The sequence below is a fragment of the Tetrao urogallus genome, assembly GCF_951394365.1.
Source record: "Tetrao urogallus genome assembly, chromosome: 13".
NCBI classification, from domain to species: Eukaryota; Metazoa; Chordata; class Aves; order Galliformes; family Phasianidae; genus Tetrao; species Tetrao urogallus.
In genome coordinates, this window is record NC_136826.1 from 18,855,793 (window position 1) to 18,927,341 (window position 71,549).

The window sequence follows — 71,549 nt, forward strand, 5'->3', positions numbered from 1 at the left end:
GCACAAAACTGAAGCTCTTCACCCATTTAGCATCGGCTGAGGAAGCTGCCGGAGATGCCTTTGGCTTTCAGGACTGAGGTCAGCCTGGAGCTGAGCCCCATCCTTCAGAAGGGCAAAGCCGGGGAACAGTCACAGAGCCGGGCCGAGGGGAACTCAGTAGAAGGGAAAGAAATCAGACACAGAGGCCATGAAGAACGTTCAGCTCCTGTGGCTGCTGTTGCCTGGGGTAACATGCTATCACCCAGCACAGCGCCATGCCCAGCGCTGTCACTGATCTGCCAGTGTCCAACTGTCACAGCACAAGTGGCTTTGTGCTCAGACCTGAAGTCTGCTGTAAAGGAGAGCAGATTCCCGTGCATTTCACACAGAATGGCTTGAGTTATTTCTGCTTTGTTTCAGCTTCTGTCAGCTCCAAATTTCAACGAAACCAAATGCAGTGCTGTTCTCCCTCTTCTCTTTTCATGCTCCCACACTCAGAGTGACTGCTGGATTCAGTGAGACCGCAGCACAGCCCGAGGAGTTGACATGCAGTGTCAGTCTGTGAATGCTCTCACCCGTAGTATAAGTCCGTGTGCATCACAGTTTGCTGCCCACTGTAGATCTGAAGCTGCACTAGATTAAAAACTGCTTTCAAGTTTCTGAAATAACAGAAAACCTGCTTGATTTTACTAAGAACTACAAATATTCAGAAGAAAAAACACCACCACATTCCTTTACTAAGTGATGCAGAAGACAGAAATTGAAAGGAAGCATGAAGTGAGAAGCTCTGAAATACTTCTGAGGGCTCCCTGGAGGCAGCTCAGCTCAGCCTCATCCAACTAAGGCCCCTCTGTTTTACAGATCCTCCTACATCTCTTCAGCCCAAACATCTCCCACCGGCATCCTTTAGTCCTTCTAATACTCCCAGCATCTTTCAATGGCTTTTACTCTGAGATTATTTCTCTCCTTCTTGAAATATTTGTGTTTCTGGGGTTAATTTTTGAAACATCAGTGGTTGTTCCCACTGGTATTAATTTGAATTCATATTGCAGAAAAAATATCCTTGTCCGCAGTATCTTCTCATTTTCATCTGCATTTCGTTCATTTCTCCTACAATAATCATAACAAATCCAGAATTGCCCAGTGCATTGCTTTCTTTCCTTAACTTTATTGTCACATCCATTGTGCTCACTAACATTCCAAGCTTTCAAGAACAAAATCCACACTATTACTTGCAAGGGCAAATTCAGATGCTCAAATCATGTTCCTGAATGATCTACAATCCTCGTATCTCCAAAAGCAGGGATAGAGGCACCACACACTGCATAAGGCAGGAAGTGTAAAATGTTGATAATGGCATCATCAGCAGGCTGAGACCTACTCCAAAATAGCTGTCTGTGCTCCAAATGGCTCGACTGGCAAGCAGCATAGTTCACTTTGGTGCTCTGAAACCAGGCACCAGCAATGGTCTGTTGGCTGGAAGCAGCCCAGCAGCATGCTGCACCTCACGCTTGTCCCTGCAGAGCTGTGTGCACACCTGGCTGCTGGCACTTGGAGGTGGTTGCAAGAGGCTCGACCTCTCAGGCTGGACCTGTACATCTCCTTACAGAGGGGTCTGGATGAATGCCACTGCTGTGCCTCATTAAGGATTTTTTAATGACCCCCATCTCCTGCTGATCCATTTCAAAGTGCAGCCAAATTGTAGCTACAGCAGCAGCACAAAAAGATGTGCTACGATACAAGAATGAGCAAAAACCTCCTAGAATTGCTTTGTTATGCAAAATTACACAGCTGCTGCCTTCTCTGTCCAACATCCAAACTTCCTGTTGTTGCTTTCAGGGATCCTGCTGCCTTTTTCTCCTTTGTTTTGTGGGGAGGAGGAAGCCAGACAGCTTACATTAGCTCCAACTCTCAGCTGTGCCAGCTGCACATCCATGAAAGCAGTCTCTTGAAGCCCACTTGGGAAACTGCCCTTTTTCTAAGGAGCTACACAGATTTTCTCCTGGCTACCCAGCTGGTGCATTGCCAACAACATCATACTTCCTAACACCGTCACAAAAACAAATTACACCTCTTGTACGTGCCTTGGGACCGACTGACAGGCAGCCATCCTCCAGACCTTCCAGCAAGGACCCATCAACCACTACATCTACAGTTCGGATTTGCTGTCCTCCACCTCTCTCAATTCAAGCCTTCCCCAGAAAGTCACTTTGCTCCTCAAAACCTCTCAGGAAGTGTGAATTCCTAGTAACATTTACTTGGACATTCTTAGAGGTACTGTAAATTACTGGTGATCAGCAGAGCAGAAACATTTTGGTTTTGTTTTTCTGCCCAGCATGCCAGTATTCAATATCAGTGGCTTGTGAGGGCGAAGGAATAATAGGTAAGCATTGTGCTTCCCTACATCCCTCCAGCATGACTTACAAGTGGGAATGCAAAAAGTCCCATACCTTCTCCAACCGATGTAAGAGACTAGAAGAACTTCTAAACATAAAATTTGCTGTGAATCAGTAGGGAGACTGCTCAAGAGCCATTCTGAGCCCTGAACTGCACACTGTACTGGAAGCACCTAACATGATAAAGACAAAAATGCTCCTAAAAATTAGATGAAGTCATTCTTCTCTTTTCCTTTTTGCTGGGCTGCTTGAAAAACTAAGGATTGAATCCGTGACAACAAGGCCCATTGATGTGGGGAGGCACGTATGAAGGAAGAAAAAATAACTGAGTCAAACTGTCCTGAAGGTTTCGCTTTACAATGCGGCTTGACAAGAACTCGTGTGCCTTCAGAAAAAGAATGAAGTTATTATAGTGTAATTCATTTCTTTAAAACCGGTGAATTTCACATGGGAATGATGCTACTGGGCGGCAATCACCATGATAAGTAATTTTGTATAAGAGCTACAATTGTGTCTAGAAATTTAGAATGCTCTCAGCTTGGAAGAGCTGCTTGAAAGTAAGGAACTGCAGGATAGGAGAAAGAAATTAAGTCTGATATTGCATTGCATCTTCCCCAGCTCTCAGAATTTGTAGAGACACAAGATCTCTGTGAAAGCTCCTGGATGGAAGGTTTCCAGTGCAGATGACAGCTTCCTACATTTTCTCTCTTCTGCTCTGCATTGCCATGGGTCATTTGGACTATGGAACTGCCCCTCAGATTGGAAGGATTCAATATTTAAACAAACAAGTTCTTTTTTCTCCTTGTTCCATAGATCACACAGCCATGGCAACTGTCCTGAAGCCCACAAGGAAAAAAAAACAGTTCTCAGGAGTCAAAGACAGCCTAAAAGTTTGAGATTCTTCTCCCCCAGAGGACAGGAAAACCCAAAGCAAGAAGCAGAGCAGAACCAGCAGCAGCCACTCACCTCCCAGGGAGCAGAGCAGTACGGAGCTGCTGACCACGCGCAGCACCTGCCCACCTCCAGAGCTCCTCAGGCTGCTGAAAGAGAGGAGTTTGCTTTACAAAGAGCAGCCCTATGATGAACTGTGACACAGCCTCTCCTGCAGCCCAAATGCTAGAGGAGCTGCTGATCTTAATGCAAGACTACTTCCACAAAACAGTACCTTAGTTACCATCTCCCTGTAACAAGCACCCTGGTCTTTGTTGGATGTTTCAGAACTAGAACAGCTGTGATTATACTGACAACAGCACAAGAGGCAGTCCTAGGAAAATAAATACATAATAAAACAAAATTAGAATGAAATACAGGCTGTGCTGCTTCAGTACTTCTCTGTGCTGGCACGAGGAGATGGTTAATGGAAGAGCAGCAATCTGCTGGAGGACCACAGTGGATGTACTCACTGTTCTAAGTCACTTTCCTTTAGCTCAGCTGAGATGAAGGCTTTGTTGGAAGCACAGATGTAGCTTATGTGGCATCCAGGAGCTAGAACGATGCTGAGCAGAGACTAAGCTGAAATTTAGGGCAACACCCTGAATTTCTCAAAAAAATCTTGAGCTGAAAAAGGCTATTCCTGTCTTTAGTCCTAATTCTGATCTCTCTGAAGTGAATGGCAGTCTTATTGTCTGTGCTTTCCTGGAGTTTCCCAGAGTTTAGCCCTATGAAAGATCAAAAGTAAAAATCATGTTGGGAACAGGATATCTCATTTCATACTTTGAAAACAACAGCACTCCTAACGCTGCCAAAGAAGGTATTATGTAGCTCGCTACCAGTGCTGCTCTGTTGCACACAAATCTTGCCTTCAGGAGGTACTAGGAATTTTTAATTATAAACAATCTGAAGCAAAGTAGCCCTGGATCACATCCAAACTTCTCCCAAGCTGGGCAGAGGGTTCTGTTCTTGATACTTTTTTCTGATGCCCCTTCAGCCAGCTTAGCAGAGTAATGCTGAAACTACCCTGAGATTCTTGAATGAGGGTGGCTTTAAGGGCAAAGTTATTGTTATCAGCTGCACCATCTTAAGTTGCTGAACCTCAGATGCTTGCACAGAATGTCTCCATAATTAAATATTGGCTCTTTCTGAGTCACTTCGGAACATTTGCTGTGAGTCAACCTGAAAGAAAACAACAAGGCTCAGGAGCCTGCAAACAGAGGATGTCTTTTTCATCCCTGACCTGCGCTTGTGCCTTGATATGTGATGGAGAGTGCACCTCTAAAGCAAATGCTGACCGCTGGAGCTGCTGGGAGGTAAAGCAGCAATAATGCTGCCCCAAACAGCTGGCCATGGTTTCAAGAAGATTGCAAGTTTCCTGTGTGTATGGAAAAAAATAATTAAGGGCAGTAATTCTGCACAAACATTTGGCTTAGGAAATTTAATTGTTTTTAGTGCCATTTCTGTTACAGTGGATAAGCAGTCCGAGTGGCTGCAAAACCAGCCCTGAATTTTCAGGCTCCAGCTTGGCCAGTCTGTTACTAATTAGCAGCTTAGAGAATAGTGAACTTTTCTTCCCTCTGTTTTCTACACACCAGCTTCTCAGAGCTGAAACACAGGACACAGAAGGAATGCTGATGTCTGTTCTGAACTCTTTGACAGTAAAGAAAAACATGTGTTGGAGTGTTTGTGAGGAGCGTTGGTGCAAAGCCAGACACTTTGATAGTGTTTTGGGGGATCATCCAGGGCTATTGCAGCGGTTGGACCCAAAGCTCTGGGCTGAGGTGATCTGCTACAAACTTCTGCAACAGGAGTGGAGGCCGATGCTTCCAGGGCAGCAGGCAATGGCTTGGAGTCTGGGTGCAGATGAGATTGAAGGGATTTTGTGGACAAGCGGACAGAGTAGGGGCAGCTCCTCCTGCCCAGGATGAAGTCTGCTTGGCAGTCACAGCGTGGACCAGAATCATCTGTGACAGATGCCACTGGATGATTTTCCCTAAGTGTTATTTGGAAGGTCAGTAACTACTGTGAATGCTATACAGTCTGGTTGATTGCATGCAGTGAACTGCAATTTGCTTTATTTTGTGTGTGCTGGCTGCTTGAGTAAAATAATGTATTTAATGTTTATTTACTTATGAAACCAAAGCTATACTGAAAGAATGTATCTGATCAGCAATTTTAGTTGATGGTGCTCAGATGAAAAAGAGTATTTCCTCTGTGCTACCCCAGCTCTGACACTACCAGCCTTGTGGGCTTTCCTGTGACCTTTGTCACCACATACACGGCTCAGTGCCCATCATGCCAGCCCGCAGCTGTAAGCATGAGGCACTCAGAACAGCCCCTCACCAGAGGCATGCTGAGAGGGCCATGCTGGTGGAGAGGCAGAATATGAGACCTCTTATCTCTGCCAGACTTGATTTTCATTATTAGAGAAGACATGAAGGAAGAGGACGAAACAGCCATCTGTGAGACTGTGGAATACATAAGGTTTGCAGCTTATCTGAGTTTTTCTTCTTCCATTCAGTGTGATGTGGCGGATCAGTGCTCAGGTTTCACTCAGTGCCACAAGAAGAGAGAGTCAGGGAATGCAGCAGATTCCCTTATCTCTGCTCTGACATGTTTGCCTGGAGCTCAGAAATAGGATAAAAAAAAATAAAACAGTTTTATTCTAGAGCACATTCCTCAATATTCCAGTTAATACAATGCTAAATTTTATCCCTTTCCTTGATAACTGGGAACTAAGCATATGATGGCACGTTTCGACCAGCTGCAAGAATCTGTAAGATCATCTTCCCCAAAGCACAATCTCACTTAAGTAGAAGCAGTTTACACTTAGTAAGCGTAATGAATGCTCCCTACCTGCCAGACCTACAGGACTCCTCAGGTTGAATGCTGAGCCATGATGGTTGGTGAGGGATTGACTTTCCCAAGCCATTCACCCTGTCTGACCACTTTCAAGGAGTCTTATGGTAGTTTTGAAGGGGATGATTCTCTGCATGCATGGTTTGTCTTGGGTACATGCATGAGATAAATTAAAATCACCGCCTAAGAGATACCTAATTGAAAATTGGGATGAACTGCAATTCAGGTCTCTTACTGTGGATCCTCCCTGCCCTGCAGGCTTTCATTCAGGTAATTCTCTGCTGCCTCTCTGAACTGTGCTCTGCAGACGAAGCTAACCACGTTTTGTGGTGAGCAGTTGAGCAATGCTGTAATTCTTCAGTAGGGAATTAACAGGGAGGATCTCCATCACTGCTGATGTGATGAAGTCCCTCCCATCCCCATCCAGTTTAATAACTTATCTTTAGCCTGCAGAAAGCTGGGTAATTGCCTTCGTCTTGTGGTTGAAGGATAGACCTCAGAGAGGTGCAAATGAGCATGTACAAACCCTCGGGCCTTCATCAGACTTTAAAAAGCCTTGTTTCCTTCTCCCTGAATGGTATTTTAAAGCATAACCTCCTGAGTGATGTTACAATTAACTCACTTTGAGTCGAGCACTTATACCCACAGCTGGTCTCACAGGGGGTCCTCACAGGCTGTTTTGTGCAAGTTAGATGCGTCCAGATATAATTTAGCATTATGATCATTTTTAGTGGAATGGAATAGAAAATTCCAACTCCATGGTTACCTTTTTATGGCAAGTATTTTGTACACTTATGGTTTTACACACAGGCAGTGTGAAATCTCAGCTGCTATCAGACTCTGTTCAGCGCTTGTCAGAGCATGAGCCTTGCAATCACAGCGCAATCATGCAGCCACAGCACTGGAGATGCCATGGGCTGAGCAGGCAGCAGAAGCCATTGCTTTCTGAACCACTAAAAGATTCTTAACAGCAAAGAAAGCTCACTTCTTGTTGCATAGCTCTTAGCAATAGGATTTATTTTTGACATGCTCCTTTACAGAGTCACTCTTGGGCTGAAAGGACTGAGAGCAATCTGCAGGTTCTCAGGCTTTGCTGAGCATTTATAAATGATGGTGGTTTCTGCATGGAGGGAAAGTGCTGTAAAAGCAACCGCCAGAATACATCTGTATCGCTTCCAGATGAGATGGTAAAGGCTCACACGGCCTGCAAAGCAGTGAGAAACATGGGAATAAATTACTAATTTTCCACACTGTACTGTGGGAGAGAGATAAAAATGGGTGAGCAAATGAAACTGCAGCTTTGGCAATCCAATCTAGATTTAAGACTTTCAACTCAAGTAATAGCTAATAGCTAATAGCCAGGTATGGACTCAGTACTTATCCGTGAAGAGGTGGCAAATTGCCTACTTTGCAGATACGGGAAGGGGAATCTGTATCAGCAGTTGTTGGGCAGTTGGTAGAAGAGCTGGAGTTCTGCTGCAGAGCAGGATGGCAGAGCAAAGCACAGCCTGCCTGGGTGTGCAAGAACCAAGGAATGTCAGAAGGGCACTGGTAGATCTTTAGATAGAAAGGACTTAATTAAATGTTATCACTTGAAAAATCAGCAAATGCTACCACAGCTCTCTGCAGGAACGCAGGAAGGCTGATGCTATTCCTGGCAATTGCGGGGCTCACGTGTGTAACACACACACACTGCTGTTGGACAAATGAGAGTGGGGCAGAGTACTCAAAAGCACTCCTGGAGGGAAACCCTGGTCACAGCAGCACTGAAGGGCAGGCAGTATAGCACTGTGCACGAGGAGCTGGAGAAAGGACAGAGGCCACAGATCATCCAAAGGGTCTGCACAGGCATTTGGGGATGTAATTATTACTGGTGGGCAAAACATGAGAAAATGCTTGATCTGATTCTCTGCATGCCAACTGGAATTTTGAAAATGTTGGAATTAAGAGCAAAAGCACTGTGCATAACTCCAAGAAAAAGCAACATCTCCTATTTTTATTTACATTCTTAGAAAATCATAAAGCTAGCCTTGTGTAATCTCTCAAAATCTGCTTCATTACAGTCCCTTAGGTTATAGCACGCAGTAATTAACATTATTTTAACTCAGCTGGTGCTTTCGGGTGTTTCTGCTCATTGTATTTCTTTGGCTGAGTTGAATAATGCCAGGCTCCTTTCCTCACAGTCCGTCTGATTTTACTGTGAGCCTTCCAACCTGCCTTAACGCGGTGCTTCAACACAGCTCAGCACGACGACTTCCCTTCACAGAGATTTATCTGAGTTTCCCAAACAGGTGCATTACGCAGCCACAGACCACAGCCAGAATCCTTGCTGGTGGTGATTGGATGCTGTGATGGATGATGGCCTCCTGGGAACGTGCTGCCTAATGAAACACGCCATCAGTTTCATCAGACCTCTGTACAGCCTCGCCCTCGGGAAATCACATAACTCAGCCGTGACAGCAGCAGCAGAGTTCTCAGAGGGCTGCTCATAAAACAACAGTTAAACCTGATATTTATTGCATCTACAATTTGTAGTTTCACACAGAACTCTTCAGCTTGTGGAACGCTTCCGTTCTTGGAAAAGAAGAGAACCCATGAGGAAGCCATTTCAGAACCATGCACCTACAGCATCCCTGAAAGCAGGAGAGTCGTGACTGCAGGACCGGGAGGTGGCTGTGCAGGTTGGACACGAGCACAAGGGGCCCTGGCTGGGACCTGCAAGATGAGGGCTTCTACCAGCTGCAGAGAGAGCCAAAAGCTATGAGCTGTTCCACGAAACAAAGCTTGCAGTCAAATATTTGGGCAGAGTATAGAAATACAGAGGAGTCAGAGGGGTTTGAGCTTGGGAGGAAGTGGAAGCTGCTGTGCTATGGTCAAGTTTTGCTTCCAAGCACTCCTTGGCACTTTTTGGAAGGTGCCTTGATTGAGAACCAATGGCTGCAAGAGGAGGGACCAACTCAAAGCCAGGCATGTGGTGGCTGTCCCAGCCCAGGTAGCTGCTCTTCGAGCTGCAGCAGGTCAGGCCCTCTTCCTCAGGTAATCTTCGGGTACGAGGACAGACAGCTGCTTTTCTCCTGCCTTGTGCCTTATTGTGGTCACTATCATTTTATAACACATGTGCTTTCTCTGTAAGGTACAGATGATGAGAAATTGGATAAGTGTCCTGAAATGTATGAGTGAGAAACAGTGGGAAGAACTTGCACGAGATTTTACTGATGGCTATTTCTTGAAACATCGGGTTCAGTCATACCTTGTAAAAATAAATGAAACATTTCAGTAGCACCAGAACATCTTTGGAGACTGAAGGTATGAGTTCAATTTCCCATTGTGAACAGCTCTTGAAAGAGATGCCATAGTTCTAACATAAAACTGTCTCCGTTTTTTTCAGAAGTCAGAACTGGAATGCATGATTCAGTTCTATTCAGGCATCAAAGCAAGAACTTTCAGTCCAGAAATGCAGGTTGAGCTTTTTTGGGGGGGTTGGGAAGGGGTTACAGCTTGAAAATTGTGGTGTACCCCCCCCACACAGAACACCCCCACTCTGCTCTGAGCACAGCTGCTGTGTAACAGCAGCACAAAGGCACAAGTTGGGAACTTTGCAGATGAAATCCTTCACGTGGGGTGGGATGCATTCCCACATACAGGGCTTGCAGAAATCTGGTGGAAGGAGGACCCCCTCCATGGTTACACCACTGCTTCAGTGACACGTGCTGTGCAAACATCGATTGGCTGCTGCTAGATGTGTGTCCACAAACATCTGTACGTACGTTTATATAAACCATGCCAGTGTTCAGGACAAACTGCAAATTAACTGAAAAAGAAATGGAACTCTCCTTCTCAAGGTTTAAGAATGCAGAATAAACCCTTTCAAGAACACCAGAGGATTTGAAGCTTATAAACAATGCCTACTGGGCAATAGATTTACTTTCCCACAGATAGGAACACATTAACAAACAAATTGATTTTGGAGACAGGCAGTATTTGAATTTTAACACCATACATTCTAATTTCCTGTAAAAGCTGTCAACTAATCACATGCCCAGTCCTGCTGTTCTCCCATTGCCAGAGTAGTCTGCAACAAAACTCAACAGCAGTTTCTGAGACCAATGTTTCAGCACATGTGGTACCTTGGTTACACAAACAGCTTCTCTCTCATTCCCCTTTCTTCCCTCTATGGCTTTATTTAAAAAGAAAGCAGTTCAGATGCATCTTTGCTCACTGAGGACATCATTCTACTGCGCACAGCCCATCCCCACACTGCTGCCTTCCTTCCCTTCAGAGGCAGCTTCTCCATTAGTGCTGCAGAATGACCCTGGGGCCCAGCATGTGTTTTGATGGCAAGCAGCTCCCTGCTTCACCACAGAGTTCTGTGCTCATTCTGCCTCTGCTTGTCCCAGGAGGCTCCATCCTGCAAACAGCAGCTTGGATCACAGTGATGGACTGTGAGAAATTCCTTTGAACCAAAGCTGTAAGAAACACATCTTCATCTACAGCCTGGCAGCAGCTTGAGGAGTCTGTGCATAACCTGCTGCTGATACCCAAGAAAATGCTCTCCCTGTAGGAAGGGCAGACGGAGCACCAAACCAGTCTGGTGATTATAAGCCCTCACTTGCACTGAACCAGGTCGCAAAAGCAGACAGAGGGACATGGGAGCAGCAGGAAAACAGAGCCTGGTGAAAAAGAAGTCAATCTGTGCAATCTGAAAACGACAAGCAAAAAACAGAAAGAAAAAAAAACACAAAGGAGAAGCTCAGGTTCACTTTATTTCAATGGACAGGTTACAAAATTACTTTTGTCTGTCTGAAAAGCTGCATAAATTCACATTCATTTCAGCATCACAGTTCATTTCCACAACAAGAGTTACAAACACATCTCAGAACAAAAGCTGCGCAAGGCAGCGCTCAGTGACACACAGCACCAGGCACTGCTGCCTGCACTCTGCCAGCCACATCCACACCTCCAGCTCTGAGCATCTCTGCAATGGGTGAAACCGCGCTCCAGCGATGCAGATGGGGGCAGGAGGGCTGCGCGGGAGGGGAGCTGCCCAGGCTGCCACAGGGCTGAGCCCAGCACCGAGCTGTGCTGCTCGCCAGGTGCGCTCCGGGCTCTGCAGTGCTGACAGCCCAGGGACATCTCTGGGAGCAACAGCTCAGAGAGGTTACTACTGTAATCCTGGTGATTCCAACAGTGCGGGATTATTTTTCTCTTTTTCAAGCTCAGCTATCTTGGTGCTGCTCCTTCTATCCTAATGCACTGTCATTCTAAAATTCCTCCTGTGGATTTGCATGGACGGGAACCTACCAGTGAGAGCACTGACAGGCAGGACAGCCGTAAGAACACGACAACATTGCGGAAATACAGATCTAAGAGGATTTGTTGAAGGCCCTGCTGGCAGTGATTAGGAATAAGAGGAACGCCAGCCTTTGCCTGCATTCAGATCCATCTGATTGTGCTCCTGCTGATTGCTTTGCTTTGTAGCCCTTGTGCTTCAGTTCCTTTGCCTGGGCAGTGTAAGCGCACACAGCTCTGGGCTTACACTGCTCCTGTGATTTGTTGCGCCAACAAAATTATAACCACAGCAAACAGCCCACATGATGGTTACATATTACAAAGCACATCATTTAATTCAGAACCAAAGACTACATTACACATGAAAGACACTCAGGCAATTACCAGTGTTAGTCTATTTCTATAGTGTGCCTCAGGTTAATCTGACTTTAACTCTCATGGTTTGTGAAAGCAAAACAAGAAACAAAATAACCTCTTATGCTTCTGCTTGCAAGTCCTGAAGGCTTTTTGACTTGTGTAAATCTCATATTGCTGTAAGCACATACAATAGGAAGCAGTAGCTGCGCCTTATGCATATCCCACAAAAGAAACATAAAAAATGAGCTCTTCTATGAAGATGTTCTGGTACTTGTAACAGCACTATGAAGTGAAACAGCATTAAGTTACCTAAAAACACGGATGCCTGCATTTCACTCCCTGTGCCCACATGGGTGCACTTTCAATCCTTTTCTGTATTTACCATCTGAAATCATTCATGGAGTTATTAAGAGCAGCCTGAACACGATTCTGGGCAACCTGCTACAGGTGTCCTTGCTGAGCAAAGGCTGGACAAGATGACCTCAGCTGTACTGTGATCCAATTCAAACCATTGCAGAGTTTTCCTTACATAGCTTACTTTGCATGGACAAAAGAGCTGGGAGCAGCTCAGAGGGGTCTCAGTCAGCACAGAGCAATTGCACATTACACCTCCGTCCCCACTTTCAGAGGTGTCACAGATGCAAATCACAGCAGATCTTGCTTCAGGTTGAACCACAAGGGTCACCCACACCCTTCTCTGTACAATCACAGAAAGAAAGAGACAAAACACAGGGTACTTTTCTCATGATATTTTTAAAGAGCTCAGAAACCATTAAGTGTTACACTTTGCTAAACGGAGTAAAATGAAGGAGTGCCATCTTCATCCCACTGTGTGCCCTGGGGCAGCAGTGCTGAGCCTGGTCCTGCCGCTCATGCTCAAATCTTCAAGCTGAGGTGACTCCTTGGCAGCTGTCTGTGCATCACGGATGAGCAGAAAGGAGATGCTGTCAGGTGCTCAGAAGGCATGCTGCCAATGCAAACACTTGCTCACAGGCAGCTCACAGTCACCAGAACTGTGAAACATCTCCTCCTCCACATACTCACAGCAGCTGGCAGAACCAACTTCTGATATGAGGCAGTCATGAAGTCACTGACTGTTTGTCACAGCTGTCCCCCCCACCAACAGAAAACTTTGTCCTCTCTTGTCCAAGCAGAAGAGCTGCTCAGTGAGGCTCCCTCCGTGGCCTGGGCTGGGGACAGAGCTGGAGAGCAGACCTCCAGCAGCATCCCATCAACCCAAACCCAGCATCACACAGAGGAAGCCTGCTGGGTAAGGAACACACAGGATGTGGAGATCCTGCTCCAGCTCCCATGACTCCCTGCTTCACAGCCAGCACTGAAACAAACCCAGATGAACTGAAGAAAGGGTGACTTCCTCCTTTCTGTTTTTAGATGAATACTTTAAAACAACTCATTTTTCTCTCAGCACAAGGGGATAACGTTATCTATTCTTTTTGACAAAGTGGGTGTGGAAATGAAAGTTTCCTGCACAATTCTTACTCCTGATGACAGAGTTAAAATCTGTCCAGGAGTGGGAAGCCTGTAGCAGCTGCAGCAGCTGAACTAGGGCTGACAATGAGCACAGCGCTCATATTCAGAGCACTCAACAGCCCTCCAGCTCCTCACCAAGCTTAATGAACTATAATGAAAGGAAATTAATGAACTTTCCCCCTATTTGCCACAGGAAAGAGCAGCTGGACCCAATATGAATCGAGTATGATTAAGAACATCATAACCACCACTCAAAATAAAAGAGTGATACACCTAAACAGCCCACAGCAGTTTCTTATCATTAGAACCACTCAGCTAGCTCTGCTTTAATTGCCACTGAAAGACGCACAGAAAGGATTTTTCTACCTTTTCCATTTAAGACCAAGGACAGAAGTACATAAGCACAGACACACACAGGGACTCAACAGAGCATGCAGACAGGCGCACACAAAGAGCACCTCAGTGCCACCACACAGGGCAGCATGACCGTGGGAGGACAGGCATTGCCTGATAGCAGACACAGGGTCTGGGGACTGCCAGGGCTGCGCCACCCCACACACCAGCAATGCTCACTCCTGGCATCACTCCCCACATCCCCTTGGGCGAGTGCAGGGATTGCAGCCACAGCCCCTCCCAGGGCTGTCACAGCAGCACACTGCTGACACTCTGTCAGTGGAAGCCCTCTCATACTTCTGCCCCAAGCACAAACCCCAGGTCACACTGCACTGAGCCTCTGGCTCAGCTTATGGCAGCCACGTGGCAGCAGCTGAACTGAGAGAACTGCAGGGAAATGTATGAAAGCAAACCACACCATAGAACAGCACAGCAGCCTCGATCCTGCTGCAAAGGAGCTGTACACATACTGGGGTGCAGCACTTCACCAGCAGAACTGTGGCAGGGGGAAGTCACCAGATGCTCTGCAGCACAGGGAATCTTCAACTCCCAGCACAAGACACCTGTGCTCAGAACACACTGCCCACAGTGCTGCACAAGGATGCATCAGCAAGGCTGATTGTGAGGCACAGCTGTTGCCATGCTCCACGATGTAGCTCTCAGACACTGCGACATGCTTTGCCCTGAACTTACATCGGCCCAATTACTCATCAAAAAAACAGCAATCCAACTCTAAATTAACATTTTGTCTACTGCATTCTTACTTGATTCATCAGAAAAAAATCCACACTAAAACCACAGATCCACAGATTAAGTTAATCGGGGGGAGGAGGGGGAATAAGGCTCACAGTTTGGTTGTGAGACTGTGAGGCAATGCCCAACTCAGCTCTGGCAAGGGAGTAAGACTGGATTTGGTCCAAGAGCTTCTAGTGAAGACCAAATCTGTTCTGGAGAGAAGAAAATAGGGGAATTCTTTCCTTTCTTGTGGATGAGAAGTATTTTAGAAGGACCTTTTACTCCCATTGTTGGCCTTCACTCAGTGGAAAGGGTTCCCCACCTTGGCTCCTAGAAGCCCAGTGTGCAATGGAAGTGATGCTCTGAAGTCTTTGCTGCAGACAATGCTCACAATGAGGACACAGCCAGAGTTCGTATGTGGCTGTTATAGCCCCGAGTTCTTTTTAGACATGAGTTTGAATCCATCATCCAGAATAGACCTCCGGTTCCGTCTCAGCTTCCTTTGCCTCTGGAGGTGGATGACGACTCCCAGGAGGAAGGCAGCAACCAGGAGGAGGACCAATCCTGTAACGGCTAGAATAATGACTGCAGCTTCTACTTGCCCTAGAGGCAACTTAGCTCCAAAAAGCCTGACCTTCTGGGAGTCATCCTCATCCTCAGGTTGTGCCCCTGAGAGGGAAAAAAAAAAAAAAATAGTTGTATTATTTCCCACTCTCGTTAGCACTGAAAGGTTCAGAATCCTTCTGGAAAAACAGCAAAAGAATGACCCAACACAAAGCAAGCTAAAGCAGACCCAGTCCCCATGAACCCAACAGACCCACACCACTCAGGTCAGAAATTTGAGAATAAAAGGTTCCTTCCCTACTCCACTCCATCCCACAAACCCAGCATGTCTCAAGCTATCCGAGCCCTATCAGCTAATCACTACTAAGCCACTCATGAGGAAGGCAGTTGGGGGTTGTGTGAAGCAGCAGTGGCTGAGCTAGGAGAAAAGAACTGAGATAAGAACACACATCTGGACTGGGGCTCCTGTGAGGTCCCCACTCTGCTCCAGGCTGCCCGTGTGTGGCTTCTGCTGCTGTAATGCACTTCTCAGCCTCGCCAGCAGTGAGTCACTTCACATCTTGAGCTCTTACACTTCTATAGTGAAACAGCAGAAATCCCCTGAGAAAGGCAGCTATTGGCACAGACAGCAACCCTCAGTCAAGGTTCTTACTTCATGAGCATACATAGGCTGATGCTCAAGTAAATGCAGAACAAGTTATTTAAGTATTGTCACACTATTGCTGTCAAAACTACATTTCCTACTTTTCTTCACAGCCATTCTGATTGAGGAAAACATTGTTGAGAAGACAGCAGAATTGTCAGTACCAAGACTGAAGCTTTGCAAATAGATGGTTGTATTTTCTGCCAATTGAAGCTGTCTCTGAAACCAGCTCAGCTGCATTTACTGAAAGCAGCTGAGAAATACAGGAGTAGTTGTAAAGAGATGGAAAAGAAAAAGGAAAGAACGCACCACCATCAGCTCTTCCAAATGTTACCTCCAGAGAACTGGAAAAAAAGTCATCTACTACTTTCCTTTTCCCTCATTCTGCTCAACCATCTGCTTCTTAAAAAACCTTAAAGAATGACAGCATATGCTTAATCTTTTTCTCTGTGGGTAAAACAGACCAGAAAGAAGTTGTGCTTGGTGGTGCACCCACTATGACTGCTGGAGGGACTTAATTTGAACATTCCCTCAACCATACAGGCACTGACAGTCCAAAAAGGGAAAAAAAAAAAACTGATCTATGATCCCTGTGAGTTTCATTTGAAAGGAATCAGAAAAATCACAGCATCCTCTTTTACAACCCTTTGAATCTCTGCTTGTATAAATTCATATGCAGAAGTAGGGTATGAGGCCACTGAGTTTTTTGACTTAAAAAGGTCAAACAAGCCAAAGCATCTTTTTTTTTTTTTTTTTTTTTAAATCATCAGAGCACAGATGTGTAAGAAACAGATGAGCTAACTTACCTGGAACTTCTCTATTACCCATCAGTAGCCAAACATCAGGCTAATGCTGCCCAGTCTGGCTGAGGAGGCTGTATACTATCTTCGTGCTCCTCCCTTCTCCCCTCATTCTAGCACAAATCTAGGTCTCCATACTGACAGGAGATCTCTAATTCTTTGCCTCACACACACACACACCCCTTAGCAGTGCAAGCCATACATTACCTTCATCGTAGTTCAAAACCACAGGCACTGGCTCTGAAAGGAAACAAGAAGTGGGTGATAAAGTGTGGGCTGAACAAATTGAGTCCAGAACAGACCTGACTTCTGACCAGTAATATCCTTATCAACAACAATTGCTCGCTGATGGCTGAACTTTGCTTCCCAAACTCAAACTAAACTAAATCTCATAATAATACCCTATGCAAAGTAAACTCCAAAAGCAATTTATTACCTCCAGCTGCAAGTATTACTATATTCAAAGGGAATGTCTTAATGGCAATTATATGCTCAATTAACTAGCTGTTTATAGTACAAAAGAGTTGCTAAGCGTGATGCAAAAAGAATTTAGCAGCATTAATAGAAAATGCTGTTACACGTTTGATGGTAGTAAGTAGTGATTATTTCTGACCTTGTCTGGGCAAGACTTGGAAGAGTATCTCCATGCCAGCATGAATATGATCAGACACATGGCAGTGAAGCAGCCACGTCCCAGGGTTCCCAGCCAGCATCTCTACCATTTCAAAGGTCCCAGGAAAGAGATCCACAACATCTGCTCTGTAGCTTTTGCCACTCTGTGAAGGAGAAGGGAGACTTGCATGCAGCGCTCTGTGCATCTCTAAAATTGTCAGCTTTACTGGAGACCACTTCAGTGCGACTACAGTTTATCAAAGCTCTACAGAACATTTCAAATAACAGCTCCAGGGCTGTAACTGAGAAAGCAAATAATGCCTAAACTAAAGCAACATTAGCTAGGCATATCAGCTATAAACAGAGGTTCAGCCTATCAAGTCTGGGTGCATAATACCACACTGTACCTGTAAAACCATTCAAGAAGTTCAAGTCAGTCATGCAAATGCAATGACATCAGTGATCATTTTATTATCAGCAGGACCTTCTTACCTTGTATATGAAGGTCTCAGCATGAAAATGGACCGTGTGGACATCAATCTCCTGTCCCATTCCCAGCAGGTACCAGTTCACCCACTCTCCTTCAAACATGGTCAGCCCAGGCAAGTTTGCATAGAGCCTCCCATTGATTGCTAGGCAGTGAATAACATACAGGGGGAAAAAAAGCTATTATTGAAATGGTAAAAACGCTGAATCACCTCAAAGGAAGAAAGCGCAGGACAAGTTAGATGTTTTAAAGCTCATCTAGGAACCAGCGCATCAGTATTTCACATCTTCCATACAACACTGTCCCAAAACGTTTGGCAGTCTCTCTATAGACACATTACATACTCGTTCTGTTAACAGATACAGAAGACACAGCTTGCACCTAAAGCCACACTGTAATTCATCCCAAATAATCTATAAAAATTACTTGCAGAAAACCCAGAGTCTGGCTCAAAACAAGGGAAATGCACACAGCTCAAACATTTACTTGCTGAATGACAACAGGCAATTTCTGCCACCAGGAATCCTGTCATTCTATGTGTCTTATGCTGCCTGCACACACTGTGTGCTAATCATCAAGGGAAAAAAGGAAATCACCACATAGCGGGACCTCATTTCATAATTAGCATAGCAAGAAGGAATAATGCTTTGACTGCAAATGCAGGAAAGAAACCAAAACAACGGGTGAGCAGGTTGATGTTCACAGGGCAACTGCCATGCTCAGATGACAATGGAGGGAAAAATACTGGAAGAGACCTGATCTAAAAACAGGACCTCCCATGTTTTACTCCCATATCTGCCAGGGGCACTTTGGGCAGCCCAAAGCAAGCATTCGGCTTTGGTGTGTTGCTTTACTAGTTATAACATTGGGCTGACAACTGTAACTGAACAGACATTGGTATTTGGAGATTCCTTATATTACCTCTATAAAATAGGCAGTAATAATAGCACACAACACAACTCTGTTGTTCTCATCGCTGCAGCTGCCTAGGGGCTGGTATTGCTGAGAATACTTCAGGTGGAAAAACAGATACAGTATGTAAGGAACCATAAATAACACAAGATTTTAGAGGAGGTTTGTTAATTCTGCTATAGGATGGTGTCTTCATAATCAACTAAATTGTATCTGTGTATTGCTGTCTGTATATTGCTGGAACACAGCCTGGTCAACTCATTTGAAATATAACATTCTAATGGTCCCAAGATGACTAGAATGAAAACAATCTGACATCTCGTTTCACATCTAATATTTCCTGTCCAGAGTCACTCAGGCACACTAGATATTGAACTCTCCAGCCCATATCTTGCTATTTCTCCTGAGGAAGACAGCCATAATGATTAGCCTTCATTGGAAATCAAAGATCTGTGGCATATGTCCTACATTACTGAGAACAACCGAGAGTTTAACTTCGTTTGTGCCACCGTTGAAGGGAAAGGGTGAGGGAAATCACCAGAAGTCAGGCTCTTGTTTTCTGGGCTTTTTTGACTGCTGATAGTGGTGAGAGTCATTAATAACCCTGCACAGATAGCGACAGCTGGGTGCCAAAGAGCCCAGCCAGCATTACCGTGCATTTTGTTGCTTTCCACAAACTTCTCATCCAACAGGTCAATATCCTTGTGAGTTCCACTGCTGTAACGTTGCACGTTCTCCTCTAAGTACCAGGACATATTTTCATCAAAAACCAGGAACAGGAGAGCAAACTCCCTCTTCACATCCTTCCTGATCCCATCAGCTTGCAGTGTCCCTTTCCTGCAGACCTTCAGGGGTCCGATCAGACCGCTGTACATATCCTAATCCAAAGGAAGGGAAAAAATCTGAGCTCTTCCCCCTTCACAACTGCTCCCTGCATCACACCCCACTTACACTGTGCTGCTGTGTATGAACTCTCATTGGTAGCAATCAAGGAGTAGAGCACAAGGACAGAGGCTACACACGCTCTTATGAATGCAAATCAAAGTCAAACGTGAATGGTACCAAAATAACCCCCACTATAAGACTGCAAAAACATCTTGAAAGAACTTGAAAGGAAAAGTCCATTATCTCCAGGTTCAATGTGATGCGTTACTGCAGTATCATTCAGGTCATTTTCCCTATGAAATCAGTGCTATGACAGCAGATCTCAGCAAAGCTCAGAATTTCCCTATTTTATCTCTCTGTTCTAAATTTGAACAATTTCTGCCTTCCTGAATTAAACTTTTCACCAACTGAAGCGAGAACTCACTGGGAGATGTCCCCACATCCTGCAAATAACTAAGGGAAGGTTAATTTCAGCATGACATGGAATTCTTTCCTGTAGGTTTGCATTAGGAAAATAGTGACAACACCAGGGCAGATTTAGAGGATCCCCTCTCCCAAGAGAATGATAGATATGCCAACTAGGTGGTTTTTCTGCCCTTCACCTGGGCCAATTCCTAAAACATACTCAAGTTGCATTGTGTCCTAGATAGGACAAAAATTGGTCTGATCTTGTTTTTTTAGTTCTATCTTCTTGTATTTTACCTTCACAGGGTCTACCATGGAGTAGTAGATCCAAGGGACACAGGCTGAATCATCCGGCCCTGGACCAGACCTCTCAGGAATTTCCCATTGGTATGTCACTATGTCACCTGAGGACAGAAGCACCATTAGCACCACTGCGATAAAGGGAGTCCCCAACTTTGAGTGGCAGCAAAGCAGAACAAAAACAAAAGACCACTTTGTCTCAGAATTACAACCCATTGTTGGATGTTGCATCACTCACAGGTGCTGGAAGAAGGATGGAAGCTCCCCTCTCACAAACAAAGCAGAGGGGTGACAAGAGATGCACACTAACTGGAATTGGCACAACTCAGTCTTATCTGCCATATTTAAGACTAGAACGAGGAACAAGGGAATTCTGCCCCTCTTCAGCACCTGTGATGTTTGCAATGATCTTTCACCTCTTTGAAGTTTATTTATGATGCTCAAATTCCTTTTTAAAGCTAATATTTTGCTTATTAGCAATATATCTCAGAAAGACAGGGTCCAACTTAAAGCCTGCTTGTTGCAGAGACAACCTTCCGATGAGCATACTCTTGAAGGAGACCAAAAATTACATAAATGGACATCTGGACCATGAACAAAATTTCAGTCAGCATCCTGGAAAGCAGCTGTGCACATTACAACAAAGACAGATCATGAAGAAAAACAGGGGCCATCAGGCCAGGGCTGCCAGAGCTGAGAACAGTGATCAGCCTTCTTCTCACAGACCATGCTCGGTGTGGGGGACAAGGCTATACAGAAAAAATGTGCTGCATTTACCCCAAAGTCAGAGCAGAAACACAAGAACTCCTCTGGGCTGCCCATATAAGTGACAGCCAAAAGACACAGTGAACCTGAAAGATCAGTTTTTGTTCTGTTCCAGTCCTCTATGAGAAGAAAACAAGTACATCTAAGCCTATTTAAAGGAACAATCTAGCTGTAGGCTAAAATTAGTTTCCTAACTTAGTGCAGGAATAGGGCTGGAGGACACTGACTTACCAGGATGCGCTACTTGTGGCTGTCCTGCCTGCCTTTCCAGCACCCCATGGGCATGAATCGAGTAGGGTCGTGAAGCATTGTTCTTGAATACAACATTGAGAATCTCTCCCACTTCCGCCCACAGAAAAGGACCTGAAAATAGTAGTAATGTACTCTAAGACCAGCAAGAACTGTCGTATCTTCTAAGATTATCCCCCACTTTTCTCATTCTCTTCTCCCCAGAAATACTCCCTTGTAATACATATGATGCTCCCCTGACTCATCACTACCATAACTCTACCACCAGAAGAGAGCATTGGAGAACAGTCCCAATTCAAGAAAATGTGAGTTTCACAACGAGGGAAATGAAGGCTATTACACATTTTAGCTGTAGCCTACCCAACTAAACCTTAATTTCTGAATATACACCAAATTTTACAACATTTTTTTATCTGATGTTTTTGGTTTCAAAAAAATTGGCGATACTCAATATGGACTGACAGCATCACAGATCAGAACTGCAGTCTATTTCAAATGGCCTCAACTTTTCTGCCCTGCCACCACTTGCAGTCCTGGGTTCATTAAAGGAATGTCTCCACAGACCTTTACAACACCGCAGTGTTTCTGCATTTTGCAAAGCCTGTGTGCTATTACTCCCCCCCCAAAAAACCTTTCATACCTACAGATTTTCACCCACATCTCTGACTGCTCTACAGAAGACAGATTGTTCCATAGAGAAATGCTTTGCTTCAGGCATGGAAGAAAACTGGCAGCAAACACAGGCCTGAGAACCCAGCTCTCTACTACGAGGCTGTACTCAGGACCCTCTTTACTGCTTTATCCAAAGCTGGCAGATCTGGACACTCGGGATTTCTCCTTGCTGGCATACACAGCACACACCTGAGTATGCAGGGGGCCTTCAGATTACAACCCTTAGCCCAAGCACCACCTGTATGAATGGAATACTCTGCACTGTATACTCTGAATACTTTCTTACCTAGTATCCCCAGATGTTCGTCACCATTTACCCTAGCTTTAGGGGTCTGGAAAGTCCCATCTGTGTACTCCCTGTAAACTGCTTTCTTGTACCTGGAGCCAATCAGTCCATCCTTATTGCTCAAAAATATATCGGCGTAGCTGAGAAGTGCAAAACAAGTGCTGTGTTACTCAAATGCTCACAAGGCACAGGCAGTGAGCCCGTGGTACGGGGCTCAGCAGCTGACAGGTTTCCCAGAGTCCCATTTCAGCTGCAAAGGCTGGCAGCAACAGCTGGGCTACATCACCAGCCCCTGCAGCACTGGGTACAGCCACAGCACCACGCCACACACAGCCAAGACATCCAACAGATTTGACTCAGGTCTGTTGAACAACCTTGCCCAGGGCTTCCCCAGCTCAGGCTGTACCTCTCAGCAGAGTGGTTGTGCCGCTCTCTCTCCCAGCTCCGGTCTGGCGCGTAGTCCCACTCCACCTCCTCTGCCACTATGTAGTACGTGCGCACCGCTCTGTACGGGAGAGCGGGAGGCAGAGCCCTCCTGTTGCAATTGGAAACCGAGTACTGCTCCCTCATTCCAGCCTGGTAATGATTGCTCGTCTGGCAGTAGATCTCAAAAGTCCCTGCGGGAGGCAGCACAAACAGGACATCAGCTGCTTCAAAGATGCCAGGAAGCAGTGCTTCCCACAGCGTGTGACATCAGCACGCGTGCTGAGCAGATATGGGTGTTTGTTTAGGGAGCTTGGCTGCCATAGGCTGAGATTAAAAAGAGCTGACGGAGAAACCAATCAGGAATGACAAAGTCCCACGCAAAAATTACCTCAGCAGGCCATCCTGCACAAAACAAGCTTATTAGACATGAAGAAGCCAAGGAAGTGACAACTATGCTACCACTGCTGGTTAAGCAAGAGATCCAGCCTGCAAAAGCTGAAGGGGAGGAGACAAGAAGCATCTGAGGCATGATGGCGAGGTAGCACTGTGTGCCTAACTCCCAAACTGGGAAGACATGAGTCTGTTATTGTGAACCTCTGCACACCGCAACTCTGCTTCATTCTGAATGGTATGGCTGCGTGTTTCTATGGATTACAGGCAGCAAAGTGCATCAGAGCTACTATTGCAAATACTAAATAGGAAGTGGCAGCTTAGAGAATCAATCTGGGATGATGGGACAAGATTCTGTATCTCCCATTCTTCTCCAGAATCAGGTGCAAAGACAAGAGCTTTGGGCTTGCGAATAGGTCTAAACAAGATGCAGTGCACAGCTCAGCCTCTAATATGCAAGAGTTCACACTGCTAACGAACCAGCCACAGTAACAACCTGTTAAAACCAGAGACATCCTAATGCTGGGTTAAGTGTGCAGACTCTTACCCTTGTTGTCAGGCTGCATAAAGGCAGTAGCAAACGTATGGGGGAACAGGTTGGCTGAATCTTTCCGCATCCCATTCATCTGCAGAGTGTTTCCCTGAAACACAGCTCCATGTACATCTGCTTCACTGCCCAATCCCAGAAGGTGCCAGGTCACATTGTCTCCTTCACACATATCCAGCCCAGGCAAGTTACCAAACATATATCCATTGATGGCTGCAAAGGAGAAAACAATTCACTCTCTGGTAGATATCAGCCAGGAGATTTATTCTGTGCATCTATCTGGATAGGGTGAGCATACCACTGGAAAAGCATCTTCCTCTTAATTCACCCATGAACACACTCAGGACAGACTTCCCAAGGCAGCAGTGCTTCTCGTCCCACATCCCACCCGCTCTCTGGCCTCGCCTGATTTCAGCCCAGCACAACACACAGCCACTCCAGGTTCCCAGCTCAGACTTCAGGTGAGCACCAAGCAATGTTTCGCAGATTCACTCCTGCTGCCCACAGAACAGCATCAGGCCATACCATGCATCCTGTTCGATTCCTCAAAGCCATCATCCTTTTTCAGAGAAGTCTCTTCCATCCTCAAATAGTACTTTATGTTTGCACTTAAATACCAGCTGAGGTTCTCATCAAACACACTGAAGAGAAGGTAAAATTCTTTGTCGATACCTTTCTAAGATACAATCACAATGACGGCTGTTAATTTTTTTTTAAAATGTCCCCATTCACTACCCTTACAGATCAAACTGTTTTGTTTGTCTCTTATTTTCCCCCTTCTCCTGTAACTTGGCTCACTGAGGGCAGGGCTGTCCTTTGCTCATTTTGAGTGTTTCAGTTCTGCTCTACAAGCAGCACCACTCTCAGGTTTGCCCTGGTATGCCACGTGAGCAAAGCGATCAAAATCAGGAGAGGAGCACGACAACACTGCCTCCTTCCCCACCACGCTTACATTTACGTGTAGGCCAGAGAACATGGCTTATAATCACAACCCACCCCTCCTTTCTCCTACCACAGGTCTTAGTTTGGGAATTTTGTATTGCCTTAAAGCCTTAAAAACGTTAACTCTCCTAAGAGATGCACTGCACAGGATGGTGCTTCCCCATTAACAGAACATTGCCAGTACTGTCCAGATGCTTACTTTGGTATGTGTTTCCTTAGCTGTACAAAGGAAAACACCCTAGACAGAGCTAAGCATTTTGCAGTCTGCGGCACGAAGGTATGTGTGAGGAATGGCTGTGGATCTTTCCCAATTAACAATTAAAGGGTTACCTAATATCATGGAGCTGGAACTGCTGCCCCAGATGGTTCTTCCAATCATACATCTCCAGATAAGTCCACCTGTTCTGTTTATTGCCTCTCAATACTGAAAAGCTCTTATCATTACCACAGTTCCTTCACACAGCGCACTTCATACACTCGTGATCCTCTCTGCTCAACCAGCTCACCAGTGCAGAAACGTGAGTCTTCCAATCTATTCAGAACTCTCAGTTTAGCTACACCCTGCCACCAGTGAAAGCAGACTCCCCCAGGAAGGCTTAGCAGCAGCGTCCAGATCTTTCAGCCACTCCCTGATCTAAACTGCCAGACAGGCAAGATGACACCAGGCTGTTTTTCTGCTGCCCACCATTTCTCACAACACAAGTCTGTTAACATCTTGCACTTCCCCAGGTTGGTTTACTGCCTTCCCCAGGCTTACTGCACTGAGTTATCCCTGACTGAAATTCCAAGAGCAAGTTCTGGCCATTTCCCAGATCTCACTTATCTTTCATCACAACCAAAGACTGATGCAGATTTTCAATTGTTGTAGTAAGCTCTGCTTGAAAATGAGCTTAAATTGCAGAACAAGTGAGACTCCCCCAAACCTCAAAGCATCACAGTCATTTGAGCACACCATGCAGATTTTCAGATGTGTGCACACCATGCAGGTGTGTTAAGATGGCTCCTCAATGTCTCTAAGGCTGCAGTGAATATTCTTTTGCTCTGAAAAGAGTATTTTCAGGCAGTCATCTACAACTCTCAAGGACCAAAGTTACCTAGAAAGTCACACCCAAGATACATTCACATCTGAATTTTAAAACAAAGCCCAGAAACTATTTCAAGGGCAGTCTTGAACACTGGCCTTTCCCACCAGACCTGCAGCACCCAAGTGCATTGATGTCAACCTGCCTTCTGACTTAGATTAGGCTCTCCTGAACTCATACTATCACGTGTTTATTTTCAATGGTTTGAGGATGTTTCCTTTCCCTTTAAGGATACAAAGAATCTGATAAGAGCGTGGCAGGAAAAATCCTTTTTACCTGTTTGTTGTTGTCATCCAAAGTGCCCGGCTTGCAGATGACCAGAGGGCCTACCAAGCCTGAGCTGGTATCTCTGATGGGGTCCACAGCAGAGCTGTACATCCAGCTCAGGCAGGGAGGGTCGCTGGATGTCGGCCCAACGTGCTTCGGTATAGTCCAAGCGTATGTAAAATTGTGCAGAGGTGGAACAGACACCCCATTTCGGGACACACCTTCAAAAACAGATGGGCATGGTTATTCTTAAGGTCTGTACAAACCCAGTTGCATCCTTTCACCAGTTACACTTTCATGCACATCACATCTGAGGTACAACGTAAAGTGTTCAGAAAGGGCACTCAGCTGCTCTCACAATCCCCTTCCTGGTATCAAGGCAGAGATGGGCATGCTGACAGCAAATAAGTGGACATCACTACATCTAGGACATGTGCTGGAAGTACATGGGCTACCTAAGCTGGAATGCAGTGGGCACATTCCTCTGCTCAGTAGGTCTCAAGCAGTCAGAAACAGCCTGAGGTTTAGTTTTACCATTTCTCAGGTGAAAATGGTACCTTCGGAACCATGCTACCTCAGGCATCCTCCCTGGGCATAAATAAGACCTACAGAAAGACTCCTTCACTTCTTCCTCAGACAGACCCAGAGAACCAGGCAGAGTGCCGCCCAGCTCCTGAGCACATTCAGTCCTTCCTGGCTGCAGGAACTTCCAACACAGAAGAGGCACAGGCTATGGAGCTCTACCACCAGGAAGAGTATTGAATTAATAAAAATAAATGAGCCACAAACCATCATGGTACAGCATCCCTTCCCATGCCTTCCCATAGGACACTCCATGAGGCTGGATGCTGAATGGCCAGGAGGCTTTGTTAGCAAATGTCACCAGGATGGTGTCACCAACTTCAGCTTTTATTACAGGACCTACACAAACAGCAGAGAAAGCACGTCAACAGCGGAGCAAATCCCAGGACAACCAGGTGAACAAAGTAAGGCAGTGCCACCTTTGATCCAAGGCTGATGGGAACAGACTGGAGGGGGATGAGTTTGAATGAGTCTGCGCAGCTCCCCCTGTGGATGATGCTTATCTGACCTTCATTTTTTGTTTCTTCCCTATTTATTTTAGGGAAAAATATCCACAATTCCTATGAAGTCATACACAAGATTACCCTATCACTTCTCTCCCCGTGGCTACTGCTGATAACAACCACCCTTGTTCTCTTCCCACAGATCTGTGTTTTATTCCATGTGCTCCTTCCTCCCATGGCCTCTCCCAGTACCACTATCACTAACTTCTGCTCTCATTAGTCTACACTGATGCAGGAAATTGGACCATGCTCCTACTGCGTACCTCACAGCCTTCGCATGACTCATTTGCCCTTGCAGACTCCCTGTATTCTTATTTTGCTTCACCTCTCATACTTGCTGTATAATCAATTAATATAAAGATGTTATAATTGTGAAATAAACCAGAGTTTGGCTAAGCAAATAATAACAGAAAGAGAATAGATAGAATGCTTGCACATGTCCTGGGCTCACTGCAAAACTCCAGGAGGGATCTCCAGCAGAGATCCTTCTCCCCTGGCAGTCAGCCCTTAAATGGCTCTGGGAGAGGCGCAGCCAGGCTCCATCCCTTCCGGCAGCACAGGAGAATTGCCTTCACCTGTGCTCCAGGGCTGACTCAGTGCTCGCCTCAGGTGGTCAATCAGAGCTTCAGGCTGTGATTCAGCAGCTCCCATTCACCTGGGTATCGCGGAGAGCACAGAAGCAAAAGCTTTCTGTGAGCATCCTGGTGATACTCAATGGACCCACAGGTTCATCCAGCCACAAGCACTATACTGTCACAAATACTATAACATGCTTCTCCAGTCCTTACTGCTGACCTCCAAGGAGTGCTCTGGCAGGAAGGCAATTCCCTACGTTCTACATTAAAACACCTTACCACACTGAGAAACAAGGGCACTCCTTACATAAGCCCATCATTCATGCTGGCACCAAAAGAGATTTGTATTGCTGGATGATTCCTACCAAGTATCCCAAGGTGTTTCTCTTCTTCAGACTGCTGTTTTTCCTCACGAAAGCTCTCATCAGTATATTCCACATACTTCACCTTCCAATAGACTCCTCCAATTCGGTAGAGGCTACGCTTGAAAAACTGCTCAGCAGGGCTAAAAATGCAAGACGCAGATAACATGTATTTGATTTTTCATAAAAATGACACAACAGCTGTAAAGATTTTCCTCTTCTGTCACATCCTCAGCAATACACAGATGTAACCTGCCTTACAGGAGAGGCAGTTTGGTTACAGGGACCAGTCACAGCTTTCAGTTCTAAGGTCTGCAAGAGTCACTGCGGGGCTTTGGGTAAATCATTAAATTCTTTGCACTTCTACTTCTCCCTCCAGCAGCTTCCTAGGGAAGGGAATGGAAAGAGAAGCATGTCTTTGTTTCAGTTTGCCAAAGTCTGAAAGGGAAACCACTCAACCAACCACTATCAAAGCCATCTGACAACTAGAATGGAAGGACGTCAAGAGGTCACTAGATTTGATTTCCGAGAAACTCCTTGCTGCAGCAGGGCTACATTGAAGCATATCTGCAGGCTAGCTCTGCCACCCTGTGTCTGCTGCAAGACCTGTTTGCTTAACAGCTCATCAGATCTCTACATTTCTTCTTAGGTCAGACACAAGCAGCAATGAAGCGCAGAGGCAAAAGCAGCAGCTCACATCCTACACAAACTGGGACTCTTGGAGCTTATATGTAAGGCTATGAAACAAAACAGCACACTTCCATGTGAAGTCCCCTGAGATACCCAGTACTGCATTCAGTGCAGCCCAGCTATAGCAGCTGATATTTCTAGATGGGCCACTCCATGCAAACTGCAGGCACACAGCTTGCTAAGGAATAAACCCCATGTTATCTTAACCAACCTCCCCCAGCAGACTGGAGACCTCCAACTACAGCTGAAAGACCATCAGCTTACCTGCCCACCTCACTCAGCTGTTTCCCACTGCTGCGGTCACGTCCTGAAGGCCCATAGTCCCACTGCACCTCCTTTGCAGCTATGTAGTACTTCCGAGTTCTGCCCTGCAGGGCGGGCTCCGGAGCTTGCCGAGAACACGGCCGGACTTCATAGATGGCAGCCATCCCAGCTGCCCACAACAGGTGGAGGACACATCAGCTTAACGTTACACCTCTCAGCCACTGAACAGAGCACCTTTCTACCAGAAACTGGATTCTCCTCCTCTGCTGTCCCAAAAGGTACATGCCTGAGGTGATTGGGTTGTTCCCACAGAAAGGAGCTTCTTTCTGCTGGTGAGCAGATCTCCTTACACTTAAACTCTGGATGCTTCGTGATTATGGACAGACAGCAAACAGAGCCTTCTTCTAATGTATCACACCAGGAATTCTTAAAGGAACTAGCACTTTTAGGCACTGTCTCATCTCAGCTTTCAGCTGTGTCAAATTTATCATTCACCAGCAATTGATGTAGAACATCACACCACTCCCAGTAAGTTTGACCTACATATTAGCAGCCAATTGACCCTACTTCATACAAGACAAGGAATCACCCATTTAATTATGGACATTTCTAGTGGGAACGCTGCCCAAGACACTGCCCCTCATCACACTGTACATCACAAGACACGTGATGGGGACAATGATGGACACTGGGTGAAAAAAGGGAAGCCACAGAGTGCAGAACAGATTCCAGCCTCTGTCTTACCTTGTATGTGATCATTGAGCTGACAGCTCAGTAGCCATCTCCCAGGGTTACCAGGGATCATGTCTGCTGTAACAAAAGTGGCTGGGAAGAGGCTGGCCACATCTGTCCTATGGTCTCGAATGCTGAGTGTTTCTCCATGGAAGTAGGCTGTATGAATGTCAATTTCATTGCCCATACCAAAGAGGTGCCATGCAACATGATCCCCAGCACACATTGTCAGTGCAGGGAGATTCCCAAACACATAACCATTGATAGCTGAAAAGGCAAGCAAGTTAAAATCAGAAGTTAGAAAAAGGGCCATCAGAGCTTCTACCCGCAGGTCACAGCAGACATGTTTGAAGGGGGAACCAACCTTCCTCTTCTTCTTCTGGAGAGCTTGGCTCTACAACTCATTTCATAACACAAACCATTTTTCAGAATCTCCAAACAACTAAGAGACTCACTCAAGCCAAAGAATAAAACAAAATACTTTCTATTTCCTGGAGCTGCTGCAGTTTGTGATAGTTTGCCTATCACCTGATCTCAGAGCTTTCTATACCCCTTTTCCTCTCTACCCACAGCCTGAAATATAACAGCGGAAAGCGCATTTCAAGATATCAGAGCACTGACCCATCCAGAGCATCTGGGCAAAGGCAGTGGCTTTACAGAATTGACTCACCATGCATTTTGTTGCTCTCTTGGAATTCCTCATCTTCTTTGTCTACAGATCCTGGATCAGTGCAGAATGATGCAATGTTCTCATCCAAGTACCAGCTTAGGTTCTCATCCACCACACTGAACATAAGGAAGAAGTCAACATCCACATCCTGCCGCCTTTGAGAAGTGCCTGTCAGTATTCCTAGGGAGAAAGAAAAGAATGAATACCCGTTCATGCAGAACAGCAGACACTGGTTTTAAAGGCTTAAAGAACCAATGAAAGAACAACAGCTATCACACAAATTACAGATGGATGCTTCCTCCACTATTCTGGCACACTGCAGAGCTTCAGCAATCTCATACACTTCTGATATAACCCTGCAAGCTCAGTCCCACACTGCTCTAGCTCTGCATGGCTGAACTAGAACTCTTTCAATGTTCTGAGTGCTGAAATCAATCAGTAACTCTATTTTTAAAATATACAAACTAGGTCTCATGCAAAATTCCTTCTCTTAAAATGAATTCAAATAGCCCTGCCAATCAACAAACCTACAAACTCATCTACCTGGCCACAACAGGATAAAGGCAATTCAATGACTGCAACCCAACCAGAACACAGGTGCTGTCATCTCCAGTCACGTCACATTTTCCCTACAAAACTGGGAGCTGCCCACTGGAGCATCCTTTCATCCTGCTTCTATTCAAGTCACCACAAAAATCTTCACTACCAGAAACCACAGCCCTCAGCTGCTTTCCCTTCTTACCTTCCTTGCACGTTACCAATGGCCCAATTAATCCAGATGCAATGTCTTTTGGTGCATCAACATGAGAGTGATAGATCCAGGTCAAGCAGTTCGGATCATCAGCTGTTGGGCTGTGATCTTCAGGGACAGTCCAAGTGTAGGTGTAACTCCCTCCTGGGAAGACAGCATCATCCTTCTTCTGATCCTGGGGGGACATATCGGGATACAGGGATCCTAGAACAATTGAGCAATCAACGTCCATTCAAGAAGAGCAGAAATACTCATACACATAGCCTTATAATGAGCCTCTCACACTCAGATAGCTGCATACAAGTAGAGGATAGCATCTTTCAAAGCAAGACTCAGCAACCCAAGGTTGAAGCAGCAATTAAACATCACTCTCTCAAAAAGAAACTAAGGCAAAGAGCCACTGTAAGGCCACTTGCCCAACAAACAGGTTAGCAGAGTCAGAAAGGTTATTGCCTTCAACACCATGTGCCAGTCAGTCTTCCTACAAGTCTCTAGGGTTCGCTTGAAATCGCAGCTCCTTGGCCTCATACTTCATTCTTAGGAACACTCCAAATAATTACTGTAACTCTTCTCCTGTGCCACTCTCCCAGAAACAAGTTTTAGAGGTTCTATGAAAATCAGGAAATATGGACTGTGTACTGCAATGCCCAGGTCAGAAGACTGCTCCCAGATCCATGAAGGTAAGTCAAGTCACAATGCTGGATTAGTACAGACCAAAGTGCAGCTGCTTCCCAGCAACACAGCTCTGGGCCAACCAAGTCTGGGTTTTTTTTGTTTGTTTTTTTGGGTGTTTTTTTTTTTTTTTTTTTTTTTTTTTTTTTTTTTTCTTTTTTCTTTTTTACAGACACTTCTCAGTGCATACTCTTCAGTTTCCCAACCAGAAAAATCCATCTCTTTTATGGCAGTGGTTCATTTACCTTCAGAGTCCTTCTCGTAGAAGACACCGTGAGGATGGATTGTATACGGCCGACTAGCAAAGTTTTTCAAGTGTACTTTAATGGTATCTCCCACTTCTGCTCGGATGATGGGCCCAAGGAACCCCAGCCACGTCGGTTTGGGAATCTCAGCAGTGTAGGTAGAGTCTGTGTATTGCTTATAGACAGATTTCTTGTAAGTACCTCCTATCCTGTCCTTGCCAGGCTGGAGGAACACTGAGGCCCTTCTGTTAAATTCAGAAGAGAGGAAGACACTGTGAGTCACACATTACACAAAACAGAATGTAACACTGGAGAAAGCTGTGTGTCACTGCTGCTCCCAGGTAAAACCCAAAGCTTTCAGCATCACAGAAACCTCCCATGCTCTACCTTAACACATCCATACCCAGCAGCTGTGAGGGGAACACAGCACCATACAGGCAGCATAGCCAACAGCATCATCTGCTACACAAAATTCAGCAGAGGACACTGGGCAGCTAATGGCTTTGTGAGCCCAGAAACTGCTACAGGTACATGTAGGGGCAAACTCCTGCTGACACACAGCCATGGCCTCATCCTGAATTCATCATGGAAGGACACAGAGCGCATCCTGAACTTTGCAAACTGTGGGGTGTGAAGGATGGCACTTCTCCAGCAGTCACAGACAAGGGACACAGGGAAAAACAAAGCCCTTCCCTCTCCTCCATCAGCCTTTATTGTGTTTTGGAAACACATCTCAATGCCTTTGCAGGGTTTGTTGCTGGCTCAACAAACAAGGTTAAAAATACTAATAATAATCTCACAGCTCTCCAGCTGAGATATGCAGCCTGAAGGGTGCTTTTCAACTCATTTTTTGCCATTTACTTGCAAAATGACAGGCAAGTATGGCAGGTATCCACCCAGCACATTACAGCTTCCAGAGGTGCCAAAGTTCAAGACATGAGTATATTTGCTCTTCATGACTATTTCTTAGTAGATAAAGAGATGAGTCATGGCCCAGATATGAACAACACAGGCGGAGATGAGAGCTCGGGTTACTTTCCCCACCCCCTTAGGACTGAGCAATGCTCACTGTTCTGAAATGGGCAAAGCCAGCGCTCATCTGCAGAAGACAGACAGCAGAAGTCAAAAGAGCAAACGCTGCCTTTGTCATTCAGAGCTGTGGAGGGCTGGGCTCCAGCTATACAGTCTAAAGCTCATGTTTGAGAAGCCATCCCTCTAGCTAGTATCAAAGTATATGGGTAATTCAGACTTCTCTGCAACCTTTCTCCACGTAGCCCATCCCTTTCAAACTAAAGAATTCTACTGTTTTACCACATCTGCCATTCTCCTACCAGTTCTTATTGCTAGCAGTTTCACTTCTGCAATCATTGCACACAGGAGTGCTGTTAGCTAACTGTTTGCAGTGACAGCTTTAGAAGAGTTTAACAGCTCCTCATTTCATTTCTTCTCTTCACGTACTCCAAGAGAAAGTAAACAATAAATACTGCATTTGTTATCACTGTGGGTACCAATGAAAATACCTGCGTCACTTGATTCAGCCTGACCTTGGGGGCTTCTTTTCTGCAAACAAACTGAGCCTATTTGGCATCTCCAGAGAGAGGCGACTCTCTCTGACAGCCCTTGCTTTTCCTCTGCCCTCCTCCTATTCCTGCTGGATTTCTGAAAGATGTAGAAACCGCTGGGTGCTATTTGTTATGGCACACAGCACTGAGCGACTGGGCAGGCCAACAAATAATTTGTCATAGAAAAAGGACTAAAACAAATGCCTTCAGAAATTTGTGGAAAGCTACAAAAAAAAAAAGTTTGTTATGCTGAAAACGGGGAACAAACTGTTTTTGTAGTGACTCAAAGGGATTACTGCACTTTCCAGATTTACTTCTCTCACAAAAACAGAACATTTTCCAAACAACCCCAAGATTTCACTAAGCGAGTTCCATCACCTCCAAGGCTTGAAGTCTCACTTAACAAAAACAAGCCAGCCCCATGGACTCATTTCCATGGAAGTGAAAAGTTGTCATGCTTCAGGATACCTACATCACCAACTGGAAGTAGGAAACGCAAACCCCAGGGCAGAGCATTGCACAATCTGCTCTATTATAGTGTTTTCACTTCCCTCCAACATAGCTGGCACTGGTCACTGGATGCTTCATTAAATTGACCATTCGCTTCCTCACAGGAACAGCTTTATCGTAAGAACACAGAAACAAGTTAACCATTAAGCTCATAAAGGCCACACAGCTGATCCTAACTCCTGCTTGCTTAGATGACCCAGAATACTTGCACAAAATTACTCAGGTAGCACAAGACTCAGTTCTTACAGAACTAAACGTACAGGCTACGTGCGATGCTTTGGTTGCTCATCACATTCATTCCTGTTGGAGCATAATTCCAGTCCACCTCACGGATCCCCAGGTAATAGACTCGGGTGATGCCTCCAGCAAACAGGGGCGATGGCCAACAGATGCAAAGCAGCAACAGCCAGAACAACCGCATCGTGGTGTGAGCAGAACGCTCTTCTGGAGGATATGTCTGCGGGCAGGAAAAAAAAAAAAAGAAAGGAAAAGGAAGCAGAATCTGACCACATAACTGTATCCTAAATTAGTTGGTTTGATGACACCGCACATCGAGCCAACATCGTTTGAGAGAGTGTGAAGTCAGGTAGAAGCCCTGCGGGGATCATTACCTGAATACCCACCAGGGTGAGGAATAAAGGAAATCCTCATGCTGCACAATGAGGGCAAGATTTGCCTTGATTTGCCAGCACACACAGCTCCACACCATGCTTTCCTCATCACAGTTTAACTCACTGCTTTGTCAGTAGCAATTCCAAATATTTTGTTTAATAGCGCTGAGAAAATGCTGCTATAATTGGCAACCCCTTCACTAAGAGAGAGATGAGGTGAACAGAGCTGTTTGCAGCAGAGGCACCCACAGTGTTATGCTGCATGACACAAAGCAGGGGCTGAACCTGCCACAGGCACCAGAACTTCAAGTGACATTTTTCACCAACATTTTCACCAATGTCCCAAATAATCATAAAGTACCGCATAAAAGGCAGAAGAAAACAATCCTGAGCAAATAACACTAAAGTACTGTTAGCACAATCCTTCTCTGCTCTACTAAGCCCCCAAGAAATACAATTCCACCACCAAGAAGCATTTCAAATTCTAACTACCCTCAAGGATGCTCTTAAGGAATGGTTCCCTGCCACCCTCGGGTATGTCTGGATAAGCAGCACAAGGCTGGTTCCCTTCAACTGGTCCCAGTAATACTTTCCCATGATCTACATCATGAAGCAAGGAGTTTGCTCATAAACACTGCACTCAGCATCAAGTTCAGTGTGAGGCACCAGGAACATTCTGGGGGACTCAAGGAGAGCAGCAGGAATTATGTGAAAGCATTCCCAATATTCTATCTTACCTGTCTGAAGGAGAAACTGATGGAGCATGAGAGCGCAGAATTACACAGAGGATATAAAAATAGATATGAAATAAAGTGGATGAGAAATTAAACACAAACCCACACAAAAACGTTTAAGAAAGATCTCATGCAGAGATATAACATGGTTATGCGCAGCCTATAAAGAAACTGGCAGCTAAAATACAGACCCAGTTCTTGAGATACATAAAAGCAACTTCGAAAAAGTTCAAAGAGAGAAACCAAGGACACAAGTAAAGAAAAATGCAACAAAGGAGCGACGCCATCGGTTTTCGTAAACTTCAAGAAGGCGACAGCGGCAAAACACTACGCAAACACAGACGGGTTTTGTCTGCGATACAAGGATGGCTGTTATCGTTCAGCCGCCCTCCGCTGGGAGCACCAACACAACGCGCAGCCCCGGCCCGCTCAGCCCCGCGCCTCTGCCTCCAGCTGCGCTGCCGGCGGCCATAGAACTCCGCTGCCCAGAGTTCTTTCTATGTTGAAATAAGACTTGACTAAGAATAAACGCAAGTTTCGCGCGGGTCATCCCTGAACCTTTTTGTTTGGATAGCAGAGTTTTCCCAAGAGTTAGTATTCTTAATTAACAAAACAGGAATCGTAACCGAATAATTCAAGTTAATCGGCTCGCTAATCAAATGCCACTAATCAGACGAATTCACCCGACGGAACCCGGGTTTCTCAATAGAGAAAAAACACGACGCCCAACGAGAAGGGGAGGGGGAGCACGCGCGGGCAGAGCCGCTTCGTTGCTTACTGTGCGGAGGGTCGGCCGTCAGCAGAGGAACATCTCCGTCCGCGGCGGCGGCACGAAGGGAGCGGCCCAGCGAGCACCGCGGGGCGAAGTCCACCCGGCTGGGGGCGCCACCCGCAGGTGTGGCGGGGCCCGGGATGCCCCCGCACCGACCGAGGGGAGCGGGTCCGCCCGACACGGACTCCGCAGACGGGCACTCGCGCGTTTCTCAGGAGGGCTGAAGCCGCCCGCGGCGCATCCCGAGCAGCGACGGCCCGGCGGCCGCAGCTCGACACGCGCCCACCGTACCGAGCCGCACCTGTTCTAGAGCCGAGCACGGGCCCACACCTGCCCGTCGCAAGTAGAGCCGGAGTGCGGCCGAACCTACCTGGGAACGCGGCTCCGCCCACCACTTCTCTCCCGCGGGACGCGCCGAGTTCGCCGCTGCTGCCGCGCGGTCCCTTTAAAGGCGCGCGGTGAAGTCACGGGGCCGCGCGCCGCGCTCCCCTGAGAGCAAAACAAGAGGCACGCGCCGGCAGGGGGCGGGGCGAGGCGGGCGGGGCGGGACCTGGATACGAGCGCCAATGAGCGGGCCGCCCTGGCCTCGCCCCGCCCACCAACGAGCCCTGGCCCGCGGGCCCCGCCCGTCGTGGCGTCACGGTCTCCGGTGGGGATCCGCCCGCACGGCCGCCGCACGAGAGCTCGGCCCGGCCTGAGGATGAGGGAAGGGTCGGCGCTGCCCGGCGCCCCCGGCGCCGCACCGGTGCCCGGCTTCTTGGCCAAGCTGTGGGCACTGGTGGAGGATCCGCAGAGCGACGACGTCATCTGCTGGAGTCGGGTGAGGGCGGCCCCGGGGCAGCGGGAGGCGGCGGCGGCGGCGGTGGTCTGGGAGGCCCCGCGGGGAGCGAGGCCCGGGGGAGGCGGCGGCGGCGTGCTGGGCCGGGCCGGGCCAGCCGGGCCGGGAGCGCTGGCGCGTGGCACGTGGCGCGAGCGGGGCCTGGAGCGGTTCCGTGCCGCGTCCCGGCCGCACCGCGCGGCGATCGGAGCGGAGCGGCGCTGCGTCTGAGCCGCCAACGGCGCTCCGAACCCGTTAACTTTAATTTTTCCTCTCGTGCCGCCGAGAGCCTCCAGGCGGGGACGCCGCAGCCTCACGCGGACGCGAACGCCCGCGGCGTTGACTTTCGCTCCGTGTCCTTTTCTAACGCGTATTTTTTTCCATCCGTTTCTCCGGATGTCGGCCTTTAAAAGGCGAAGGTGAAGAGATCCGTTCGCTCCCCGTCGCGGCCATACGAACGCACGAGCTCCATCCGGCCCGCGCGGTGCGCTCCGTTCGCCCCGTACCGCCGCCGCCCCGCTCTGCCCCCGGGTATTTTTAGCGGTGACGCCGCGCGGCCTGAGCGCCGTTTGCCCTTCGTGTGCCGGGATCTGTTTTAGAACGATTTTTTTCTTTGGCTCGAGGCCAAAGTTCAGACTTTGAAAAAAAAAAAATAAAAACAAACAAACCAACCAAACCGCAATTCCAGAGCAGTGTTCCCTGAAAGGCTTTTTTTTCCCCGATCTTTTTTGTTACGATCTGGAAAACTCATTAAGTCCCCTCAGGCAGTGCCCTTTGGTGTGTTGTGCCCATGGTGCCATAGGAACTGGCTCCAGCAATGATCCTGGCATCAGAGCAGTGCCTCAGAAACGTTTGTTCTCACTGTTACTGTCCCTTATTTCCCAGAATGGTGAGAACTTCTGCATACTGGATGAGCAGCGGTTTGCCAAGGAGCTGCTCCCCAAGTACTTCAAACACAACAACATCTCCAGCTTCATCCGACAGCTCAACATGTGTAAGCATCAGCTGCTGTGCATGCATGTTTGTGTTGCTTTCTCTGTTGAAGCAGCGTTAATCCCACCGACGGCTCAAGCTGGACCGAGTCTCCTTTTTATGTTTTCTGTGCTCTACTCGTGAGCATCACATACTGCCTGTTCTGTGAGATGTGCACAGTGTGTGCAGGCAGTGAAGTCAGAATGAGGTGGCAATCTCAAGTCAGTGCAGTGTGTGGAGCACAAAGAGTTGCTTTGGAGCAGATTGGTTTGGGGCCGTGTGAAGGTACAGACTGCACAGGAATTGGCTGCCTTTGAGTAAGGGGGTTAAAAGTGATTGAGTGAATCCTTCCTGGGAAAGGAGAGGATCTGGAGGACACTCTGTTTGCCTGACATGTGAAGAAACAATTGTCAGTAGTCTCATAACGCAGTTAAATGATAAAATACAAATATTCATATGAAGGTATGCAGTGGGGTGGCAGCCTCCTCATGCTGCTTACACTCAGGTTTTCTCATGATAGTGCGTTTGGGACGCAGCGAGGCTGAAACGTATCAATTGTGTTAAAAACTTGAGTGAGAAAAGATACACATTGGTCTGGTAACTAATTTGCGTCTTCCTTTTGGTATTTAAAGCAGTGGTGGAAATAGAGCTGGCAATGCCTTATTTCATGGAGACGGTCTGGGGTGGAAGAAGTGCTTTTTGTGCCTGATTTGTTGCCGTAGGTGGAGGACTAATTTCTCTTCCTTTTAATATTCCATAGACTCTGGTGGGATACAACAGGATTTGTTTTGGTATGCAGTTGCCTGAGTCTATAGGGATGAAAGGGAAGGTGGGACATACTGTCCATTCCTCATTTTATGCGAGGTGTCCTAGGAAATCTACTGACTTGCTTCTGTGATTATTTGGTCTGTCTTGCTTCCAGGACTAGCAGGCCAGTGCCATGCATGCTGTTTGTAGATCATTTGGTGGTGTGGTAGGTAGGTGTGTTCCCTGTCTGTGGTGATCAGAGCAGTGAAGTGGTTGAGCACTGAAAGGAGGTTCCTGCTTCCAATAGCTGTATAGCTGTAGGTATTTCAATAGCTTTGTGGTTTTCTTTAGCTCTGTTTTGTAACAGTGAGCTTTACTTTAGAAGAAATGATTTTATTTCAATCCCTCTCCACAGATGGTTTCAGGAAGGTGGTTGCTTTGGAGAATGGTATGATTACAGCAGAGAAAAACTCAGTCATTGAGTTCCAGCACCCTTTCTTCAAGCAAGGAAATGCACATTTATTGGAAAACATCAAACGCAAGGTACAGTCTAAGCATTTATTTACTTCACTGTTATTATTATGAAAAGAAGTTTATCTAGAGCAATTCTGAGCATTTCAAACACTTTACAGCCAACAAATTCCTGGAGAACCAAGGCTGTGCACTGGCAAGCCTTAGCAGCTCCCTCCTGAATGCCACACTAATGCTTGGCTTGGCCTCCTCCTGTCAGCTCTTAAACAAAACGCACCCTGTTGTTGTCTAGCAACACACAGGAGGTCTACAGCTTTTATCAGTGGCACAGACTCTAGCTGGTGGTGCACCTCTAGGGTCAATACTGAGTCCAGCCGTGTTCAACAGTTCCATTAATGATAAAGGTGGTGTGGATGCAGCACAGGCAGCAATACTCAGCTCACATAAATTATTTTTTTCCTCCAACACCATTTTGCTAATAAGCTACTTTTTTTGCAAGCACTTTCTAGTTTTCTTTTGTGTATTTGGCCTTGTCTTAACTGCACCTGCATGTATATATTTTCTCTGCTTGCACGTTACAGCCCATAATATCCTGGCTGCCAGAGAAAGACACTACCATGATACATCTTGTTGACATCTGAACTTTGGAGTTCTTTCTTTAGAGTGTCATAATGTGGTGACTGCAATGCCCAAGTTAATAAAAGCGGAGAGTAGGCTTGAGGGTTAGCTAGAGTCACAATTGTGTTTTGATTGATTCTTTGCTGAACTCTCTGCTCAGAATCTCAGTTGATCAAATATGGTAGCAGTTTCTCTGACACAGACCTGTGCTCTTTGCAGATGCCGTAACTGCTAACTTGTCTTAGCTTGCACACCTTCCTTTCTGGTATGCTGACAGTCAGTGCTGGCATTACACATGGCACTGTGTATCCCATGGGTGTTGCACTGGGTGGAGTACTCTAGATGAGAAGACAAAAGCACTATTTAGTGCCAAAGACATTCATGTAAATTCTGGTGAAATATATTCTTTGTTGCACAGGAAATGTGATTTTTGCAATGGATAAAACATCCGTTAGCTTTTCTTGCGCTTTACTGTCTGGAATGGAAATGTATTTCAGCCTCAAACAGGAGTGTGTCTGAATGCAGGACATCCTTTCTTTACTCATTTCACTGTTAGGGCTAGGATCTCTGTTCATGTGACTCAGTCTTGACATCCTTATTATACAGTCACAAACTTGGAAGAAAGCTGTTCCTCGTATTTGGCAGAACGTTCTAGTTTGGCTTTCCCTCCAAGAAGCATTCTGACTGCATTTGGTACTTGCACCTACTGTCTGCATCCTTTGGGTATCCTTCCCATGAAGGGGTGGTGTGCTGAAGAGGAATCAGGATTTCATTTGGGGTGCATAAAGTATATTAGCACATGGTGCTATCTACAACAAATAGTAAAGCATCCAAAACTGTAGACAGAGAGAACTGTCAGGCCATTCAGTGCATCCTTTTGAACACTGGGCTGTGTTAAGAAAACAGTTATTTCTGCAGAGGGATAGTGCTGTAGAATCTTACAGTTGTTTGAGTTGGAAGGGACCTTTAAGAGTCGCCTGCAGTGCACAGGGATGGGCACAGCTCCATCACTGCTAGAGCCCCGTACAGCCTGACCTTGGCATGAGGCATCCACTCCTCTCTGAGCAACCTGTGCCACTGCCTCGCCACCCTGACTGTGAAAAACTTCTTCCTTATGTCCAATTAAATCTTCTTTTAGTTTGAAGCCATTTCCTTTTGCAGACCTTGCTAAAGAGTCTGCCCCCTTCTTTCTTATAGCCCCCACTAGATACGGAAAGGCTGCTATCAGGTCTCCCCAGAGCCTTGTGAAAGTAGTTCTGTGTGCTCTAACATCAAAATGCAGTGACCACACGTAATACCCGGTGGATTTGTGTGCTTTGGAAAACATTTGCTGCTTGTCTGCCAACCAGCAGCAGGCGCTGTGGACTGTCTTTACCAATTGCTCGGCTGCCTTTTAGCTTGGTGAAGGATGTTGTACTCTGAAACAGTCGAAATGCTGGGGAAAAAGCATGAGAGGTAACAGCTAGCTAGTTGAGCTGGAGTGGACAGGCAGTCCTACAGTGATCATGCAGTGACAGCTTTTGGGAGATCTGTGTGAAACTGTAAAAGTCTACTCCTCAAACTAGTATAGAAGAGCTAATATAAGAGCGTTGTTAGAAGCAGGAGCAATTCTAGCACAGAATTCCATAATGCTATTGTGTCATCACACAGTGATGGAACACTATTTTACAGCACTGCAGGTCAATTTTGACCAATGAATACCAATTTTAATTTAAAAACAGTGGGAATCTGTGAGCCAACTTGCACGGAAACAGTAGGCTTCCACATCTCCTGGATTTTAACAAAATAAGTGAAATGAGAGCACACTGTTAGGTTGGAAGAGAGATCTGGTGGTTACCTGCTACAACTTCATTTGATTTCATTGCAGTCTGTGTTTGGCTAAATAACTTTTAAATTATGCCTACAAAACCTGTGCGTACCATTCGCAAGTGATGAGACCTGTTATTTTGTAACTTGTGTATAAAACTTGTATCTATTATTTTAAAACTTGAACTATTTATAAGCCATTAATGGCACCACTGCAGCCTTACTGAAGGAACTGGAATATTTTAGATATGGAACTGTGGGGAGGAGAAACTGAACTCCTTGCTATCTGATAGCTCTTCCACCCTCATTGAAGAGATAACATTTATAAGTTTTGCTGTGGGTAGAAAAGCAGTTTTGGCTCTGACTTTTCGAGGACAAGTCTACAAAGTCTTGGAATGTCACTGAGAGGTAAAAGATGAAGCAGTGCTTTAGGAATCTGCAGTTCACCTGCTGTAAGACAAATTTTCCAGTCATGTAATTAGACGCCTGCATTTTTTCCTTAGTAACTTAATGGCAATTTGCTGTTCCTGTGCTGGCAGGTATGCCCACGCCTGCAAGGAATGTGACCATCCCCTCCTTACTGCTCCACAGTCCTTTTGGTTTTGCCTTACCTTTTGACACTAGGGGGCAAGCATTCACCAGGCCTGGCAGGGAGAATCCCTCAGTAGAGGCCATTTTCAATCAGTGCTTTGGATTTTAGCTTGAACTGTGATGGTGTTTTCATTCACATCTTGTTTATTTTCAGACAGTCAAGACTGTTGTAAGGGCTGTCATCTTTATCAGTTGTGGTATTTTGTGATGTGTAACAGTTAGTAATGTTACCCAATCTTTTAATGAAATTTATGCCCTTTCCACAGCCTAACTGCACTGCTCATTTACAAGGGTGCATAAAAGGGTCTGTTCTTAGTAAAGCATGTATAACTTGGACCTATTGTAGGTGTCTGCAGTAAGAACTGAGGATCTCAAGGTCTGTGCAGAGGACTTACACAAAGTACTCTCTGAAGTCCAGGAGATGAGAGAGCAGCAGAACAACATGGACATCAGACTGGCTAACATGAAGAGGTACCACCTGCTGAGGGAGCACTTAGGCACTGAATAGAGTTTACATGTATTGGAGCTTGGCTAAATACGTGTTTCAGTTGAACTGCAAACAGGTGAAACTGTTTTTCCTAAGAATCCTCATGACATGGCACACAGCATTCTGAATCTTGTATGTTTCCATAATGCAGTAGCAGACCGGAGATTCAAACTGTGTTTCTTGGCTGTCTTCAGATTTGTTTTTGGTTGCCATCATCTGTAGTAGCTTCTTAGGGGTATCAAAGCTTTTCATCTTCTAAACACAGAACAGGGGTTGATGCAACTAGAAGTAACGTTGGGTTTTCTTCCTGACTGGAAATTAACTTTGTTTCCTCATTTTCTGTTCCTTCGTGTGCTTTTTATATGGGCAATGGTAATATGCCCAGATCACTGGCACGCAGGTGGGTATCAACCAGAGCTCAGGAGATGCATACACTTCACCTCCTCTTTGGTTTTGTGTTTTATGAATCATTTGAAACCATTCCGACGTGGTCTGTGTTGCACTTAGCCTGTTTCCAAACACCATGTCCTTATTCTAAGACTCGGAGGCTTTGAAACGAGGAGTGCCCTCAAATCAAGATTATTAATGGAACAGTGAAAGATTAGAAGGTGCCATTAGTGAGCTTTTGATCCTGCTGGAGGAAAAACGGGGTTAGTTTAACTCGGAGCTTACAGCAGTGAATTTGATGAACCAATTGTTAGTTACCCATGGAAAAAATGTTGCCATTGGTCCTGCAAGGTACTGTGAAAGTTTGAAAGCTGTGAAACTAAATCATATAAAGTAAACTCTGTTCATCCTCTGTCTTCTGATTTATTCTGCATTGCAGAGAAAATAAGGCCCTGTGGAAAGAAGTGGCAGTTCTAAGGCAGAAGCACAGTCAACAACAGAAGCTGCTGTCTAAGGTACCATTGCAGCATCTTCAGTGCTACCATCCTTATTCCTGCCTCTGTGATACCTGACGGCATTCTTTGCTCATGTAGAATGACAAATGACACAGAGCTGAACAGGCTATATTAATACAGCATAATGAAAATGTTCACAGTTCCTGAGTGTCCAAGAAGCAGCGCAGCAAAGCAAAATCTAAAGAAAATCTTAGTGATAAGAATTTCAATTCAGTGAATCGTATTTGTAGAGAAAGCGGAGAGTCAAGACAACCGGGGTAAAAGTGGGGCTGGAGGCAGTGTAATGGGAACCTAAAGGGAGAGACTGCAGGCACACGGGGTGGAGCCTGTGAGGGGTCAGACAGACCTGCCAAGAAGTTGGTGTGGAAACTATAGGAGTTGCTGCACTGGATCGGGTTTTCTCTGGTTTATTCCTCAGCTGTTTCTGATCTGGAATCTTCCATAGTGACCTGTGGTATTTTCTTACACTTAAAAAAAAGAACTGTCCAAATGAGACCAAATGAGATGGTTTTTCAGTGCCTTCTGTAACTATCATTTTGCTTTTTAAGATAAGGGCATGAATGGCTATTTAATTTACTTGCTAATTTAAATCATAAAAGCTAAGTCTAAGTTAATGTGCTAGTATCCACGTTGCCAAGCTGATCATTTGTTTTTGGCTTTTTGTTTTTCCTTTTTAGATTCTTCAGTTTATACTAAGTTTGATGCGAGGAAATTATATTGTTGGGGTCAAAAGGAAAAGGTAATTACTGGATAGGGTCACAAAGCAGCATCCAGTGTGCATTATAAAGATGAATCAACTTCTAGAAGCAAGATGCTTTTCTTGGGGTGTATAGAGAATATTGTTATCACTGTTGTGTTCTTTTATTCATACTTGAGAAAAGTGGAAGAAGTTGGAAAAAGCATGGATTTCTTAAATCAAAAATGAATAGGATGAGAAGACAGTACAGTATATGTTCTATGTTTTGAAGGAAAAAGTTGCAGAAATGGTAGCTCTTTTTTAAAAAAAAAAGTGCCAGTGTTACCAATTCACTACAAAACAAAAGGTGTACTTAGACTTTGGTCCATCTGCAATCTGTTTATTAAAAGTTATGTCAAAAAGCTGGTTTTAGAAGTGGATGAGTAATAGTTCTTACTGCTCCTGCACATGTCTAGCATTACTGCAGCTGTTTACTGCAGCAGGATCCACTAACACTGTACTTTGTCTCAGGTCTCTGACAGATGCTGCAGGTGCTTCACCTTCCAAGTACAGCCGTCAGTATGTCCGCATACCTGTGGAGAGTGGCCAAGCAGTAAGTCTGTGCAGGGAAAGAGCCCGAGTTAGACAAGGTGCTGTACAGTGCCCTTGAAGTCTTCCTCACAGCTTGCTTCCTTGCTTCCTTATAGCTGGGACTGTTTTGAAATAGACCAGTTTAAAGCACTGCCTTGTCTATAAAGTCATGCAAATCAGTACAGCTTGGTGTAGATGAAATCTGAATGGGAAATGGAAGCTGCAAGAGAAGAAACATTTTAGAAACAACAAAATCTTTTTGTTTTATTCATTCTGTTTGATATATCATATCTTGCAGATGGCTTTTTCTGAACGTAATTCAGATGATGAGGATGGAAATCGTACAGGTCTCATCATCCGAGATATCACTGATACCCTGGAAAATGCCACCAATGGTCTCCTTGCTGTAGCACACACAAGTGGCAGAGATAGGTATGTGTAAGGATGTGAAAGACTTATGCTTAACTTGTTAAGTGGTTATGTTAGTGTAAGTTAAACATTTTACTCTGTACAGGGTAGAAGGACCTGGCACTGCTGCCCTTGAGCTGCAATGCCCCATCCCTGGAGGTGCCTGAGGCAGCCTGAGCTGAGGGCAGCCAGCCCGCAAAGGGCTGGGGGTGGTTGGGCTTTAGAGTCCCTTCCAACCCAACCGTGCTGTGATTCTTTGATAAGATTTCTGGGAACCTGCTTTTGTCTGTTCAACAAATAAACATGTCGCTTTTTGACCAAACAAGGAACTGAATGCATTCATTGTTTACAGATAATGCAAAACTTGTGATTTTATCTCTGATTTCAGTACTGCTTTCGCTAATATTATGTTAAATGCAGCTGGAGGGGAAGCAGTCTTCTTTTTGTGATCTCAGATTATTGTGAAAAACCCATTCAGTTGCTAACCTTCAGAGTAAAATATAGACCGGTTTGGAATCTTATATTTCTAGACGCAGTGTTGTGAGTTTCCCTACCACCACGTGTCCATGTGGCCTTCTGCCCTCTTTGGTCTGTCAGAATCTCATTATTTGAAGTCAAGAACGTTCTGTACATTCTTTTTAAGAACTCATTACCAATCTAAAGAGTTCCAGAGCCAGCATTTTGGTCACCATGCTGGAAGAAGAAAGCTTTTAGATTTTTCTAAAAAAATTACAATGCAAATGGAACCTTTTAAAAATTCACAAATTTTCTTTGGATTTATCCTGTGTAGAAAGTATGAAAGGCATAAAGGTGGAGCTCTTGTTTCTAAAAACTGAGAAAGCTTGACTTTTAATTTATAAAGGGGGGTAAGAAGAAAGATATATAGAGATTTTTATTAGAGCCTCAAAGGATAGGATGAGAGGCAATAGTTTTGAACTAAAGAAGGGTAGATTTAAATTGGATTTGAAAAAGAGTTCATTCAGTGATTAGGGTGTGGGATGCTGGAGCAGGTTGCCCAGAGAAGTTGTGGATGACCAGTGATGGAAGGCGTTCAAGGTCAGGCTGGGCAGGGCTGCTGAGCAGTGTGCTGCAGTGGGAGGTGTGCCTGCCTGCAGCACGGCGTTTGGGCTGGGGATCTTTGAAGATGTCTTCCAGCCCAAACAGTTCTATGAATTGGGGTAAACGGGATGTTCTGTGCTGACTGTATTAGCCTTAGCAAGTGATCCTTCACTTCCCTTTAGGAAGGCACTTACCTTCTTTTTTAAAAAAGCGGTTGGTTATTTGAGCCCTTGCTGAATTTGACCTCACTAGGCATTAAAATATCAAATACTAAATGTGTAATGAGCAGTGACACGGCTGATGAATTTTCCTGTCTTGTTTCTCTTTGGGTCACATTCTAGAGAGACGCAGACAGCTCTGGATCCCGGCTTACCGATTTGCCAAGTATCGCAGCCCAATGAGTTAAGTTGTGCAGAACCCATCCCCCCAGTTCATATAAATGATGTCAGCAAATCCAGTGAAGTGGGAAATGCTGCTGTAGAACTGCACACTGCACAAGCTAATGCTGCAGAAGACCCTGTGTCAGTGATTGACTCCATCTTGAACGAGAGTAACTCTGGAAACCAAAATGATCCTTTACTGGACAGGTATTAACTCCCCTCTTCAGGTGTCCTTGTATGTGTTGGGAAAAGAGTTGGACCATTGAAATTGATACAGGACCGTGGTTTTGTTCATCTGGCAATAAACTGTTCTGGATTATGAGTAATACAGTCTAGCACTCTGCTTATCCAACAGCTGTAATAACCCAGAAATTAACACTTCTCACTTCTAAGAGGTTTTTCCTGCCCTGTGGTGCAAAAAAGGGCCCTAAGTGCTGACTGTTTCTTACACTGTACTGTATAATTTTGTCTTTCTTAGAGAAGAAATTCAGGATTTTCTTAATTGCATTGATGCCAGCCTTGAAGAGCTTCAAGCAATGTTATCTGGGAAGCAGTATAGCTTTGGTTCTGAAGCTTTCAGCGATGTAAGTGTCTTCTCATTTATTCTGGTGTCTGATACTGGTTAGGTTGCTTTATGAGATTTTACAGATTTATTCCTTGCTGTAGTGATCAACAGAGAAGAAAATCCTGAAAGGCCAATAGTTATGGATAGAGTGGTGCATAGTCATCCAAGGAGTGTAACGAAGTACGAACCAATCTGGAGAGCCATTCTCAGTTCATGCAGTGCTGTCATCATGTAGAGCTCCTGTGAGCTCAGTTAACTGCCACAGGGCAAAATATATTGCAGTAGACCTGCAAGTGAGCCACCATCCCTGTGCTTACATGGGGGGATGCAGTGGAATTGCTCTGAAGTTTTGCTTTAAGAACCTTATTATGTGGTATACTCTCCTATGTATGATCTGGTTCTGCTTTCAGGTGTTTAACCCTGAACTGCCAGCCCTGGATATGAACTTGATGGAAACTTCCCCTGGTATGGAAAATGTAAGAGTAAGATTTGCTCCTATGATGGGGAGGGTTAAAATGTTATTGGAAGTTAAATTTTGACTGATGTAAATTGAGGGTAGGGACTGGATTGAGATTGATAGCTCAGGATGAAAACTACCATTTTCTCTAATCTGGGTGATTTAATGCTTTCTGTTATTGCCGTTGGCATACAGGAATTTAAGAGGATTCTCAAAAGAGTTTCATGTCTTATGGTGCTGCCACTTGGCTTAAAATAAGGTATTCATTACTTTATAATAATCTGAGAACATAAGGAAGAAGAAAACTAGTGGTTGCTGAATCAGCTGTCTGTGTTGAGGAACTTTTTTTTATTCCTATCTGTTACTTCTGTATGCTCTGTTTAGAAAGAGGAGGTTAGAAAATCTTGTCATTTTCCAGTATGTGTGAGATGAGTTTCTTGGCTTGCTGTCTTTTAGCCAAGTAGTAACAAGACCTGGGATTGTAGTTCAGGTTGTGTGCCTGCAGTCTATCAGAAGGCTGAAGGAAAGGGTTTTTTTGTGTTTTTTTAAAGGAAAAAAACAAGAATACAGGATGCTGTATTTATTCTGAGCATGGCTCAATAGAACTTCCTGAGAGGACGTGTAGAAGCTCAGTGTAATTTTCCTTTTCTGGGCCCTGTTCTAAGATTGTTTCACATTATTAAAGGACTCTTGCATTGTTGTTTATTTTATAGCCTAGAAATAGTTTTTAAACTAAGATTTCTTGTCATAACCACCACTGAGGTAAAATGCTGCTGTGCTCAAGCAGTGTTTGCAAAATTTCATTGTACAAATGAAATAATGTTTAGCTGTGTTATTCCAACAAGGCAAACTTCTGGTATGGAGAAGTAAATATTGGCTAATGAGAAGATTGGTTGATTTTGGTAAGATAAGTTTTGTCTGTAGTTCAGTGTCTTCACTAGCCTTTATCTCCAGTAATGGGTTTGTGAGGTCAGTTTACATTGGTCAGCTGTTTAATTCCTCTTCCCTCCTCCTTTCACCATTGATGTTGCTAAGCAGTCAGTAAATAGCCAGATATTTTTGTTAAGCATTCTGCTTTATTCTCTGTCCTTTGTGCTTCAGATTGCAGACATGGGAGACAGCACTGAACATCTGGGAGGAAGTGATAGAGAAACAGCAGGAAGCAAAGGTGGGCAGGGGGGAACAGAGCTGTGACAGTTCCATACTCTTCCAAAACTGCGTATTGAAATGGAATTTTTTCTAGCCTGTAATGTGGCTCATTTCCTTCTTTGGCGTGGGCTTAGAATGTTAACGACGACTGGGATTTCCTTGATCTTAATGAAGCTGTACCTCAGTTTTACAAACCCTGTTCTGTTTCCCATGTTAACTGTTCCTCTTTTTTTATGTGTGACAGAGTGCCACAGTAAGGAGAAGAACTGCAAATGCCATTGTGGAGGTATCTCCTACAGGGCTACAACCCACATAAGTGCAGTGCAACTCACTTTACTACTTCAGTGATGCCAGTGCATGCAGTGTTTGTAGGGACTTGAAGTGTGTTTCAGACATTGATCTTAAAAGACACAGGAGCCTTAGCTGCAGGCCTTACTCTCTTGCACCTGCTGGTGTAATCTGTCAGAGCTCAGCTGTGTGCTTTTCTTTAGCAAACCAAGTTTTGAAGCTGCCCTTCCAGTTTTCCTTGCCTTGAGTAAAAGACTTCACTTATGTACTGTAGGAGCCTGGAGTTTAAAATGTTTGTTTTCCCTCAGATATGCAGCTGATACAGTACAGGGCCAATCCTCTGCTTTCGTTGTTTGAAGAGCTGCCTTCTGGTGAAGCTGGTGGGAAGACAGAGGATCCAAAAGACCTCCTCCTGGCCCCCCTGGAGGAAAAACCTGCTCTCCATCCTCCTTCAGGTGGTGAAACAGTCTTGCCACTGGCAGTTCCAGCAAACCAGGCTGAGCCCCCAGTGGACACTTTGGGAATGGGTGATCCGCCTCTCCTCTCGGAAGATGGAAATGGAGAGTATAAGCTGTTCCCACTCCTGCTCCTCAGTCCTGTTGCTAGCTTCATAGAAGAAGCCTCTGAGATAGAAACTTCCTGAACTCCCATCTGTAACTGGCCTAGTGGTGTGAAATAGACAGCAAAGATAAATGGATCAATGAGAAATTTGATCTTCTCTCTCTTCTCCTTCCTCCTGAGTGTCGTATTCTGTATCAACTAAAGAAAGTTCTCTTTCTGTGAGCGAAGAGCGCATGTGGGAAGGCTGAAAAAAGCTCTCAAAGAAGAGCTATAGGATTGAAGGCACTGGGAGGAGGGAAGGACAGCATCCCTGTGCACATACCACAGTGTATTTCATAACTGTTTTTATCTGATATCCTTATTGCAAAAGGAAAGCTGTTTGTATCCTGTTTGTAAAGTTTGGCTGTTTGTTTTTTTTGTTTTTATCAGCTATACAGTAATGTGGTGTGTAATGTTTTCCACATAGGTTTTATTCTTTCTGAGATGCTTCAAGAAGTATCTTCTGATTGGAATTCAGAATTATTTTGTTGTTGCTGTTGGTTTGGGGTTGTTTTTTTGTTGTTTTTTCTTTTTTAATAGTTTGTGGCTACAAATGTTTGCATCAGCTTAAATTACTTTCCTATTCCTAGATTTGCTCCTAGGTACAGGGAGAATTTTTTCCTATGGAAAATGACATTTTAACTCTGGCGTGTGACTTTTTAACATGCTAACACATCCATTGCCACGGGTTGTGGGCGTTGCAGTAGAAGTGCTTTGCCACCGTGCGTAGTGCTGATCTCATGCACATTGCATGGAGGCTTTTCCAGAGTGACCTGCACCCACCACATCCATCGCCTTCCTCGGGAACTGTGAGTAGCACTGAGTCAGGAGATGTCCAGCAAAGTCCAGCCACTGTCCTTGAAAGAAGAACACAAAAAAGTGACGGGTAATTTGCAGTGGTGGGACGTCACAGTAAGATTTCTCTTCTGCTTGTTTATCTGACCCTCTGTAGACACTGAACTTTTTCCTGGATTTTCTGCCTATTGGATCTTAAAGCTCAATCAACCAAATGGATTGACAGCGAATTCCAAAAGCTACTATCAGCTTAATCTGAAAATTTTCCCCAAAATTCTCACCTGCACCGTTTTCTTCTCTCCTTTAAACAGCTGTGACAGACATTGCCTCTTATCCCTCCTTACCAGTAGGAGAAGTGCTCCTTCACCAGCACAGGTTGGGAGGAGCCTATCCACAGCTCACAGAAATCCGAAATTTGCCACAGCCATCCACAGCTGTGGGAGCTGGGAGAGCCCTGGGGGCAGGCAGAAAACTGGCTGTGTGACTCTAGCTGATTCTTTCAAGTAGCTGCAGTGGTAGGAGACATTTCTCAGTGTTAGGAAGTCAGTCCAATTACAGGCTTTATTCTCTCTGGAGTTTCTGAACTAATAAGATTTGGGTTCTTTTTATGTGGAAGAATCCAAGTTGTTTTGATATGCTGAAGCCTGGATGATGCCCATTATCTACGCTGACCCCACTAAGTTAGATTCGTGCTTCGTTGTCAGATCTTCCCCACCGGAAAGGAGGACCTCGCTACTGCGTATGTGCACAGCTCGAACACCTTCAGAGTGTCCTTTCATTCCCCTGCTTATAACTGTTCCTTATGTCTGTGATCCCCTTTTTTTTTTTTTGTTACTTTCTCCCAAAAGCCTTGATTTTTTTTCCAAGAGTAAGACAATACAGACCAAGCTTTTCCTCAGTGCTGCTGTGACAGCGCAGTGCGGGTCACAGTTCTGTGAGGGGCTGATCTGTAACCTCCATTTCCTGAGCAGGTGAGACTTGAAGAGCAGCGCTGTAATGGAGCACTGTCATATTCTTCCATGATGGAGTCTGCTCTCACTGCGTCTCACCATCGGGTGTTTGACTCAATTGCAGAATAGTTTTTAAACACACTTTGTCTTTTAAGAAGAAACTGAGGCTTAGGAACAATTTGTGAATCTGTGTCTGGTTTGTGTTCTGGCCTAGGAAATGGGTATACTTGCTACTTTCCTAACAAGGATTGCAATAGAAGATAAATTAGCAAGGAAAAAAAGTACAAATTAGTTGAACTAATTAAACTATGGAATTGCAAAACCCAAACTGTGATTCTTGTGCATCCTTTTTATGTTCCTCTGTGCACGCTGATACATTTCCCAAACAGTTTGCTGAACTTCCCAGAAGGAAGAGCTTTAAGTTTCACTAGGTCTTGTTATGCCATTGCATAGCTGATGTGGTAAGGCCTTGCTCAGGACTGATAATGCTGTCTTGCTAATTACAGCTTTGCCAATCGACGATTGGAGCTGATGACTGTAGGGGATTTTCCCAGCCTAGATGACCCAATGACTCTGCGATCTCACCCTATAAACAGTGAGCAGCTTGAGAGTCCCTTGAGCTCTAATGCTAACGTGGCTGCATATGACCAACAAATGCATGCAGCTTATTGCAAATGTGGGGAAGCAAATGGAAATCATTAAACTTGAGGACGGCATTGTTTTGTTACATTTATTTTGTTACACTGTTATCTTTATTTTGCCCATATAGATGATTGTGTGAATGCCTGTGTGTGCCCAGGGGACCTTACAGTGCTCCTGTAAGTACAGGAATGATGGTGAATCTCTGAGTGGGGATATGTTTTGGATATTATGTTAAATGATGCTCGTCAGCTATGCTTTAGGGAATCAAAGATGCAAGAATTGTTGCTAATCCAATCTGAGAATAAGAATTGGTCAAATGAGATGCTCACCATGTGAAAGAAATTGAGCTTTGTTATGGAGAGCATAAAAAGTCAATGAAGTCTTATCAGCTTTCTCTACCCAGTGTGGAAGCTGAGTAGGAGAGAAAGATTGCTGCAGTAATACTGCAGGGCATGCAACTATCACCAAGAGGGTTTTACAGAGAGCAACAGAAAAATCATGACTGAACAGTGTGTTAAAACAGCAACATAGCAGCACTGAAACATTCTGGGAAGCGGTTGTGTTTTCTTCATGTTTCAACTCTAGATGAGCTTGCAGTTTTTGGAGCCTTGCAGTAAGGGTCTGGGTTTTTTTTTTTGTTTTTTTTTTTAAGTAATTTTAAACACTGTGTGCATGTGTTTGGTGGACAGGAGCTGGGAAGGGAACATCCCTGTTACTGAAAAGCAGCCCACCTGTCTCATGTCCATCTCAGAAATTGTTGCAGTGAGAATGTGGGTCTCTGAGGCTGTGGTGCTATACGGAGTGTAGCAGAAATGCTCAGCCATGGCCTGAAGCAGTGACGGAGCACCTGGTGGGAAGGCAGGGCCAGCCCAGGGGAGCTCAGGTGCATGCAGTTCAGCTGAGTGATAGATGGGATGGAGCCAGGATCCATCCCTTCCCAGCCCTCACTTAAGGGTTGGCAGTGGAGGTGAGGGCGTCTCACTGGGGATCCCTGCCTACCTGAGGTCTTCCAAGGGTAAGCAGTTTTTTTCCTTTGTTTCTGTATCTATGGCTGCATTTGGGCTTATCCTCGTTTGCTGCCGCCCTGCTGTTACTGCTGGGCCTTCCATCACACTATAGCTTTACATGCTTTTACAAGCAGAGGTGCTCCAAATTCAGGTGGCCAGGTGAACATCTGAGCAAAGAGGCGGATACTATTCATGCTGCTTGGAGAATGGAGGGAAAAGGGCTTATCCTTCCTGCAGGTGGGGTAGTGGGCAGAGCCAACAAACCATGAGATGTGGCACTTCTGTATGAACACAGGAACAATAATGCAACACGCACTGCCAGCTCTTCTTTCCCTGCCTGTGCTTCCACTATTGTTGGCCTTAACCTAGCTAGGAAAGACCATCTGTGCTCTCCTTGTTTGAGGCAGTTCTTTTGAGCAGCATAACCCTAGCTCTCAGGCATTAACTTGCTTTCCATTCCTCTTTCATCCTTGTTTTCAAAGAAAACTGTGGCTTTTGCCCTGTGTGGTGAAACCTTCCTTGAGGGTTTCAGGCAGTTGGCAATGCAAAATAGAGACTGGATCCTAACCCAGTGTGAGATACCTCTGGAGATAAGAGCAGCTGCTGCGCATCTCATGCGGCACAGCTGACAGCAGGCAGTGAGCCTGCAGGGAGACGAGCTGAGGTTAAGGCAGATCGTCCCACGGAAACATTTGTGTTTTCTGAACAGTTCAGACAGCCTCTAAGGAGTCACTAAAACAGGAACATGGAAGGAGCAAATACTGTGATAGCAGTGGGGCTACCAAAAGCAATGGTAACCGGTGAGTGTGAAACCTGTAGATATAGGGAGGATTTGATCCCTGCGTTTTGCACCCTTAGGTGGCACAAAGCAGGAAATGCACACTTAGATGGTTCAGACATACAGGATCCATTGTTAGTGCTAGGAACCATTTGTTAGAGTTTGGCTGAGCTCATAGGTGGCCCAGAGCTGATGTCAATGACCTTGGAATTTCTAGGAAGGGAAGTTAATTTTCAGGAAGATCATTTGTGTATCACTCTTCTGTTGCATGACTTGAGCCTTGAAGGAAATGCTCTTTAACACTAAAATTCTGTTTTGTCAAGTAGAACAAAGGCCGTGTTTTCTTGACTGTACAGTTCTCTGGTAAGTGTGGGGAAAGCTGATGTGATGCACACCGCAGTAAAGTCCCATGCAGTTAGCTTCTGAGCACCATCCAGGAATTATTTCCACTCTGTTTAGGCAGTTGGCTTTGGCCTGGCCAAATAAGATCATCTTCTAGTAAAATTGGCTTTTTTTTTTTCTTTTTTTTTTTTTTTCCTCCCCCTGGGTGCAGATGCTTCATGAAAGCACACTGGGAGCTTTCTATCTTGGTGGTTTGCACAAAGCACTGCTTGCCATCACCTTGCAGGCTAAAAACCCTATTTGCGGCATCAGGAAAATTGCAGCAAAGTTCTCTAACCCTCAGCAGGCTATTTCAAACCCCGAGGGTAAGGCACGAGCTCTGTAGGTGTGGGCCCTATGGGTGGGCTCTGAGGTCCCATCTGTGGTCGCTTTTTGTGAAACATGGACTTGTGCTGCGCTACATGTTACCATCCAGAGTTGTAGGAGCAGGAATTCCAGAACAAAGAGCAACATTGGTCATGCTATCTGAGCTGAGGAAATGATGCTGAGGAGTGTCGTGCCCAGCGTGCAGCAGGAGGATGGGCTCCTGTGAGGGGGACAGTTGCTGGGTGCCTTATTGCCTGGCACTGCAAAGGGAGAAAGCAGTGGATTCAATCCAAAGCAGAGGCACTGAAATATGAGGACATGAAAGGCTTTTTTTTTTTTTTTTTTTCATGCGTTCAGATGCGAAACCACAAGAAGTCTTCCAGTAAGAAAGAAATGGGCTGTTGGCATGACTCAAAGAACTCTGGCTGCTATGTCTCTGTCACAAGGAGAGAAAGATGCAGCGTTGATCATATTTGAGGAACTATAGTTCTTCATGTTTGGTTTAGCTAAGTAGTCAACGTTTATCCTGTACAATTACAGCTTCAGGAAGTCTTGCGTGTCCGGTTCAAAAAATTGTCATATCAGCAATTTTAGCTCTTTCCTCCAGGCTGGCCATGCCTGACATGGTTGTACTGCAAATTTTACTGTTGCAAGTTCTCTGGCAGCAATAATCAGAACTTAGCTGAAATCCCATTCCTCAAATCATCCAACTGCAGATGTGCCTCTGCCCAAAGAGCAAAACGAAACCTGCACTGTTTCCATCAGGTTACTGACTTTGGAAAAATGAAGCTGGTCACTGGATTTCATTGCCCTGCACAGAAAGGAAGAACCGCCCAACGCTGCCCAGCTGCAGCACCTCCAGAGAACAGTCTGACTGCTGCAGTGCAACCAGGACGGATACCTGCTGTGATGGAACACAGCCACGGCAAAATGAGATAAGCTGCCCTTCCAGCTCCTAGAGAAAATGGCCCCCATGTTTCAGACACGTTGGCCCTTGGCTCAGAGATGCCATTCAGTATTTCTTGCAGCCTTTAGACCTCCCATATTGATGCAATTGACTTCTCAGCAGTCTTCCAGGATGCTCTGCTGTTTCTCTCCCTCCATCAGTCTTTTCTTTCCACCAAGAAGTCTATGCAGACAAATCTTCACCACTGACACAATAGTGAGGGGTGGAGGGGAAATGAAATTATTTCTTGGAAGTACTTCAGTGGGTTGTGTTGAATGATGCAGCTGTTAAAATTAAATGCAAACTGGATGTTAAAAATATGACTATTGAAAAAACATTAAGCAGTAGCTTTAATGAATAGTTGACTGCCTGTAGCATAATTCACCTGGCAGGCTTGCTTTCACATACATTTCTTGTCTTCTGTAACTCCTTCTTTTGTTAATATTAATGAACACAGAATAATTCTGTGTGTAAGACAATCTGTGACTCTCTGAAAATGGGAGCAGCAGGCACTGAACATCTGTTCACCTCTGGGTGTTAAGATCTGCTCTAGCATTAAGTGTGGGTGTCTCTGGGTTGCTGACCTTTGCTGTGCACCTTCCCTTGCTGCCCTGGGAAGTACATCTGCAGCTGCATCACAACAGGACAATTTCTGGGCAGGTGGGGAAAAATGCAGCTTTTTGTGGGGAAATTCATAGTAAAGAGCAGGATGTTGGTGGTTTTTTGTTTTTTTTTTTTAATATTTCTGTTGAATCGGGGGGGGGGGGGGGGGAACATAAAAGTTTTTCTGGTCTAAAAGGCTCCATTAGGCAAAGGAACTACAGCTGTTCCTTTTCCTCATTCAGGCTACAGACTGACCTGCACATCATGTGCTGCTGAAATACTGCATGTGTGTGGTGGAAGAGCACAGTATCATCAGCAAGGAAGATTCCAAGGAAATAACAGAACCCCAGCAGGTTGATCTGTGCCTCATGCTCCTGCCTGACGTGCAGTGAGTCGATGTGCTCACACCTCCCCATGGGAAGGCTGCTGTGCTTCGACATCTCTGGAGCCAATTTTGAATGTGATGGAAGGAGATGCTGAGCCTTATCATCACACACAAGTCAGAGGTAGCTGAGTTCTTGCTTTTCAAGCATTCTCCAATTTGCTTTCCCTTATTACTGAGTACTTGATTATGTGGCCATCATAAAGCTCTTTCATTACGAAGTGAACGCAAACGTGGAATAATTGGAAGAAGATGAAAAGGAAAAAAGAAATGTATACAAAACCACGAGGAAAAAAAAATAGAGTATTAGAAAAAGGCAAGAGAAGAGGGTGGGGATGGGATTTGAAATGGAAAGAGACAGAGCCTTGCAATTTTTGGTCATCCTTCACCTCGGTGAATGGACTCGTGATATTTCTAAAAGAAGGAAGGAAAAAGGACAGCAGCGCAGCCTGGATCCCAGATGACACAGGGCAGAAGAAAGGGAAGTGTTCTTGACTTGTCTTCTGCTCCAAGAAGTGTGGAGGTCTCTCTTCAAGCATAGGAGGAGGAGAGCGGAGCTGCAGTCCTGGGAGGATGGGAGCAGTGGTGCTGGTGCTGGTGGTGGTGAAGGCTTTTGTTGGCTGCAGGGGTGAGTAACTGCTTCCTTGTACGAGAAGAAAAATTAAAGAACTAAGAGGGTAGGAGAATTCTTTTCAATTATGATGTCCTGCTTTTTTAAAAAGTTGTGAAGTGTGGAAAGCCATTAGTTTCTTCTTGAAAAATAGAGCCTGAGAGTTCACAAGTCTCCTTTGGGAAGACTCCTATCAGGGACACCCAGCTGCTTCGAGAGTGCAGCAGACAGGGCAGAGTGAGGCAGGTTGGCTCCACGTGCCACAGCAGGATCAAAACAGGACCTTTCAGGATCCTTGCAGAGGACATGCTCTGATGTGCTTTTACCTTCCAAAACTGTCCTTGTGAAGCTGGAATGTGCATGTTCTTCTAGAATTTGGTAGGTGGATGGTTGGATTGCATGATCTTGGAGGTCTTTTCCAACCTGAGCAATTCTATGATTCCAATTTAATAATGCATCTCCGTTGCTCTGCTAGCGTGGTCCTGGGAAGAAGAAGAGAGATGGCTGTAACTGTGACGGTTTATGAAGGCACATAATTCCTCTTGATTACTCCTGATGTCCTGGCTCTCCAGTGCATTAGGAGAGGTGACAGTGGAACCTTGGCTTCAATTCATATGCCCATGAAACATATGTGCTGCTCCTGGGACAGCCTCACTGGACAGAGAGTTGGAAAGAGTGGGAGAATAAATGAAATATCACAAAGTCCACACCCCCTCCTCCTGTGCCCATTTGAGTCCTGGCAGTGTTTATCTGGCTGAGACAGATACCAACCAAGGAATCCAGGTCAGAGCTGAAGTTCTCCAAGGCTAATGCAAAAAGATTGGGCTTGATCTAGTGTTCCAAATCTGGTAGTCCAGACCAGTAAAGGCAGATACCTGCCTACATAGTGCTTCCATGCCACCATGAATGCTGGTGCTATCAGGCTAGGAAGGAGGTGCTCAGCTTTTTTACAAATGTGTAAGAACTCTTTTCTTCTCTTTTTCATGCACTGCTGATGATATAAATCTCTCTCACTACTTTGCTTCTTCCAAACCTGCTCTGCGGGTTTCTGTCTATTCAGCTCTACCTCCCCCAGTGTGAGAACTGACACCCTTTTTCTGGAAGTCTCAGGAAGCATCTCAGTTTAATAAGCATCACAGGGAGGAAACGTTTCTTTTAAAAATACCATCTTGGGGATGAGTATTTTGTTGGTGCTGTCAGAAATAAGCTTCCACAGAGCTCAGCCCCAGCAGCTCCCTCAGGTGCCCGTGTGGACAGAGATCCACAGACCCGCTCTGCACCCAAAGGGTCCCTCCTGCGGCTCAGAGACAGCACTGCTGCACAGAGAAGGGCTTCTCCCTGCACGGCTGCACTGCTGCCTCCATGAGCAACAGGGTAGTTTTGTAAGAAGCTAACGATGCTAAGGAGTGCAAACACTGAGTCTTACATGCACGCTTATTGCAGTGACACAGTAAATGTGATTTGTTCACCATTCTTCCTGTACAGGGGGTACAGGACAATGCAGCAAGTGGTGCTGTCAGAACAAGCAGTGTCAGCAGTAGAGGGAGAGGCCACTGCTCTTTGCATCATCCTTCAAGTATAAGCAGAAAGCCAAGCAGCAGAAGTAGTGTGTGAAGGCTGCGGCTAGGGAGCAGGAATAAGAGATGCTCCTGAAGTTCTTGTGAAGGCTGCAGCTGTGATGCCGCTACTGGAGGTGGGATTTGTGCCTCTCAGTACTGAGAAGGAATTGAGAACTGGCCAGTGTCCAGAGAGAAGCAATAAGAATAGCCATGAGTTTGATGTAGCTGTTCACTTCCCCATGCTCAGTGAGATGGGGGCAGGCCCAGATTTAGCTGCCTGTGGTCTAGTGCATAACTAAGACGCTACCACATGCTGGCTTCCACTGCCTCGTGGCTTCTGTTGGTCCTAAGGGATGTTCCCCTCTTCTGCTGCATTTTTGTTTCTTCCCTTCAATTGTTGTTTCTTTGCAGCCCTCCTGGATCTGTCTGGTGCAGCTCAGGTCAAAGGGGTATGGATGGGATCCACCACTATACCATGTACCTACACGCCTTCACGAGGTTTCAAACAGCAGGTGCTCACCTGGCGCGTGGAGAGAGACCTCAGCACCTCCACCATCTTTCGGAGGGATGCTTCTGGTGATCACATCCTGTTATCTCGGTTCCGAAACCGAGTCAGTGTCCCAAAGAGCAGCCCAGGGGATGCCTCACTCCACATCACAGACCTCGAAATTCCTGACAGCGGACACTATACCTGTCAAGTCAGCTGGAGGTCTGAAAACTACAGCCTGATAACGAAGGAGGTGACCACTACGGTTAAAGTCACCAAAGGTAATGTAGCAATAAAGCTTTGCTGTTGTATAATCTGCAGAACAATTCGGAGAAGAGGCAGTTCACTCCATTCTACCTACCCATATCCATATCGAGTTGGATGTTGAGGTACCTGGATGGGAAGAGCCTTCTGCTCAGTTCTGTGCGTTCAGGAAGGGATAGCAGTGAGTCTGCACTCACTGTGGTGTGGATCTGCCAGTGGGACACAGATCCAGGTGCACCCAGGACTGGATCTGGTTCTGTGCAGATACCCAATGTCCCTGGCTCTTGTAGCACATGGGAATCATGCTGGCCGGACGTGCCTTCCCCCCTTTCCAAGCACTCTCAGTGCTTGGCAGAGCATCAGCAGAGCAGGCTGATGTAGTGCAGCAGTGGCAATAGGTGACACAGCTGGTGCACATCTATATCCATAGGCACAGCTGCACAGAGCACAACCCAGTGGTGATGTCCTGGGAAAGGACCGTGAGGATGGGAGTTGCTTTAGTGTGAGGGAAACCTTCCCCCACCACAGCCACCATGACCCATCTGCTTTGTCTTGTAGTGGCTGTGACCAAGCCCACCATTGTGGCTGGAGAGCTGGGGCTGGCTGTGCCGGTGGGAGCCAAGGCTAGCCTGACCTGTGTGGCACAAGGGTCCCCCCCCATCAGCTACCACTGGTTCCGGATGGCACCAGGCAGGAGTGGGCAGCTCCTGGGCAATGAAGCTGAGCTGGTGTGGAGCAGCCTGCAGCCCTCTGATGCAGGGGTGTACTACTGTGAGGTGAAGAACAGGGTCAATACCCAGATGGTGCAGCGCAGTGATGCTGTTGAGCTGACAGTGAGAGGTGAGTCCCAGCCCTCAACTCCTCATTGAGGCAGACACATAGGGGTGCAGGGTTTGGGTGCATAATGCCAAATGTGGATCGTGTCCTGCCTGCTTCAGAGCGTAGCAGGTCAGGCAAAGCCCAGGAGATGGCACCCAGCCCCTGTCAGCATGGCTGCGCAGGAGGGAGCCTGGCTCAGCCCTCAGCGCACCTCATGGTGCCTGGCAAGCCATGCTGGCAGAGTGAGGCCGATGCTATAGTGCCTATGGAGAAGGACTCCAGGCATCCAGGAGTGGCTGGGGGAGTGCTGCATCCTGCGGGCACACACTGAGCCTCCCTGCCCTTTTCATTTGCAGATCTGTCTGTCACGACGGAAGCACACCGCCCAGCCACAGGTCAGCAGGGAGCAATGTGTGACCAGGGTGAGGGGCTGGGGGCTGGGAGCTGACCCAGTGCTTAGCAGTAATAACAGCAATCTTGGGATGATGCTTAAGTCAGTCCAAAAGTCACCAAGACGACAAGCTGATGCAATGCCTGAAATCCTTCCCAAGAGCACATGCAGACCATGTACTGCCACTTCGGTTCCCTACCGCAGTCTCTTGGCAACCATCCATGGGAACACAAACTCAATGATGCCCACATAAAACTGGCCCAGAGGAGGGGGGAAGCTTATATTGATATCTACAATTAGGCATGCCACCTCAGACTCTCCTTAGACCTTAGAAAGGACCGAACAGAAACAACAGATACAAATGAGACAAAAGCCTCTGTAAAGCAGCTGCTTTCCTTGCCAAGGATATCTCCTCTGAGGAAGGATGCAAAGTTGCCAGTTCATCCCTGTGGGTTGTGGGAACTCAGACCTGGGCTACGGTAGAACCTCCTGTAGAAACTTTAACATTGAGGTCATTTCATCTGAACCGATTGTGTGCCACCATAGCAGGTCGTGTAAATCAGCTTCAGCAGCTAGAAGTTAAGGGAAGGGGCTGCTTATTTCCAGAGCTTATCTATTTCCACGGCAGATTGGAATTGCACTGCACACTTCTCATTCTTGTTGGTTTTGCAGATCTGCCTGAAGCTGCAGTGACTTCTGAGAATGTTGTGGGATACCCAGAAACAGATGAAACAACTCAGAGTAAGTTGAGACATTGGTGTAACTCTGAACAAGATTGAGGGACCCGAACTGACTGCTCAGTATCTTCCATTCCAAAGTTCGTGTTCTGTATTTTGGCTACGAATGGCATTGCTAGCTGTTCTCAAGGGACCTAGATGTTTTTTAGGGACTCTTAAAATAAACCAGATACTTCTAGGGAAAAAAGAAATACGTTCCATAACCAGAACATCCAGACTTCTTGCAGCATTCCTGACCAGTAGTTCATTCTGCTCTCAAGGCTGGAGCAACAAAAAGGACTGTGTGCAAACTGACTCTCTGTACCTCAGCTAAGTTTGCAGTGCCATGGTAGGTTTGAACATGCTCCAAATACAATTGGACAGCATCCTTGAATGAAAAGTGTTAAGGGCACCATCTGAAAGTCTTTCTTCAATGGCATGCACTGCACAATTCCGCCCCGCTCACAGCTACAGCCCCAGCACTCAGCAGGAGGCTCTGGCTCACATAAAAATACCCATGTGGGGCCAAATGGGCAAGATGCTGCTACATGGGGAGTAGCAGGGACATAGTCAAGTAGTGCACAACTGCACGCAGAGCTCAGGGGCTGTCTGGGCCTCCAGGGTGTGGTCGGCACCATGTAAGTGCTGTTGCAGCCTGGGAGGGCTTCTCTGTTTGAAAGTCTTGTGCCATATTGCTACAGGTTCCTGGAGGACTCACCTGTACCTGGTCATCCCGATTGCTGTGTTGGGTGGTGCTGTGGTTTTCCTTGTCATTTTTGCTATTGCTTGTGCTAGAAAGCCCAAAAATGGTGAGTAGATTGTTGTGGGGAGCTTGAATGCCTGCCGTGGTTTGGCTTTGAGGGCTTTGTGGGCTGGGGTTGGTACTGTCCTCACAGCTGTGTGTGTCAGCTCTGGTAGCTGAATTGTGAAGACACTTGACCAAAGCAGACACAAATTAAAATAGGTGGTGAAAGACTGAAAAAGGCATTTCCTTTTTATTAACAAACACAGAATATATTTATTGAATGCTTGAACACACAAGAGCATGCACTTTCTAAAAATTATTTTTGTTAAAGGCATTCAGAACAGCATCTTTTTAACAGGGGTGGGCAGGTAGGGCAGGGCACTGTGCTCCCTCCAGCCCCATTCCTATCCCCACAGTCCCATCACTCTGCCTTGGCCCCCTCCTTGCCCCACTGTCCCCCCAGGGAGCAACAATGTGGATTCCTGAAGGTGCAAATACCTGGAAGCATCTGTGGTTTCTTTGTTGGTTTTGCTTGCTTTCTTCCCTTTTTATTTTTATTTCTGGGGTACATTAGTCATAAAATGTACTGATGCATATCTTCAATTCTTCCTTTTTTTCAGAATCCATCTATGAAGTTGCTTTGTAAGTACAATTTTTCACCTATTATGTTGAGAAGACTTTTGAGGGCATCATACTGTTATTTGCTTCAGAAAAGCCTTTTTACTCAGCAAAAAGCCAGAGATTTCTTTTATCTGTCTGGGACAGAGTTAATATTCCTCATAACACCCCTAACACTGCTTTACATTTGTGCCTAAAACAGTGTCAGTAACCCCACAGGGATTTGGCTATTGCTGAGCACTTGTGCAGCACCAAGGCTCTCTTTCCAAGGGCCAGCAGGTCGGGGTTGGCAACAGCTTGGGTAGGACGCAGCCAGGACAGCTGACCTATCCTGACCACAAAGATTTTCCACATCGTATAACACCCAGCTCAACAATAATGCTGAGGGATGTGGGAGGAGCTGGGGGAGGCGTTTCTGGTTACATCAATTGCCTTTGGAAGCAACCATCACGTGTACTGACGCTCAGATTTCCCAGGCAGTGGCTGGATATTGCCGGCAGAAGGAAAGCAAAGAATAGATCACCCTGCTTCTTTCTGATCGCTTCCACACGTGGCCTTTGCTTTTGTCATTAAAGTGCCTCTAACTTAATTCGAGAACTTGTCCATCTTACATTCTCTCCATTATGCAGAGGAGGTGGAGTGAGATAGCAGCTGTTAAGGGGGATTTAGTCCTCATTCTTAAGAATGTCTCCTTGTTTCAGCCACAGCACTGCAGATGTGATTAGATTGGACACTGATGTGGAAGTCCCTGTTAAGTGCAGAGAAGAGAAGATAAATTCTGAGACTGAAGAATCCTATGAAAATATTACCGTGACATGCAACAACTATGAGAGCATAACAGGCAACAGCTATGAGAGCACATGCCTGAGTAAAGATGCTGAGAGTGAGACCCTTGTGAATGCAATGGAATCAGAATACGAAGTACAGAACTTTCAGTAGAGTACCAGCATTTCCCATGTGAGCAGCTGTGCAGAAGATGAGGCTACAGATATTGAGCGGTAAACTTTACCAAGGGAAACTATTCTTCCTGTCTGCCTTCTCCTCTGATAAATATACCAGTTTTACTGCTTTCTTTAACTCAGGGGAACTTCTTAGGATTTGGCAAATGAATCCCTGCCCAGTGGTGCAGAAACCTTCAGCCAAGCGGCTGTCTGTCCACACATTTTTAAATAGCAAATAATTACTGAGCAGCCTGAAGGAGCAAAGTGAGCAAGAAAGGGTCTGAAGGGGTGGAAACAGAAACTTCCTTTGCCTCCAGGTCAAAGTGCAGCTGGGTGCAACACTGCTAGCCAATAACACCAGCAAGGCGCACTCTCAAGTGCATGTTCCCCTGTTTGGGCATGCCAGACTGTGAGGAGCCAAGAACTGTACTGGAAATGGATGGCTTCTGGCTTTTACAGTCCAGCAGATACTGGTTGTACTGCTTGTTTGTTCTGGAGTTGTCTTGTTGTTAGAGGATACTAAAAAGACTACAGAAGGGGTTGATATCCCAGGAATATCATTTAGCAATCAAACTGGAGCTCCTCACAAGTGGGAATAACCCTGTAGGTGATGAGCCTCTTTTAACTAGCACCCTCTGTTTTTCTTCTGGCAAAGCAGAGCTGGTTTTGAAGGGATTACTAGCACTTCATTTTGCAGTGTGGAAGCCAGAAGCATGATAAAAAAGCGTTGCAGAGAGAAATCTGAGGCATTTGGAACAGTGACTGAGTAAGGGAGATCCTGGATCCAACAGACTGACACCAACTCACTGTATGGGACATGACTAAATCTGGTTACACTTGTGATGTTCATGCTTGTCTATCTAATGAGGGTGCCGTGAGCTTTCATTTGTAAAATGCCTTGATTAGTGCACTGCCATTTGTTTCCCATGGCAAATATAAAGTACTTCAAAAGCATCTGTAGTAGATGCTTTCTGGCTTTCTTGGTGTTTTACCACACAGTGCCTTCATGTCTGTTGTTTGCAAATTTGTGCTCTTTCTCTGTCTTCTGGTTCGATTATGTAGAACGGATAGGGGTACAGACCAGACATGGCCAGCATTTGACTTTTGGCCTTTGGCACAGTAGCAACATCCTTTTCTCCAAATTGGAAAGATGGATTTGATGGGTGGACTGGTCAACAGCCAAAGAACTGGATGCAGAATCGAGGCCAGAGAGTGTTTGTCAATGGCTCCATGTCTGGATGGAGTTCAGTGATGTGTGGTGTCCCCCGGGGGTCAGAACTGGGACTGATACTCTTTAATATCTTCATCAGTGACAGCAACAGTGGGATCGAGTGCACCCTCAGCAGTTTGCTGATACCCCAAGCTGTGAGGTGTGGCGGACACACCAGAGGGATGTGATGCCATCCAGAGGGACTGAGACAGGCTCAAGCAGTGGGCCCAGGTGAACCTCATGAAGTTCAGCAGATCCAAATGTGGGGTCTTGCACTTGGGTTGAGGCAACCCTCACTACCAATACAAACTGGGGGATGAAAGGAATGATAAAAAAGCATTGCAGAGAGAAATCTGAGGCATTTGGAATAGTGACTGAGTAAGGGAGATCCTGGATGAAAAAGCCCTGGGGGTACTGGTGGGTGGAAGGCTGGCCAGGAACCAACAGTATGCCTCGCAGCACAGAAAGCCAACCGTATGCTGGGCTGAATCAAAAGTTGCGTGGCCAGCAGGGCAAGAGAGGTGATCCTGCACCTCTACTCTATGCTGTGAGGCTTCACCTGGAGCACTGCATCCAGACAGGACAGACATAGACCTGTTGGAGAGCATCCAGAGGAGGGCCACAGAAATGATCCCAGGGATGGAACACCTCTCCTACGACGACAGGCTGCGACCCGGGGTTGTTCAGCCTGAAGAGAAGACTGTGAGGTGACCTGGGAGTGGCCTTTTGGTATCTAAAGGGGAGCTGTGGGAATGAAGGGGACAGCCTCTGTAGCAGGGTCTGTGGTGATGGAACAAGGGTAAATGGCTTCAAGCATAAAAGGGGAGATTTAGGTTGGATATGTGGTGGTGAGGCACCGGAACAGGTTGCAGAGAGATGTGGAGGATACTCCAACCCTGGAAACTTTCACGGTAAGGCTGGATCAGGCCCTGGGCAACCTGGGAGCTGTGGATGTCCCTGTTCATTGCAGGGGAGTTGGACTAGATGACCTCTGAAGGTCCCTTCCAACTGTAAGGAATCTCTGACTCTGTGACTTGGAAGTTTGACCTGGGTTTCCTTTTTAGAGAGGACAGGTGAGAGACATCAAGCCCTCACCACGCTCCTCTCATTATTTCAACCACAGTTGCAGGCACTGCACGATGGCTGTGCTGCAGCACCAGGATGCTGAGCTTCCTGAGTTGCAGGTAGCACCCAGCAGGACTGTGTCCCCAGGGTCTACATGGGGCTCAGCCTCATGCTAAGCATTGATCTGCACACGTGTGTTGCTGGTGCTTCCACCTGGCCTGCTCCCTGCTCCTGCCTGCTGGAGAGGAGGGTAGCTGTGTCCTGGCTGAGGAGGAGAAGTGCTGGGATTGCTGGAAATATGTACGAGGGGCTCTTTTGCTTTGTCTCTGGGTAGCTCATCCTGAAAGGGCTGTGTACTCTTTGTAACTCATGCACTCACTGCAGAGTGCACCTCACAGAAGCTGGCCTTGAAGGCGCAGGGTTGAAACAGTAGTGTTGGTGCTGCCAGTCTTGGGTGAAGCAGGACAAGAGAAATGAGGAAAATGGGGAGCTGCAGCCCTTTGCACAGGGAGCAGAAGCATATGGTATGAGGCCAGTGCTGTGTTGGAAGGAACTGAAAGCTTCTGAGCTTCCCAATTGTCATCACAGCAGACAAAATGTAGAACATGGCTCTCTTTTCTTCCATTCCAAGTCTCAAGCTCATTCATTTACAGCTAGCCTAATGTGTTAGGCAAGATTTGCTTTCAATATAAGCTCCAGACTTCACATTCCCTCACTGACTATGTAACAATGTGATTTCTCCAAACTGCGCTTCCTCCCAGCATCAATCTTCCCTGAGCAACTCCAAGCAGTTTCCTCAGGAGCCCCGAATTCAAGGAGAGGCTGCAAAAGAAGAAAGCAACAGGAACAAAGAAAGAGGTAGCAAACACCTCAGCTGAAGCGCATCCTGAGTACCTCAGCTGTTGGCACTGCCTCCAGTCCAGGCAGCAAAATGGCCTTGGTCACCAGGGAAAGACACACACATTCTCCTGTGCCCAGTTTGCTGTTCCCTCTATGCACCACATGCTTATTTTTTTATTTATATTTTTTGTGTGCTTGGTAGTAAAAGCCGGTGGGAACAGAATGTTTTCCTTCTGAAAGCCGTAGAGGGCTCTGCTGTGTCACATCTCATCAAACAGAACTTCTCCTTTCCTTGTGCTGGTCATTCACCCAGTGACATGGCTCATCTGACAGAGCCCAGTTCTACACCAGCACAGAAAGGGAAACCTCAGCTTCCGCTCTGAAACTACAGGGTCTCCAGAAAAGTACACTATTTCTAGCAGCCAGCACAATATCATGAGACTTGAAGCTCCCCTCACTTCTGTACAGCTGTGCAGACCTGCTGGCTTCTAAACTGCCAGGTTTAGGCCAGCCATCAGAGCCCTCCTGAACCTGCTGCTCTCAACAGAGAGAAGAGAGGAAGACTCTGGTAGAGAAGTTTGTCCCCCTCTGCTTTGGTATTTCTCATAGAATAAGAATGGATTAACTTTTCTGAAAGCAAAAGCTGTAAATGCATAACAACACAACTGTAAAGAGCTTAAAATGAACACTGGGCTAGCTGTACTGCACTGCACTGCACAACACTTCAGGCCTGCTGCAACCCGGAGGTCTGTGAGGGTGACGAGAGCTGGGGCTGATGTATCTACCAGCTACATTAAGGATCCACAGAGGACAAAACAAACCCTCAAATAATAGACTTTGTTCTCTTTTGAAGCTGACCTCAGTGATACTGATCAGAGTGATGTCTGTGAGTCATGCGTAGGTGTTGGAAAGAGACCACGGGAGTGTGAGTCACAGCGGGTAGGACCGTGTTTGTCCAGAAGCACACAGTGAGCCCTGCTGATAGGACTTACTCAGAAAGCAGAACACAGTTTGCTTAGGCCAAATTACATGTTAATTGGTCCCAGCTTTGTACAAACTCCAACTTCTTCAAAATATTTAGGAAAAAAAAAAACAAAACTTAGTATTAAAAAATATCAATATTCTCAAATACCACAAAATTTGACCTAAAAGAAAGGTCAGTAGGGCTTTGGCATTTTTCTCTCAGCATCTGAGCAAAGCAGTTAGTCAAACTGGGCTGGGCACTTGTGCTCTGTCAGCTGCGCCCCTCACTCACCAAGGGCTATCTCAAGCTGTGTGTCTGATATGCTACAAGGCTATCCTTAAAAAAAAATGCTAAGAGAGCATTAGATCTTCAAGCAAGGTCACTTAGAATTATTTGAACAAAATAGAAACGTGGCAAAAACAAGAAGCAGCCTTGCTGCAAGTGCTGACTAGGAAGACCCAGCCAAAACCAAACAACACTACTGCAAGGAAAAGTAATGGACTCCATGGTCTTTCTCAAAAACAGCCCAGTTCTGTTCTCCCAGTGCAGAAGAACTGTACTAGCACTCCTGTAGCAGTTTGCCACTAGAATACCACTCCAACAGCCATCCCTGAGACCAGGGTGGAAAGGAAACCTGACAGCATGAAATCAGTGGGGCACCCACTAACAGTGGGGCGGTTTGTTCCGTACCTTGTTGGGTTTTTAGAGAGGAGCAGAATATGGGCGTGAAGGAGTCCATCGCCTCGGTGCACGGCCGTGTTGCTCAGCAAGTGCCTCACTTGGGGTATTTGACAAACTGACACTCTGCCAGACTGAGTGTCAAACTCAGCTTGTCAAATACACGCAGTGCTGCACTGCAGCTCTCAGCAGGCTGTCACCATCCTCGCTGCGGTGCTGTCCTGGGCTAACAGAAGGAAAAGAGCGCTGAAGCTGCTGTTAACTCCAGAGGCATATTCCATTTAGCAAACATCATCATCCCTCCTATACTTCCCCATTCCAACACATCTGGGGAGGCAGACATTGCCTTCCTGCTGAGGAAAATGCTGTATTTGTTGAAGTGCTGAAGATCTGTGGAGCTGGAAATAATGCTGAGTTCTAAGCTCTCCCTTTAGCTAAAGATCAACTTTGGTAGCTTGAAATATTGACAAAATATCCATCTGAGCACTCAGACATGCCATTTGGGTACAACATCATGAAGACAAATGTCTCTCTAGACACACAACGTCTAGACAAAGACCTGGAGAACATATTGCAGGGGAACAATTCTGCACAGGGCAGAGATAAGAGCATGATTTTTCACCAGGCTTCTCACCACTTCCATTTCTGTTCTCCTAAGCTTAAATGAGTTTTTGGGGGCTTCTAGTACTTGGTTTCTTTTATTTGCATCTCTGTTAATTTTGCAATCAAGTGGTCATATGCTTTCCAGTGCCCAATTCTAGATATGTATTTCTGCTATAGCCAGTCTGACAGATCCCAAGGAACACAGGCTGGGGTGAAATCCTGGCTTTACGCACTTCAGAGTTCCTACTAACAGGAACAGGATTCGTGTTTTACCTCATTGTACACTAACGGTTAAAAGGGATCTTTCTACCTAAACCTAAAGATTTGAAAAGGGAACCCTTCAAGCCTATCTGGAAAAAGGCACAACTCTGCCTCACAACTCTGCTCCCAGAGTCTGCCTGCCAGCAGGAAGCTGCACTGCTCATTGTAAAGCCTGTGATGTTAAAAACTGAGCCGCTCCACAGAGAAACACTGAACTTGTCGGGGAATGAAGTGAAACTTTCTCTTCCGCTGCCGAATTAATCCCCTTCTGCTTCATTTCCAGCACACAAGAATCTCTCCTGCAATAAACAGAACTCTCCACCCTCATACATGGACATTCTCCATGTCCCTTTAGGCGTGAACATAACCTTCCCTCTCCCATTATTCCTTTGCACAAAGGCCAGAAGATGCTGCCAGCTCCCCTATTCCTTTAACAAGAGTGGGAATTAAACTCAGAAAAGCACCTGAAGAACTTTAAAAAAACTAGACAATAGTAATAGCAGTATCATCTCTTAACTCGTACTGTGATGGGATGTTGGCAGTTCAGAATTCAAACAGCTTTGAATTCCAACATGTTCAACTCTCTCAGAAGTTCATTGTGATTCCTGAGCTGTACTGAGCTGTACTCATCCTTCGTAGCATTGAGATCCAGCGCCCATCACAGCTCGGCAGGCCATGCCCAGCTGTGACCTGGTTTGAGTCACGGTGCTTTTAGCTGCCTTGCTTCTCCCCTCATCTTCATTTCACGACTTGCAGCATCAGTTTTTGAGAAAGAATAAACTTCAGCTCAGCTTCTCATTATACTTTGGAAGGACAACCACTAAAGACATGAAGGTAGAATTTAGCTGAGGTGTGTTAACAGCATTCTGCAGTGAGCAATACGAAGCCTTTTCTGTTTCTGACTTCTAGGACTCTATTTTACAAGGATCATTGTAGGAATTCATCAATATTACACACAGAAATAAACTGAAAAGGGCATCTTTGGTGGGTTTTTTTGTTTGTTTGTTTGTTTCTCAAAAATTAAAGTACAAATTAAAAAATGTTAGTGGCACATCTGTGCCAAAGATGCGCTCTTCATGTGAGCTGCAAAACCAGTACAGTGAAAAAGGATTTTACAGCAAAAAAACCAGCGACAGCCTTAAAGATAAAATCGATTTCCAGGCAAGGTTACTACAATGGCTTCACAAGTCTTACATTCCCCTGCCCTCTGCATCAGGCCTTCAGGGAGATGTAGATAGTGAACGGCTCTTTGTTCCGCCTCCTAATTCAGGGTGAGTTTCAACCACAGATAAAAGTGGTATGTTGCAGTAGATAAAAGAATTATGCACATTTCACACTAGAAAACTTGTGTCAGTGCTAATAAGCTGATTTAAGATCACTCCAGCAAAATACTGGTTTAAGTGCAATTAAAATAGGTACGTGGGCCAAACGGGTCTCCTTCCAAATCACACTCTGCTGTACTGCAGGAAATAAAAAAAATAAATTAATAAACCCCGAAGGGTTTACACAGCTGCTGTCAGTGTTAAAAAAAGCAGGATAAGATCCCTCTGCCTGAAAATGCTTTGTCAGTAAAAATTCAACACTGCACACTGAGGAGAGCAGGGGGTTAAAAAATAAACTGCCCTCATTGACTCAGAACATCAGAGTGCAATGGAGGGGTTGTACAGAGACTGAGTAGGAATCTGCCACAGACCTGCCCTGCTTCAGTGCTGGTTGCCAACTGGAAGATCTGGCCTTGAGAGGAAAAAAATCAGCCAGCATTGCATCTGCTCCAGCAGCTGACAATAACCCCTCACTGCAGCTGGGTGGGTGGGTGGGGGGAACAGCCAGAAGAAACGTTGCTGACAGTAACGGATAAGAGGAGGGTCACACAGTGGAGATAATTCTATCAGCAGATGGGAATGGAGCTCACTACCCCACCCTGTAATGATGGTATCTCTTCTGAATAGATCTGTCACTGTCAGAGCTTCTGGTTTCAAGCTTTCGGGGTATTTCCAAATCAAAGCTTAGTGCTGTAAAAGAGACCAAGCAATCAGCTCCATACTGTGGGGGAGAAACAGAAAGAGCTTCCTGCATTCTCCAGTTAAGTCCCTTATTGAAGTTAGGGGGAAAAACCAAAACTTTTCTAAGTCACTCACCGTCTCTCGGGGGATTTTACATGGCTACCAGGCAGGTCTGCAGCCTGTGATGAAAACAAATGAAAAGTAAAATTATTGCATACATTTTTCTCTAAGCCTGATAACAGCATGCACAAATATGCAACAGTGTGTTTCTCGCACACTGAGTGGCAGCGCCTTAAATTGAAGGCTACTTCCATTCCAGGATATGCACTTACTGTGCAGGATTAGCACTGGAATCCAGGCCATCTCTGTTTTCTGCTCAGTGAAACCCAAATAGCAGCCTGGACTGAAAGCAAGAATTCCCACAGATGTGTGGGAACCGGGTCCTCTGTACCATGGCTGTCAGTGAACCTTGGGACATG

General features: G+C 45.9%; 3 protein-coding genes across 3 annotated transcripts; 2 read left to right on the top strand and 1 right to left on the bottom strand.

Annotated features, from left to right (window-relative positions):
* Positions 1-14,856: 14,856 nt before the first annotated feature.
* HEPH (hephaestin) lies at positions 14,857-34,336 on the bottom strand (the record flags this gene model as incomplete). Its single annotated transcript, XM_079541861.1, has 21 exons — positions 14,857-15,101; positions 16,647-16,679; positions 17,053-17,215; positions 17,544-17,683; positions 19,103-19,328; positions 20,038-20,144; positions 21,037-21,168; positions 22,013-22,152; positions 22,419-22,629; positions 23,376-23,588; positions 23,901-24,051; positions 25,676-25,887; positions 26,456-26,587; positions 27,692-27,831; positions 28,643-28,811; positions 29,387-29,641; positions 30,045-30,224; positions 30,787-30,999; positions 31,713-31,957; positions 34,045-34,241; positions 34,292-34,336. 21 exons carry the CDS (start codon positions 34,334-34,336, stop codon positions 14,857-14,859), a joined length of 3,549 nt encoding a protein of 1,182 aa, XP_079397987.1.
* A 2,265-nt stretch (positions 34,337-36,601) lies between these two features.
* LOC306951303 (heat shock factor protein 3) lies at positions 36,602-49,528 on the top strand (the record flags this gene model as incomplete). Its single annotated transcript, XM_079541783.1, has 13 exons — positions 36,602-36,721; positions 37,604-37,712; positions 38,853-38,980; positions 42,270-42,394; positions 43,237-43,312; positions 43,990-44,051; positions 44,520-44,601; positions 44,878-45,011; positions 46,388-46,633; positions 46,905-47,010; positions 47,402-47,467; positions 48,550-48,616; positions 49,194-49,528. The coding sequence occupies 13 exons, from the start codon at positions 36,602-36,604 to the stop codon at positions 49,526-49,528; spliced, it is 1,656 nt and encodes a 551-aa protein (XP_079397909.1).
* Positions 49,529-56,869: 7,341 nt separating this feature from the next.
* VSIG4 (V-set and immunoglobulin domain containing 4) lies at positions 56,870-62,373 on the top strand (the record flags this gene model as incomplete). Its single annotated transcript, XM_079541862.1, has 7 exons — positions 56,870-56,924; positions 58,877-59,233; positions 59,775-60,056; positions 60,392-60,457; positions 61,099-61,167; positions 61,844-61,951; positions 62,351-62,373. 7 exons carry the CDS (start codon positions 56,870-56,872, stop codon positions 62,371-62,373), a joined length of 960 nt encoding a protein of 319 aa, XP_079397988.1.
* Positions 62,374-71,549: the final 9,176 nt, after the last annotated feature.